At 34.5% G+C, this 72,089-nt stretch overlaps 4 protein-coding genes, 1 long non-coding RNA gene and 1 other non-coding gene across 7 annotated transcripts; 3 read left to right on the forward strand and 3 right to left on the reverse strand.

Moving 5' to 3' along the window:
* Positions 1–1,837: 1,837 nt before the first annotated feature.
* On the forward strand, positions 1,838–4,189 carry LOC112417148 (uncharacterized). The gene is made up of 2 exons (XR_003007681.2): positions 1,838–3,017; positions 3,458–4,189. It is a non-coding gene; the product is annotated as an uncharacterized lncRNA (long non-coding RNA).
* Positions 4,190–14,096: 9,907 nt separating this feature from the next.
* On the forward strand, positions 14,097–17,375 carry LOC25482230 (short-chain dehydrogenase/reductase family 42E member 1). The gene is made up of 5 exons (XM_013610771.3): positions 14,097–14,412; positions 14,635–14,977; positions 15,492–15,763; positions 15,838–16,037; positions 16,708–17,375. Exons 1-5 carry the CDS (start codon positions 14,223–14,225, stop codon positions 17,140–17,142), a joined length of 1,440 nt encoding a protein of 479 aa, XP_013466225.1. The 5' UTR covers positions 14,097–14,222; the 3' UTR covers positions 17,143–17,375.
* Positions 17,376–18,153: 778 nt separating this feature from the next.
* On the forward strand, positions 18,154–21,661 carry LOC25482231 (chlorophyll a-b binding protein 7, chloroplastic). Of its 2 annotated transcripts, XM_013610773.3 has the most exons (5): positions 18,159–18,528; positions 18,605–18,754; positions 18,875–19,007; positions 20,641–20,733; positions 21,135–21,661. In XM_013610773.3, exons 1-5 carry the CDS (start codon positions 18,215–18,217, stop codon positions 21,444–21,446), a joined length of 1,002 nt encoding a protein of 333 aa, XP_013466227.1. In that variant the 5' UTR covers positions 18,159–18,214; the 3' UTR covers positions 21,447–21,661. The 2 variants fall into 2 exon arrangements, with proteins under 2 accessions (XP_024633176.1, XP_013466227.1); XM_024777408.2 differs by lacking the exon at positions 20,641–20,733 and having other exon boundaries at positions 18,154–18,528.
* A 2,430-nt stretch (positions 21,662–24,091) lies between these two features.
* Positions 24,092–28,392, reverse strand: LOC25482232 (uncharacterized protein At1g76660). Its single transcript, XM_024775462.2, has 3 exons — positions 28,052–28,392; positions 24,993–26,175; positions 24,092–24,617 (listed from the first exon to the last, which is right to left on the reverse strand). Exons 1-3 carry the CDS (start codon positions 28,088–28,090, stop codon positions 24,418–24,420), a joined length of 1,422 nt encoding a protein of 473 aa, XP_024631230.1. The 5' UTR covers positions 28,091–28,392; the 3' UTR covers positions 24,092–24,417.
* Positions 28,393–33,256: 4,864 nt separating this feature from the next.
* On the reverse strand, positions 33,257–36,469 carry LOC25482233 (UDP-rhamnose/UDP-galactose transporter 2). The gene is made up of 5 exons (XM_013610776.3): positions 35,840–36,469; positions 35,563–35,747; positions 34,891–35,091; positions 34,070–34,231; positions 33,257–33,953 (listed from the first exon to the last, which is right to left on the reverse strand). The coding sequence occupies exons 1-5, from the start codon at positions 35,967–35,969 to the stop codon at positions 33,594–33,596; spliced, it is 1,038 nt and encodes a 345-aa protein (XP_013466230.1). The 5' UTR covers positions 35,970–36,469; the 3' UTR covers positions 33,257–33,593.
* Positions 36,470–55,676: 19,207 nt separating this feature from the next.
* Positions 55,677–55,783, reverse strand: LOC120577983 (small nucleolar RNA R71). Its single transcript, XR_005643959.1, has one exon. It is a non-coding gene; the product is annotated as a small nucleolar RNA R71 (small nucleolar RNA).
* Positions 55,784–72,089: the final 16,306 nt, after the last annotated feature.

Below are 72,089 nucleotides of genomic sequence, written 5' to 3' on the forward strand. Positions count from 1 at the left end.
TATTTCACATTCTTGTTTCCCAATAATAAAAAACACACACATAAAATATGTTTCTTCTTTTTCATCTTCTAATTTCAGACAATATAATTCTTATTCACCCTATATCCAACATTTTTGTTTCCTTATTGTATTCAGAAGGGTTACGTGACTTATGACATCAATCTAATTCCTTTTATTGCCATTTCAAACTATGAATTGAGTTTTCTCTTTCAATCAAAACCAAATTCGAGAAAGGGTGTTCATAGATTTTGAATTGGAGGGGTGAAGTAAAAGGAGACTTTTTTTATAAGGAAACAGTGGTTTTTAAATGAACAAGGATAGTGTCCTGAAGTATACTTGTGTTCTCATTTTTTTGTCTAACACATCTAAACCTTTAATTTAAATCAAATGGTGTACAAAAGTGGTCCATCGGAAAACCACTTAGTTGATGGTTCACCCTAGAATCCACCAAGTTAAATTAACTAAATTAAAGTTAAAAACTTATCTCTAACTTTTAGGTGTTTTTTTGTTTTTTTTCCTCTGCGTTATCTCTATGGCTCCAAGAGAAATGAAATCCTTCCCTAACAAAAAAAAAAGAAATGAAATTCTGATATTCCGAAATTTGACCGTGAGTTATGTACAATATAATCAATAATTATTTTATCTAAGAATTAAATTTGGGTTCTTTTGAATGATGTTTTTTAAATATGGTTCTTCACATGCATTTTCTCTTTCTCTCTTATAATTAACTTTGAATTTTTATTTTTTTTTTGCTCTAAAAAAACATTGATTTTTTTTTTAATATTATAAAATTATCACTAGTTTTTTGTTTTGAGAAATTATGAGTAGTTTAATAACCATATGCAAAATAACTCAAGAGTATTTGGATGATAGGAAATGAATTCGAATCAAACAGTAGACACTAACGCTATCACGTATTTAGTTTCCATAATAAATTGGTGTAAATTTCACCCTATATCCCAACACATGTACTTTCACCCTTACAAATATTTAAAAAAAATAAAATAAAATAATCCAATTTTACCATTTCTGGCATGGAAGGGTTCCAGTAAACCACTTACTTTTTTTTTTCTTCTAAAAACCGTTTCCTTGAGGAAGGCAGGGGTGAACAAGTGAAAGTGGCTGAGCTTTATTTTACATAAAAGGGTAATTTAGGTAGTTTAAGTCGAATGTTAGGGTCAAAGTATAAATGTAGGGGTGTGAGATAAAACTTCCCAAATCGATCAATATTGGTCATGTTTTTTGCTTGGGTGATTTGGTGGCCGTTCTGATTTACCCATGGTGTCAGGGATGTACTCTGGTGTGTTGGTTTTTGTTACATGGGTCATGCTAACATGTGTCCTTAGTACACAAGTTACGAAGTTAAAAATAATCAAAGTTTTTAAAATTAAAAATACACAAGTTAATTTCTATTTTTGTTAGCATTTCTCTTATATATATATATATATATATATATGGATTTGCTAGAACACACCCACTAGTTTTTATATGGGAGTGTTTTAGCAAGCTACATCTTAAGGCGCATTTAACTACTTTTTGGTTATAACTTGCTAAAACACATCTTCTAAAAAATAAGTGGGTGTATTATAGCAAATGCGTATAGGAGTTGCTAACATACACCCACTTATTTTTTTGAAGGTGTGTTTTAGCAACATTCATCTTAAAGTGTTAACAACTTTTTAGTTATATCTTTGCTAAAACACACCTTAATAAAAACTAGTGGGTATATCCTAACAAACCTCATATATATATATATATATATATATATATATATATATAAACACACCTATTTGCTATTAAAAAAAGAAAGTTGTTTTTTTTCACATCAAAAGTTTCCTCAAACCACATTGAAATGACAAAATTACCCCCAACGATAGTTAACTACTGCTGAAAAAATCGACAACAGTTAACTACTACTAGCCACAGCGGTAGTTAACTAACGTTACAACCTGTAATTAAACCAGAATAGCAACATCAATATACCATTTTCCAGAAGCTAACCAAAACACTCAAACTCTCTACCAAAATCACCTTTCACCCATTTTGCATAAAAATCGTCCAATTTTCTTTCAACAAAATCTCAAGTGAGTAATTTTCATTCTATTAATATGCAATATAGTTAGTATAGGCTGTTTCTTTTTTGTTTTATATATATATTTTTAGCAAAATGTTAGTTTTAGGTTAGTTTGAAAATGTCTTTTTTTTTTTTGTTAGATTAGGATGTTGTAATTGTATATTGATGTTGTCATTGTTGTTTAGAGTAGGTTTAGATACAATGTGGTTGTTTTGAAGTTTAATTAACACTAATTGTGATCATTTTATGAAATGCATTCAAGGTGTTTGATAAAATGCCTAAGTGAAACATCCATTGTTTTTTGAGATTATCATAGACAAATCTTAAGTGGGATCATTATGAATTCAGTATGAAATAATTCCGAAAAGGAGTAAATGGTAAAATCATGGTGCATTTAGCTTAGTTTAGTTACTTTGAATATTTTAATGATGGTTCGTGTGGTATAATCATATGCTAAATCCATTTATTTTGCTTTGTTTGCTTTTGTTTTTGCACAAATATGTTTGGGGAGAGGAGCGGTGTAGGATTGATGAACATATGATGTGACGTGGCAAAACAGATATGACAAATAGCTATAGGAAGGAACGGACGACAACAAACCCATGGCCGAAGACGTAGGAACCCGGCAGGTGTAGAGAGATCACATATGGTCCAGTTGCAGGTGGTTGATCCAACACTTGTGCCACAATATGACGATGGATACGATCATACTAAGCAACATTATGTTGAGTAAGCAGATGATGTGCACTTTCGGCGCCAGAGGTATAAGAGGATGAGGCTGAGGCTGATCCCGAGGGTGAGACGGTGAGTATGGGGGTGATTCTAATGTTGAGGATGATGTCCCTGTTGTAGGGTATCTCTTTCCTGAAGGTCCTAAGAACATATCAGTTTTTTCTAGATACGCAAAGCATGTTGCAGTGCTGTTTGGTTTAATACTCATAATGTTAGTTTTTTTATTCTTTAAACTTTTTATTTAATATTATTGATTTAGTAAATTTTAAATGTTATGTGTTTACGTGATTAAGTGATCAATTATTTTACTGATAATTGATTAATTGTTAAGTGCTTATGTGTTTAAGCTATTAAGTGATACATTTTTTTACGAGTCATGTTAACTTGTGCCCTAAGAGCGTATGTTAAGAAATCCAAAAAAGCAACTTTGCATTGGAAAATATAACATTTTAATTTTTAAGAAGTTGAATCATGAATGCATGACTTTTAATGTGTATATTTCTATAATGAGTTTATTAACATGTGCCCTTGAGGGCACAAGTTAACATTTGCCTTTTTTTATTAAGTGAATCAATGTTAAGTATTTATGTGTTTAAGTGATTAAATTAATCAGTGGTTAATTGATTTATTCTTAATTTATTTGTTTTTCAGATTTTCTTTGAAGACGCATATAGAACCGTTAATTATGGGAGAAAGGTGAGAGATCTTACAACCCCCAGAAGAAGGTTTGGATTGGTTTTGGCAACCTGTGAGGGCATCCAGATTGAGTGACACATGCCATGATACGTACTTTGTGTGAGATGTTTCACTCAGAGGCTAGCAGTTTCCATCTACCGGTGAGAGGGATGACCATCACGTTAGACGATGTGTCTAATCTTCTCCATGTTCCCATTAAAGGACGTTCGCTAGACTTTGAGAAGAAGGTGTCGAGGGAGCATGGGGTGAGTATGATGACGAGATATTTAGGTATGTCGGCTGCTGCTGTAGCGAAGGCGTGCAAGGCGAAGTATGGTGCTCATCTTACTTTTGTCGCTTTGAAGCGGCTTTATGAGGACCATCTGATCGTGGCTAGACAGCTGGATGTGCCACAGTCGAGGGAGGAGTTGAAGGAGAGAGATAGGAGGAGGGAGTGGTGTGTTAGGAGTTTTCTGATATATCTCGTTGGGTGTACGTTGTTCACTAATAAGACGGACAAACACACCGAGGTAATAAATCTTGAGTGTATGGTGGACTTGACTGCGATGAATAGGTGGTTGTGGGGAGGAATGAAATTGGCGCACCTATATCACTACCTGACTGATTCCGTCCAACCGAGGACGAAGACGATGTCTGGTTGTGTGACCCTTCTGATAGTAATAAATTCAATCATGTTCATTTATTTAATTAGATTTTTTTTTCTATGTTCATCTATTTAAATTAGGATTTAATTATATTTTTTTTCTATGATCGTTTATTTAAATTAGGATTTAATTAATTTTTTTCTATGTTCGTTTACTTAATTATATTTTTTTTCTATGTTCGTCTATTTAAATTAGGATTTAATTGATTTTTTTTTCCAATGTTCATCCATTTAATCTAAATTAGGATTTAATTTAATTTTTTTCTCTATGTTCGCCGGGATGGGTTTTGGAGCATTTGTCAGGTCCTTACCCAAGGAAGAATAATAAGACTTGGAAACCCTATATCCCATGTGCCGGGAGATGGCTCCCTACGAAGGGGCATTTTGATGTGATGCATTAACGAACCGCGCTGGATCGCCTGGAGGTTGATGATGCCAGGTTTACTACGTACGATGATCGGAGGTCGGTCCATCCATTTGAGGAGATATATACATACTCTGGATGGGTGCTTTGCGGAAAGCATAAGGTGTACCGTCACTTGCCCTAGCGGGTGAAGAGGCAGAACGGGTTTGTGTGGGACATCACTCATTTGTAACGACTATTCTAGTAGGGCAGACCCTTCAGGCTTTCACAAACTTCCGTGCGTGCTGCACTCCTCTAGAGCAGTGGGGATTGATGGCATATAAATAGTGGCATCATTTCTCTTGCTACATGGCTTGGTATGTTAAGGTGTCTCATCCGAGGATTCTCTCACCTGTTGAAGGATCTCATGCTAGACCGGCGAACCGGGAGCATAGATAGAGCAATAACATGCTAGAGAGATTCCCGATACATTAGAGCTCATCAGGGACTGCGTTCGGATGACAGATGAGGCGTTGGCTAGTAGTGACCAACTCGGCAGAGAGGATCTACTGCAGGTCTTGATCCATATTAATAGTATTGATCGGCGAGCCCTCACGTATTCTTCGTCATGCAGCGGAGGCAGATGTCGGAGCGGAGGCATCAACATTGATTTTTCTTTTACTTTATGTACAATTTGATCATTGATGTAACATTATGACATATTCACACTTATTTATAAATTTTATGACATTTTTGTATTTATCTATTTTAGCGTGTTAACTTTTCTAATTTATCGTGTTAAAATTCTTTTTTGGTTTTATAATTTAGTTCAATGAATATATGTTTCGATGAAGGGCACTTAAAACGCTTGGATGAGCACTTAAAATGCTTGAATGAAGGGAATTTCAAATGTCACAACTATTGCCTCTGACTGAACAACACAACAATAGTTAACTGGTGTCGATTTTGTTCCCCAGCGGTACTTAACTACCGCTACCACTGCGACTTTGATACAAATTCAAGGCAGCACCATCATTTCCAGACACTATCTCATCAATTAGCACTCTCTCCAAATCTCTATCAAAATCATCCAAATCTCATTTTTTTAGGAAATTCATCCAAATTTCATCAACAAAATCATAAATTCTATTAAGTAATTGCTATGAATTTATGTTGATGAATCACCTAGGTTGAATTCTATTAAGTTGTTTATGTTGAGGCCGTTGTGCCATTACGTTGTTTAATTAATGTTTTCTGTTGCAATGAGATTTAAAATTGATGACTTGAGATGTTTGAAATAAATAGTAATTTTACTCTATTTATGTTTTAACGTAGTGTATCATCCTGTTTAGTTGATTACTCTGATGTTTATGCAAAAAAATCCAAGTTGGGAAAATGGGGTGTTACAGCAGGTATGTACGAAGTCTCTGATTATGATCACCTTGCTGCTAAGGTGGATGCACTCACCCAAAAATTTAAAAAATTTAATGTTAGTGCTGTCACACCTACTCCTACATCTCCTCCTTGTGAAATCTGTGGTATATTTGGTCATATTAGTGTTGATTGTCAGTTAGGTAGTGCTGCTAATAGTATTGAGCAAATCAACTACGCTTAATACAACCAAGGAACAAGGCCAAACCAAAAATTTTATAAAAATCCTCAAGGTTGCTATGGACAAGTAGCACCACCTGGCTATACAAACAACCAGAGGGTGGCTCAGAAATCAAGTTTGGAAATTTTGTTGGAAAATTGCATGATGAATCAAAATAAACAACTTCAAGAGCTCAAAAACCAAACGAGATTTATGAACGACTCTCTCTACAAACTCAATACCAAGGTAGATTCTATCGCCACACACACTAAAATGCTTGAGACCCAAATCTCCCAAGTGCCCCAACAAGTGGCCACCTCTTCTCAAACACCGGGAGTCTTTCCTGGTCAAACTAAAGCCAACCCCAAGGCTCATGTCAATGATATTTCTTTTGGGGGTAGTAAGTTATAAGAGACCGTTGCTAAAGATAAAAGTACCAAGGGAGAGAGTGTTAAGCTTTTAGGTGAGAAAAATGTGATAGAAATTGAGAAACCGCTTGATAAGAACAAAGCCCCTTCCCCATTAAGGCTTGTTAAGCTTAACTTGAAGGCTCAATTCAATAAATTTGTGAACATACTTAAGAAGATTTGCGTTAAGATTCCCTTTGCTGAAGATTTGTCTCGAATGCCTCTATATGCCAAGTTTTTAAAAGAATTTTTTTCAAAGAAAAAGGCTATGGAGCACAATGAGACAATAGCTTTGACAAGGGAAAGTAGTGCAATCATCAAGAAGCCACCTCCAAAGGTTAGAGATCCAACCAGTTTTGCCATTCCTTGTGTGATCGGGAGTGAGACCTTAGACAAAGCCTTGTGTGACTTAGGTGTTGATGAGTCATTAATTAGTGTCTTTTATTTAATATTTAAGTTTATTTTATTTAGATTTAATATGTTTTTATTTCCTTCTAGAACTATTTTATTTCAATTGCAAGTTATTATATTTCAGAAACGAATATCCAAAAGATTTAATCTTGGAGCAAAAGAAAGGAGAATTGGAGCTTATTCATGCCAAAAATATGAAGATCTCATGCAAAAATATATTGTGCAATGATTCATGCCAAAAATATGAAGATCTCATGCAAAAATATATTGTGCAAAGAATTTGAAGATCTTGTGCAAAAATATAACAAGTGGCGCGACCCTTTTACCCTTTTGCTGCTTTTGCTTCTTCAACAAAGCTGCCTATTTTAGTATTTATGACCTAGAGCCCATGGTTTCTTGTGCAACAATTTAGTGATTTAATTCTTGGGGCTCAAGTCAATGTTAGACTATAAATAGAGCAGCCATCTAGTTGTAAAACCATCTTTTGTTCTTGAAAATAATAAGTGACAATTGTTTCTTTGAATAAAAGTTCAACCTTTATTTTATGTTCTTCTTCTTCTTCTTCTTCTTCTTCTCTTCTATGTCTACAATGAACGTTAGTGAGTAGACTTCTCCTTGTCTTGGGATTGTTGGATAAGTCTAATGACATAATCCTAATCAAACCAAGCTATTAACCCTAATCTTATGTAACCCTAATCTCTAATATAAATTCACCGTTTTAACATGAATTAACCATTATCAAACTGTGGAAACGAAAGTGGAGGGTTTGATAATTGTTAATCCATCATCTCAAATATCAATTCATAAAACGAAAGTGGAGCTTTGATATTCGAACAAGTGAATTTAGACAAGGGTTGCAAAGGCAGCGAAATAGTCTTTGCAATCTTTGAGACATATAAGTTTCGATCTTCAAGGGAACTAATAGTAATCAAGTCAGCGAAACAGTCTTGGTTGCTAGAGGAACCAAAATCTAATAGTAATCAAGTCAGCGAAATAGGCTTGATTTCTAGAGGAATATAAGAGAAACTTGTCTTTAGAAGTTAGATCTAACATAAGGTTCTAGGTTTAATAGTTTTGGTTTGTGAAGGGTTTGTCACCATGACGGACCAATGATCCCAAGACACCTCTTTTATTATTATTGTTATTTTTCTTTTAAACAAAAATACAACTTTCTACTTTCTAAACTTTCAATCCAATCATTATTAAAAGTTAATTGAATTCATAACTCCCTGTCGGAACGATCCTCTATTTTTACTACTTCGATAGAATCGTGCACTTGCAGTTTTATCCCATCAGGTGCTAGTGTTAGTTTGCTACCCTTATCCCTCTTTAAGAAGATGGGAATAGGAGAGTTGAAACCTACCGAAACAACATTGAAGTTAGCTGATCGTTCTACTATCCAACCTGTCGGATATGTTGAGGACATCCCCGTTAAGATAGAAGGGATATATATCCCGACTGATTTTATGGTGCTTGACATAGAAGAAGACAATGAGTGCCCAATAATTCTAGGACGACCTTTTCTCGCTACAGCGGGTGCTATAGTTGATGTCAAGAATGGTAGGATTGTTTTTCAAGTGAGTGATGAAATGGTAGGATTTGAGTTGGAGAATGTTATGAAAAGTCCTGCTATTTATTCTTGTTGCATGATTAAAGATCATGATGTGAAAGAACGCTTCTTAGCGTCATCTACACAATATGATCTCTTTGATCCTTTCTAAGGACACTTTCTAACCGCCAAGCTAATGACTATAAAGGAGCGCTTCGTGGGAGGCAACCCACGCATTTAACTACTTTTGTTTTGTTTGTTTTAAGTTATTTTATAGGTAATTGTCCAAGCATGATTCAAGAAAATGAAAATTTTTGAAGCCCCAGACTCCAGAATCTTGGCACGGCCCGTGCTCCCATTGGCACAGCCGTGCCAGACCTAGCCTTGCCAAACACACAAAATCACAGAAGCTTGGCACGACCCGTGCCCCCAGCTGGCACGGCCGTGCCCGAGCCCAGGTAGGAATATATACACAAAAATTTTCCTTCTTCTTCCCTCATTCTCCAACACAAACATCTCTCCTCCTTCAAACTTCTCTCTAAAACCTCCATAACCACAAAACTTTAAACCTTCATATCTCCAATAAAACACCACCAAATCACAAAATTTCTTCACCCAATCAATGCCAAACATCATTCCAATCATAACCCTCCAATCAAAAACAACTTTCATCCACCCAAACCCAAAATCAACCAAATTCGTGGCCTTCATTAACCTAACCCAAAAACCACAAATTCATCACCAATATTCCCAACCCAACTCATAAAACTCACTTAAACCTTAAACCCAAAACTAAACCATCTTTTCCACCAAAAACATTCCCAAAACCCAACCTTCACCAAAACCACACAAAGTCAACCAAGGTCAAGGAAATGGCTTCCAAAAGAGGTGGAAAATAAGTTGCAAGCTCTTCAGGAGGACCTCCCCCAAAGAAGCAAGTGCCAGCAAAGAATCATGGAATACAATTCAAGGACAACAAGCAAAGGGATAGGTATAAAGTTCTCATCTCTAAACCTTTACATGCTTGTAGATACCCTGATTCTTATAGCTTGAATGTGATAGGCATTAGAGACAACATGTTTGACTTGCTAGGAAGATTAGGGTGGGTTGCTATGTTAAGACCTATGAGAGGGTATGAAAATTTCACCTATGAGTTTTTAAGTTCTATTGTGTTTACAAAGGATAGGATGAATTTTGATAACCCCAATCATAGAGTATCTTTCCGGCTTATGAACATTGATTATGAGATGTCTCTTCAACACTTTTGTCATGAGATGGGCTTCGCAAATGCGGAGTTCATGCATGACTCTTGGGATCAAAGTCTAAAGCCGGTTGACTATCAACCCGCCGTCTTTTGGGAACGTATCACCGGTCTTAGGCAATTTAATACACGTTCCAACAAAGATAGTAATATTCACAACCCTGTGCTTAGGTACCTTAAAAGGGTTATGGCTTGCACCATTTGGGGTAGTACTGAATTGGGGAACACTAGGACAAATGACCTCTTAATGTTGTGGGCTATGCTTAACAACCACCCCGTTAACACTTATTTTTACTTGCTTGATTACCTTTCCCATGTAGGTAATAGGTCTGATGGTAAGGGAGATATAGTAGTAGGTGGTATCATCACATACATAGCTAGGCAATTGGGAGTGGGTGAGGACCAAGGGATAAACAAGATTGAGGGAAACAATAGGCTTAACATAGAGACCCTTATCTCTATGAACTTCATTAAACCTCGTCCCCCCATGGCCTATACACTCAAATTCAATGTGCCTATTTTAATTATACTTCCTAACCTATCTCGGACTAACACTGAGGTGGAAGAAAATTTGTTGTATGTTGGTGATGGTTCACAAGTACATGAAGAGCACAATGTTAGAGAAGAGGAAGGTGCACACTTGCACCATTATGATGAGCACCATGACGAGGATGCCGGAGGAAACAATGAGAATGAAAGATGGGCATGGATGCACACCGAGGTTGAAATGATAAGCACCGAGCAACAAAGGCAATGTGTTGAACTATCGGGCTAAGAAATGATGTCCTAAGGGACAACCGTATATCCGAAGAGAATAATCAAATGCTTCGGAACATGATGCAACATCTCAACCTCCAAGGTTCTCCTTATGGACCTCAATGAATCAAATGTGAGCTTTCCTCTTCCTCTCCTCTCTCTTTCTCCTCCTACTTCTTCTTCTTCTTCTTCCTCTTCTTTTCTTTTATTTTTATTGTTTTGAATCATTGAGGACAATGCTTCTCCTAAGTGTGGGGGGAGCCAAATAAAGTGTCTTGTGTCGTAGTGTTTCCAAACTCCCTTGAACTTTATTCTTTTGTTTTGTTTAATTGCGAAAGGCATGAGAAAAGTGAACTCTAAATTGGTTTTATTAAGTAGCTTGTTTTTATTGAAAATTATGACATAAATTTTTGTTGTATCCTCTAAATTGGTTGTTTCTTGTACATGAAAGTGAACTCTTGTGTTTTAAGTTTTCTTGATAAACCCACATCTTGTTTTATCGTGAATAATTCTCCAATGAGAAAAGCACAAGTTGCATCCCTTGAGCAAGTGTATGAATAGGTATTTTAAGGAAGCACATTCTAATTTTAGTGGTACGTTAACTTTTAAAAGTCTTTAGAGTAAAATTAGTATAAGTTTGTGTGGGGAATAAATAGATAAATCAAAGTGGGGCTGAAGCAAATTTAATTGTAAAAGAGACATCACTAGATCATGGAGGAAAGGATACCCCCTCGCTAACTTCCTAAGAGAAGGTGATGTTTCTCTAATAATTAAAAGTAGCTTCCACAAATCCTTCTAAAAGAAGGAAAGAATTAATTGCACAATTAGGAGGCATCATTGGCACATGGAGGAAAGGATACCCCCTCGCTGACTTCCTACGTAAAAATGATGTCTTTTAACTTATAAATTGCAGCACTACTTAGGGTGATCATGGAATCTAGGAGGAAAGGATACCCCCTCGCGGACTTCCTATGAGAAAATAGTATCCCCTAAGCAATCTACAGCCCCCAAGGCACCTAAAGTTGTCAAATAAATCTAGATAATTCCCATCTCTCTTATATGAAATGAAGAAAGGACTTTTCTCGGTTGGTTTAGTACTAGGATTAGAACCTGTTTTCCTCATAATATCTATCTTATACAGGAGCAAGAAAAGGGTTGGACTACACACACACACTTAGAACTTGATTGTTGGGTTGAATAAAGATTACAAGAAATGCTTGAGTTTGTGATTAGTGTACGCTTGAAATTAAAGCCTTTGAGGAGACATGAGTTTTGATTGAATTGTCATATATAATCTTGTTTATTGCTACTATGTTTATGCCTTTTGCTTGAGGACAAGCAAAGATTCAAGTGTGGGGGAGTTTAATGAGTCATTTATTATCTATTTTAGTATAATATTTAGTTTCGTTTTAATTAGATTTAAGTTTATCTTATTTTAATATTATTTCCTTTTAGAGCTATTTTACTTCAATTGCATATTATTATATTTCAGGAATGAATATTTGATGGATTGAGTCTTGGAGCAAAAGAAAGGGGGTTTGGAGCTGATTCAGAGCAAAAATACGAAGATTCAGAGACAAAAATATGTCTCCTCCAAGTCAGAAGCTTGGCACGGCCCGTGCTAACATTGACACGGCCGTGCCACCTCCCAGGACAACCTTTTGCTGCTTTTTGCTTAGATTTTAAGCTACTTTATTTTAGTTTTCTTGTGGAACATTCTAGTGATGTAATTGCTTAGATTCTAAGTCGAATGTAAACTATAAATAGAGTAGTTAACCATCACAAATATTCATCTTTTATTCTTGGAATTCAACAAGTGACAATTGTCTTTCTAATAAAAGTTCTTTTCTTTTTCTTTACTTTCTTATTATTTACTTTTATGCTTTTCTCCTTCTTCTCCATGTCTACGATGAACATGAGCGAGTAGACTTCTCTTGTCTTGGGATTGTTGGATAAGTCTAAATGACATAATCCTAATCAAACCAAGCTATTGACCCTAATCTTATGTAACCCTAATCTCTAATCTAAATTCACCGTTTTAACATGAATTAACCATTATCAAACTGTGGAAACGAAAGTGGAGGGTTTGATAATTGTTAATCCATCATCTTAAATATCAATTCATAAAACGAAAGTGGAACTTTGATATTCGAACAAGTGAATTTAGACAAGGGTTGCAAAGGCAGCGAAATAGTCTTTGCAATCTTTGAGACATATAAGTTTCGATCTTCAAGGGAACTAATAGTAATCAAGTCAGCGAAATAGGCTTGGTTGCTAGAGGAGCCAAAATCTAATAGTAATCAAGTCAGCGAAATAGGCTTGGTTGCTAGAGGAACAAAAGAGAAACTGTCTTTACAAGTTAGGTCTAACATAAGGTTCTAGGTTTAATAGTTTGGTTTGAGAAGGACTTGTCATTAAGATGAACCAATGATCCCAATGCTCTTTTTATTATATTATCTTTCAACCGTTTGAAAACCCCAACTTTGCAACTTGATTCTCTTCTAATCATCAACAAAAGTCAATTGAATTTAACAACTCCATGTCGGAACGATACTCTTATTTTACTACTTCGATAGAACCGTACACTTGTGGTTTTATCCCATCACCTATATCATCTTCTTCAAAACTTGCCTCCTTCTCTCTCCTTCCCCAAATCTTGGCTATCCGATCAATCTAACAATGGTAGATTTAAAAGAGAAAAAGACAGTAACTCCAAATCCCTAATTATGGAAAGATGCCAAATACATGACAACATGAACACTGCGGCGGCAAGAACACTTTTTCAACCCAATGGTAAGGAAGACACGACCTCCAAGTACAAGATGCCGACAATTAACTCCAAATCTCTATCATGGTTGAACATGATTGGCTCAACAATGTTTTTTTGGTTCCTAATTAATTCCTTTTCACAACTGTTGTTTGGTGGACTTGCGCCACCAAAACAACATGTGATTCAATAACCAAAGTTGGTCCATGAGTCATATATCTTTCAACATTCATAATATGGTTGTAACATTTAAAGCTCGCTTTAATCCAATCTCTATTGCTGCTTCAAAAGATAAACTCATAAAATGGAATAACAACAATTCACTATTGCGTCATCCTTAATGTTGATGGAAGATGTCTAGGCTCCTATATAAGAGCGGGATTTGGCGGGGTCTTAAGAAATAATGCTTGCTATTACTTATGAGGTTTTTCGGGCTATATTCACAATTCTTTAGATATTCTCCAAGCCGAGTTACTTGCTGTGGATATTAATGAGCTCGTTTGCTATTCTGATTCCTTACATATTATAAATCTCATAAAAAAAGTCCATTTATGAAGTACCATGTTCATGCTGTTTTGATTAAAGATATAAAAAATTTGATCGAGCAAATAATATCACTATTTTCCACACTATTCGAGAAGGGAACAAGAGTGCATATTTTATGACCATACTTAAAGCTCTATCAAATGTGGTTCTTCTTATCCATCTTCTTCTTGGACAACTTTTTATTTGGGGAATGATTTTATTTTATTTTATTTATTTATTTATTTTTTTTCTGTCTCCCTTTTCTCTTTTTGTAGTTGTTTTGATTAACTTTCCTAAAAAAAAAAATCATTGAAAAACGATGTTGACACAACACTAAAAAAACAATAAAATTAAATAATACTAAAATTAGAAGTTCCCATTTTGACGAAATTTATTTTGTTCTTGAAGATCCGCATGCAAATAACATTGGCGAGTGTGTGAAATTGAAGATAAGACGAAGAAGAAAAATGCACTTGAGCGAGAATGAAGGAATTGAGGGGAAGAGCTTCGTAGTGACCGGTGGACTTGGATTCGTAGGATCTGCTCTCTGCTTGGAACTCATTAGAAGAGGTGCTCAACAGGTTCGTGCCTTTGACCTCCGCCAATCTTCTCCTTGGTCTCATCTTCTTAAACTCAAGGGAGTCAACTGCATACAAGGTTCCTTTCATTTCTTCATTTCATTTCATTTCATTTCATTCCATTTCGGATCTGATCTTACTATTTTTCTATCTATGAAGCACATACGACACTGAACACTGACACCGTTAATAATATGAATTATAATACCTTGTCTGACACCGACACATGTTGGACACCCTGTTGTTGATGATAGGTATTTATTTGTTTAACTGAGTCCTGTCTCTGTTAATTTTGTCAAAGGGGATGTTACCCGCAAAGAGGATGTTGAAAGGGTACTCCGTGGTGCTGACTGCGTATTCCACCTTGCTGCCTTTGGGATGTCAGGAAAAGAGATGCTGCAATTTGGTCGAGTTGATGAAGTCAATATAAACGGGACATGCCATATACTCGATGCTTGCATTGACCTTGGTATCAAAAGGCTTGTTTATTGTAGCACATACAATGTTGTCTTTGGTGGTCAAAAGATACTTAACGGAAATGAGGCTTTGCCGTATTTCCCAATTGATCGTCACGTTGATCCATACAGCCGCAGTAAATCAATTGCTGAACAGTTGGTTCTAAAGAATAATGCCCGCACTCTCAAGTAATTTACTTTTACTCTTATTATCATTAATCTATGCTCTATCAAAATTAAGGCTCTCTTTGGGTGTTTGGTGGGAATGAGTGATAAATCTTTCACCAACTTTTTGTAGAGAATGATAAATGAATACGTATGAGTAATCGTTAGTATACATACAGATCTTTGTCTCCTCTTAAGAAAGAGTAAGCATTACAATCAAAGTGAAATTAAAATGTGGGATATTGGTGGAGATAAATGGGATCTGTTTGAACTTGCTAATCTCTTTTGATGAACCATGTTTCTAGTTGTTCTTTTCATGGAAAAGGAAACGATGAGACTGACATTCTTAAAGTTTGATATTTATAGTCATGCTTAGGTTTTGTGTCGTTGCTTGTTGAACAATTTACATATTATGGCTTGCTTATTTTTTGTTTCTATATTTCATACAAGTTGGTCATGTCTAATATCATTTGTTTATTTATTTATATATTTTAAAATTTATGTTAATCTACTGCCTAACCTTTTTCATCCTCTCAAGAAATGACACCAGGAATCATCTATACACTTGTGCTGTTCGTCCAGCTGCAATCTATGGACCGGGGGAAGACAGGCACCTTCCAAGGATCATAACCATGGCAAGGTTAGGTCTGCTTCTGTTCAGAATTGGTGACAAAACTGTAAAGTCAGATTGGGTTTTTGTTGATAACCTTGTCCTTGCTCTTATAATGGCAAGTATGGGACTTTTGGATGACAACAATGACAAGGGAAAACGACCTATAGCTGCTGGCCAGGCATACTTTATATGTGACGGTGATGGTTTCTCTTTGCTAATGTCTCTATTGTTAGAATTTCTAGAAGCAACCACTGACTCTTCTTTTGTTCAGGTTCACCTGTCAATTCTTTTGAATTCCTCCAACCTCTACTCAGGAGTTTGGATTATGATCTACCAAAAAGATCTTTAGCTCTCGAACATGCTCTTGTTCTTGCGAAGATTTGCCAGGGTGTTTATACAATCTTATATCCACTGCTTAATCGGTGGTGGCTCCCTCAACCATTCATCCTCCTTCCGAGTGAAGCACTCAAGGTCAGTACTTCTCTCTCATTCTACCTGACTGAATAGTTGGAGACTTATATGTAGGCCTAGAAATATGTTAGGCACATCAAGACTTTCAATGATCTCTTTGGACGATCATATCACATGGTATTTAGAGCTCAAATCCTAGAGCTTGGTGCAGACTTTTGTTATTGCATCTTTTGGAAATTTCAGCGTCTTGTTCACCTTTTAATTGTTTAATTTGATCCAGTTTTTGTATTTAATGTGTCTGTTAGTTTATACATATAGCTTAAGCTCAATTGAATGGCATGCTTTTAAAATTAGGATCCACAATTTTGATCCAAGTTGCTAGAAGCACCTTCTAATTTCTTATCGTCTTGAGAGGTATGCCTACTGTCTTTTTCAAGTAAGGTTTGACCTGAAAGCCTAATAAAAATTTTATTTTGTAAAAAGAACTTTTATTTTGTTTTGATATATTTGTAGATCAATATATTTAAATCTTTTCCACCCTTATCTGTTTGCCCTTCTCAACTTGTATGCTTGAAATAAATAAACACTGGAACATTTATGGATTACCTTTATACAACTGCATTCAAGAAAATCCTTCCTTTTCTATATGTTCGAACCCCTTTAGATGAGAATGCAAGGAGCAAGCATTCTGACTGATTGGTGAATGACATGTATGTTTGATCTTTGACAGGTGGGAGTGACTCACTATTTCTCTTACCTTAAAGCCAAAGAGGAGCTTGGCTATGTTCCCATGGTGACCTCGCGAGAGGGGATGGATTCTACCATATCTTACTGGAAACAGAGGAAAAGGCAAATTCTGGATGGGCCTACCATCTATACTTGGCTATTTTGTGTCGTTGGAATGACCTCACTATTCTGTGCTGGTTTCCTACCAGACATGGGGATTATGTTTCTTCTCAGAGCTATATGTCTATTCGTCTTTCGATCAATGTGGATGACAAGGCTGGTATTCATTATAGCGACAGCTGTGCACTTCATTGAGGCCATTTATGCTTGGTACCTGGCTAAAAGGGTGGATCCTGTCAATGCAAGAGGCTGGTTTTGGCAAACATTTGCTCTGGGATTCTTTTCATTGTGTTTTCTGTTGAAAAGAGCAAGGGAATAAGTAAGAGCTTTACGACGTTCTTTTTGGAGAAGACATCCCTCCTCTTGTACCATAGTTAATGTTAAGAAATTGAATACTCTTTAAAAAAAATGAATTCTCTTTCCCGTCAATTGCATGACAACTTGTAATAAACTATATTAGAACCCGCTTAGATAAATTTATCAGTGGTTGTAATAACAAAAATAAAAGAAAAAAATTGCAAAAAACAGAAGAAACAAACCTGTTAAGCTGAATTTACCATTACATGTTTTTTTCCTAAAAAAAGAATGAACACATCGTGGTTGTAAGCTAAACTGTTATGGAAAAGATAGTTCTGTTTTTTTTTTTTTTTATGTGGAAAATGTAATTCCCAATTTTTGGAGCTTTAAAGATAGAATTTCTAATTATAAATGCATAATAATTTTAAACTAGTTACTTTGATTCACCTTTATAAAACATTTTTTCCAAAACCAACAGTGGGATTAATATGCAACACTGTCAAAGTATGATGATCTATAACAATATGTAAAGATTATAGAGATTTTAGACTGTCTTTTTTATTCTCTCAATTTTGCATTTAAACAAATTTGTCTATGAAAATGTTATTTAGTTAGTGCCATTGAAAATGATAAAAATTTATATTATATTTGTTATATTGTTGGTGAATTGAAAAAGATAAACATAATTTTAATTAAAATAAAAATTTCATAAAAAATATTGATCATAATCTATATGGTAGATTATGGATTAGTGCAACAAAAAGAAGAAACAAAGAAGCAGAAAAGCAGTTGTCTAAACTCTAGTATTTAAAATCAAGAACCTAAAATGATGATACAAAACGAACATAATAAATAACATTGCTCTCCTCAGAAGTTTAATCATCATCTACAAAAAAATAATATCTAAATTAGTCTCACATTCTGAAGATTAATTGTTCTCAAATCTCAAGAGTAATTTGATATATTTTTCTATGACAATTTTGATATAATTTTTTGTTATACGAACAAATTGAAAATTATTGAAATATAATATAAAATTGAGTGGCTTGTCTTTGATTTTTTTTTGACGAAGAACACAAACTAAGAAAGGAGCTATGGTGTGGCTTCAACCAGTGACGTGTCCTTCCTCTTCTTCATCTTGTTTCGTTAGTGGCTCTAGTCGCTGCTCCCTCTCATCTGTAAACTACTTTGCCCCAAAACCCAGAAAACATCATCTCATCTGCAATGCTTCATGGCAAGAGCTTGCTGGAGTCTTACTATTCTCAGCGATTCCTTTCACTGCTGTCAAAGTTATAGCTAATAGTCCATTAGGGGAGTCACTGCAGAGAAAAATGGAAGAGACTAAGCAACTTGCTGTAAAAAACTCCTCTAAATTCAAGGCTCAAGCTGCCAAGGCCAGAAAACAGAGGTAGTGACCGATTTCAATCATTCTCATTGCTGCTGCATCAATGAATTGTGCTCATTCATTCCTTAAACTTTTTCAGCTTTTGGTACGGACAAGGTCGGCCTCGTTGGCTTGGTCCTATCTCGTATGACGGCTACCCATCATATCTCCATGGGGAACTGCCTGGGGATTACGGCTTTGACATTGCTGGCCTTGCCAAGGATCCAGTGGAACTGCAGAAATATTTCAAGTACGACCCAAGCTATTATGGTTATGTTATGTTATTATTATTGCTGCTTGAATTTTTCAAGCAGATATTTAATTATTTAAATAGTTAACTTGTCCTTTCATTTAATTATTTACCATTAAGCTTTGAGATATTGCATGCTCGCTGGGCTATGCTTGCATCTGTTGGTGCTCTCATTCCTGAGTTATTAGACCTATTGGGAGTCTTTCACTTTGTTGAACCTGTTTGGTGGCGCGTTGGTTATTCCAAGCTCCAGGTTAGCATGTTCTATCTCTCTTGTTCACCTTTATCTTACACAAGTTTGTGCAATTAATAATATAATTATTGTCCATTACCCATTAATTAGAAAGGGAAAAGTATGTCTTGTTTAACAATTTCAGAAAGCTACAGATGCTCTATGACATTGCTAGTTGGCAAATGAGTATTCCCATGCTGATCCAGAAAAATGTCATAGTAGTTCAAAAATTAATTATAGTTTTTCACTTCTTGTGTCTTGTAGTAGTTTGTTTGATCATATTGTTGTTTTTATCTCTCATTTCATTGATAATAGGGTAGCATTCATTGTAAAAGTTTACCGGCATGAATAACGATTTTGGTCATCTCCCCTTTTTTTAATGATTATGGGAGAAATGTAACACGGCAACCTTTCTTTCTCATTACAAGATGATCAATAAAAATCTATATGCTAAGAATCTTAAAAAATACGAACATAGATGCCAAATATCATCGGGAAATATGTCTTTGTCCGCCTACCACTGCATAACTAACTGATAAGAGTTTATAAAGAGAATTGATAGGCTCATAAGTTGAGGAGTGCCTCTCTTTATAAACTCATATCAAGAGTCCTATCTTTCCAATGTGGTACTTGGGTTTTTTTCCAATATTTGTCAACGGTACTACGACCATTTGAAGAAATTGAGAAAATAGTAATCAGTTTTGATTATCAATTGTGTGCTTTGTTATGGAAGCATTTTGAACACAACATCTTAGCAAACATAATAAGTTTTCAAACCTGTTATATGGTGGGGAAAAAGGGTCAAAGTGTCTTTGCCAACGATATTCAAAAGTTCTACAACACTACATAGAATTGGCCACTCTTAAATAATATTACCATGATATGCTTTCGTATGTTTCTAAGAAGCTATTCAGTTCACTTCTGGTCCCACTCTAAGTCATATAAAGAGGTTGTTTGCTCCTCCCAGGTTTGTGCACTGTTCACCAATACCGGTATCCTGTCAAAATTGTCACTAACTTGAGTGTCAAAGTGTATCTTGTCGAAATTCTCACAAACTTGAGTATCAAAGTGTATCTTATCGAAATTCTCACTAACTTGAATGACAAAGTGTATTTTGGTATTCACCCTTGTGGAAATCTGTATTCCTGTGTGTAAGGCGATCTCCTAACCAACAGATGTTCAAACCCCGATTCCCTGAGAGTGCAGTTTTCTGATTGACTTTGATGCTTGTATCAAGCTTAAGCTACAAGGGGAGTGCCACAATATTAGGATTATTTGGTTATTACTCTTATTGTTAAATGTTAAGGGGCTAATGGACTTGGGCTTATAGTACTAGCACTTAACCAAGTTATTAGATAAATAGGGATGCTAAAGGTTAGTATTTTGTTTCACATTACATCTTTCATTATACTTTCAGCATACTGAACCGTCTTTCTCTCTTGTCCTTTCCCTTATCCCTATACCAATAATTCTTTGGCACTTTCTTTTCCATTATTGCACTTTATTAATTGAAACTAGTCGATAAATTTTTACCTGCATGAGAATAAATTTAGCTCAGGTTGACGTTGTATAATTTTTTACGAAGCAAATAAACTGGTGAGTTGTAATAATGCAATTGACACTTATTACTTACGAGTCTTCAAATTTCTGACAGGGGGATACTCTAGATTACCTTGGCATCCCAGGCCTTCACTTAGCTGGAAGCCAGGGAGTGGTTGTGATTGCTATTTGCCAAGCACTCCTTATGGTAATGCTTGTATCCATGACCCACCTTGTCCTGTGAGCTCTGCTAATATTATTTATATCTTGTGACACTTGTCTTCCAGTACTCTTTGAGCCCATATGATGTTAGTGATGATGTGGCGTAGCACTTCTAATTATTAGATTTTTAACTTAGTGGTATTGGATGTATCGGGACCTTTCGATTCTACAAATCGAACATGTCTCATGGCTTGTAATCCTTCGTTGGTGTTCTCTTGAAATTAAAGAAGTTAATTTGCTTACATAACTCATTTGTTTGGGCCAAAATAAAAAGTTTCAGTAGTTGGAGCTGCTTAACCATAAATTTGTTTCTTTTGGACAATCATTTGCGTCTGCAGATGGATTAGCTACTGTTACTACTAATTTGTGATTCTTATCATAAAACAGGTTGGACCAGAATACGCCAGATATTGTGGGATTGAAGCACTGGAGCCTCTAGGAATATATCTGCCTGGTGATATAAACTACCCTGGAGGAGCATTGTTTGATCCCTTAAATCTGTCCAAAGATCCTGAAGCTTTTGAAGAGCTGAAAGTGAAAGAAATAAAAAATGGACGCTTGGCAATGATGGCTTGGTTAGGTTTCTTCACACAAGCGGCACTGACGGGTAAAGGTCCTGTACAAAACATTGTGGATCATATCTACGATCCTTTCCACAACAACTTGCTTGGGTCACTCAATTCAATGAAATTACACTAGGATCTTATCTTACACTCTCTCTAATTCTAAATATAAGAGACAATGTAGGATCAAAACAGAAAGACGATTTTGCATTGATGCATTAGAGGCGTGGCATGGCTGTTGTGCGGGTTTTAGCGTGTGACAGTAGGATATTAGCACCTGAAGTAATAGCTGTAATAAGTGGAGTACTTAATTTCAATGCCAGTTTTAAGAAATGTGTGATTTTATCGTTGCGCAAGGGTGTTATGTGAGGAGTCCTTCATTTGTTGAAGGTCTGTTTTTGTTCTATTTTTGTGACCTTATCATTCCTCTAATTAACAACTGGCCATCCAAACAAACAATTAAGTATACTTTCTAAATTCTGATCGAGCAAACTAGTAATGTTGTTTGCTAAAGTCAAATCACTAGCTTATAGCAGACAATATTGCAAAGAAAAGAAGCTTATAGTACACAACTTATAGTGAATAACTATAATTTTTTGAGGGCGCCAGAGAATTATAATATTTTATAAACGACTAATTTAACAATGGTAAGATTTGCGTATTTGGTATAATTAGTCCACGGTGCCAAGGAGAGTTGATCCACGTCCTTCTCTTCACTTAAGCACTCCCTTAACCACTCAACTACTAGTAATATTGTGTTTCCTTAAAAAAAAAAAAAAAAAAGTAACATTGTGTTATATCGGAGAACATTTTGTATACATACACACACCATTTCACCATTTTAATGAATCCAAACATATGTATACCTATAAAAAAGGAACTTTTTTTTTTTGCGTGGCCGCCAGTTCCTACATTGCTCTGCCTCTGCTTTGGTGCAGTTATTCTCTCACCAGCTTATAACATTTTATGGTATATAGTGTAGCATTTTTTTCTCGTCTTTACCTTAATTGTTTAAATTAAAATATCGCGTACGATAAACTTGGACACGAGTCTCTCTCACACCACTGTGGATTGTGTTAACGCTTTAGTGGTTGTGCTTTGTTGTATTTACTTATGAATTGTACCTGGGTCAGGTCTCATGCCCCCCAGTCTCTGTATCTTTTCTTTTTATTTTAATTTTGCCTGAAAATTGTTTAATTTATAGAATATCAATTGTTGAGTTTTACCCCTCAAAACAAATTGTTGAGTTTTAGTTTTTTTATTAATACTTATTAATTACAGCAAAAAATATTTATTAATTTGATTGTATTTTTTATTTTTTTTACCATTTCATATGTTTATAATGTAATTGATACTTTTGTAAAAGAAAAACATGATTGATATTTGTGAGTCCATACTTATTAATCGACATACTTTTGTAATTGATACCATTTCATATGTTTTAGTTTTTTTTATAATACTTATTAAGTTATTGTTACTGCTTGTGCACTTGGTTCAACCGGTACCTCAACAACACTTGTCTTTGCCTCTCTCTAAGCAAGGTACGTTGAGTACTCAATACCTTCTTTATTTTATGCTTCTCCCTAGATCATTAAGTCCTTAGCAAGGAAGTAAATAGTTGCCTTAGTAGTGGAAACAATATGATTGGTTGACATTGTTAGGGAGTTCTGAATTTGAGAACTGCCGCTAAGTCCTACATCAACCGATTTCTTAAGTTGGTTGACATGTAAGTTCAGCGTTGAAGCAAACTTCAAATTCCCTGTTGCTAAAGCACTCCCAAGTCCCAAGAAGTGTACTAGCAATTGCTACAAGACTTCAGTGTATGTTTGGACATTTCTAATTCAGTGGAACGGGATATAAGGGAATGTAATGTGGTTACAATCCAGAGAAATGAAATGAAGTGATGCAGAGTAAAACAGAACAAATTGAGATATTTTTATAATAGAAATAGAACAAAATTACCATTCTATCATTTGGTTAGTGAATAAAATGAAATGGTTATAACAGTTTTAATCCAATTTCGCCTTTATTTAAAAGCAACACTATGAAATAAAATTCAATATGAGCTAACTTATTGTGGTATATGTCAACTATTTTGCGATGTTTGACACCGATTGCATATAATGAATCCAAACTCAATGCCCTGTAATTGCATTCTTTTAATAGAATGGACACCTACAAAGCAGACCTTGGAGAACAGGGGTGACGCCCACTCTACGAATACACTGCCATGGTTACCAAGTAGTGATTTTAATGAACAGAGATAAGCGAATAATAGTCAATATAAAGCTGGGATTTAATGAATAATTTTATTAAAAGTGTTAGAAATACTCTTTACAACACTCACTCTTTTATTGAATGAAATCAATGTAGATCCTACACTTTAAAATAGGCCGCACACAAAGTGATAAGACCCACATGAATATAACCCAACAAGAGAGTAAGTGTTAGAGAGAGCGTTGAAAACGGTGTTTCTAGCAATCCTCATTTAATAATTATTAAAATAGATTGATAGAGTGATTCCATTTGCTTCCACCAAGATTGAAATGGAAGACAATTGGGAGTATGCGCAATGGAATGAGATAGAATGAATATATTAGTTTCCATTCCATTCTATCATTTTTTTTTTTAATCCAATGGAGCATAGTAACATAACATTATATTTCATTCTACTTCATTCCATTTCATACCACCAATAAACCCTAAACATACCCAATACAACAAAAGTTGTATGTACTCAGTTGTTGAAATATAAGTTAAGGAAGTAGAGGTTGCGTAAGATCAGAACAAAAGCAGGAGATTCACTAGCCGTTGCTAAAGCCAAACTGCATCCACTTAAAAGTCAAAACATTAATTTCGACACTGCTTGAAGAAAACAAGGGACTACATTCATGGATCAATAAGATCCGGTCAAACACGGGGGACAGAGTCGGTTATATCTAGGTTAGATCATTCCATCTATTAGACAACTCCAAGTAAAGAGTTTCTTTCCTTTCTTTCTTTCCTTCTTTTTTTGGCGGTTTTTTAAATATAAAAAGGAAACGGCAAATTAATACATATATATAACAGACAATCTGTTCAGCACCAATTACCCAAGTCATGCCAAATCATATTCCCTTTCTTTCTCGCAAGCTTCTGCCCCTTCTATAGTCAACCTCTGCATCGGAGCATGATAACCCCATTTGATATTTCCTGCAGATTCTGGATGATCCCAGTTTTGAGAATATATCTTCATCATCCATGAGAGTATGATTATCAGGTGTACTTAATCCAGAGCTGTTGCTACAATATCCCGGTGATTTATGATCTGACATGTCCAAGAAAGAAACATATTTAAGGATAAAATTGGAATAGATTAATTAATTTCACATTGAAAAGATAAAATGGCACTTATTTTAGAAAAAAAATTCTTTACTAACAGCTCTTATTTTGAAAGAGAGGGAGCATAAGAGAAAATTTGTCAAAAACTTCTTTATCCATTAAAAGTAACGACAACATACCAAGGCTCTAGTTATTGAGATGATATTATAAATAATATTGCAAAAAAATTGTAATTAATTTGAAGTTGCTCTTCTCTATGGTCTTGTTTATTTATTTCTAAACGCTTTGGTTTTTTTGAATTTCCACGATTTCTCAAGACGTAATAAAACAAATCAAATTGAAATCCGTTTTTACAGCATACCTTCATATCCATGACATATAGGGACTTGATTCTTTGCTTGCTTGCCAACCGGACTCGCGTCTAATCTAAGGCATTTTAGATTCTGCAAACCCACCTGAGTCTCATGAGCTTTGAATTCTTTCATCAATGAAGGCTCTATGTTTTCTTCCATCATTGATTTGCCAGAGGTCAAGGGCATCATGGTAAACGAGTCGTCCATTACATCAGAAATCTCCACGTATTGACTGGTGGTTATAATCTCATCTGCACTGAAACCAAAGGATGCCCGGTAAGCTTCTATTTCTTCCACATCTTGCTTAGGACTTCTAGAAGGCCTACTCTGATGTCCATTTCCACCCGTAGATTGAGCATCCGAGTCTTTTGAAACACTTAATCTGCCACCATTATGAGGGAATGGAGGATTTTGGTCCAAATAGAATTGTGCATAGGTAGCAGGGCAAAAGAAATTTGTATCCTGTGATGCCATAGTGACATCATTAGTGTCATGCCCAGACACCCTCCCAGACCCAGTCCTCTGATATTTTCCATTTTCAGGATACAGTGACGAATCCCACTGTGGGCGAAACTCCCGTTCAGGGAAAGAGGTAGATAGACAGTCACCAGAGTTCCTTGATATTGGAGATATAAGGCTACTGGCAGGACTTCCAGGGTAAAGTGAATATGTAGTTTGAAGATCATTTGCAGTGATGTAGTTACCCTTGCCACCATTTTTGAGGTTTGCTGAGGATGTTAGAAAGTGAGCAAAAGGTACATCTGGGGAAGAGGGAGTTGTTAAGTGAGCCAACTCTGGGGGAGGAGTGAGAGGAGCAGTAGATGGTTCGGTAGTGAAATTTGAGAAGACTGGAGGAGACACCAGCTGTGTTTCATGAGCATATGGTCCAGTGGCATACATTGAATTCGAAGGACCGCCAGGTGAGTTTGCAGATAATGACAAAAAACAACTAGGTGACTGTGCAGTTGAAGGAAGGGCAGAATGTGTAAAGGATGCTGGTGAAGAAGGTGGAGCTAAGAGAGAAGGAGCTATGCCTGTGGCTTGATTGGTCAACCCAGCCACTTGGGGCCCATTTGGTTGACTGGCTGACCCATTATTATCAGGAATACGAGATGCGGGTACAATGCGTTTCCCACCTTTCTGTGAACTGAAACAAGAAAATGCACCCAAACAACCTCCCCATCTTTTTCTCTGTCAATGCAAGTCAAGAAAGGGTATTAATAAGTGTAAATCTGAAAGAAACAATCACTAGTCTAAGTTTATTAAAGAAACAATTTCATCTGAAAATATATTTTTTTCCTGAAATTTTAAGCTTTTTTAGGGATTTTTTTTCTTCTTCTGAAATTTATGTTTTTAACAGCCTCTCAAACATCTTTCTACCTATTAACTGTTCCAAACAAATATGGCTAAATACTTCATTTTGAATTGTTACTTGTTATACTTACCGCATTTACTAGTCATGCCAAGATAAAAGCTACTCACTGTATGTTTTAGGATCTAAGTTTTGGTCGCAGGCAATTTTTTACGAAAACAGTTGAAGAGATTAATATGTGTAGGTCTAATATAGAGCCCATCACAAACCCGAAGAAAAGAGAAAGATTGTATAAGTATTAGGAAGTCAACGGCTAATGTAGCACCTTGTCGAATCTTCATGGGATGAACCAATGATGTTAATAAATTAAATTAAAATTTTATTTATTACAAAGTTAAATGACCTGGTGTCTCTTTGACTGCCTGATTCTAGTAATATCACCCTTAACCTATATGGACCAATTTGACTGAAGATTTTCTTGTTTTGTATTCCCCCCCCAGTTCTTAATTCACTCTCCTAGTCACCATCAGCTTCTTGACATTTGTAAATCTAAAACTCCAAGGTAAAGTCTTTCATTTAGAAATTGCACTTAATAGAATTGACACAATTGACATGTTACACAATCAAGATTCTCAGACTTCTCACAACAATGCTTTTTATCTACTAGGTGTCACATAGCTCATTCATTTTTATTATTATAACATGTTAGGATATAGTATAATGGCTATACTATATCCTAACATAACATAACATAACAGTTTTGTCGTGTTACAACCAGTTTAAAATTTTATGAGAAATTGGGTGCATCCTCTCACATTGGAGAGATTTCTCATGATACATTTGAAAGGTTTTGGTTGGAAAAGACAGGATATTATACGGTAATGGAAGTTTATTCTCAATTACGGCAATGCTTTTTATTGTCAACAAGGACATTCAGAAAAAACAGATTTGTTCAATTAGATTTGGCTTATGAGTTTTAAGTGTTGATATGTACCCCAAAGCTGGTTTGTTTTGTCGCCAATATATTTCTGGGAGCAATGAGATATTTTTCCTAACTGATAAAATCCTATTGTTCCGCTGATACTATGAAAAGCATCAGCCTATTTAATTTCCATAAAACATTCAATCCAGGTACTAGGAATTACACTGAATGAAATCATTGAAATTTGTAAGTTAATCTACGGCTTGATAAACAAGAAAATCAAAAGAGGCACAATAGATGAGCAGGATATTTTGTAACAGTTATACTAGTTGTTGTAACATGACTGAAAGGGTTCAAGTCCTAGAAACGGTCTCTTGTTTATGTTAGTATTATGTTGCGAGTAGAAATAAAGCCGCCAACCTTGCCAAATCGAAAATGTTAAATAGAAGGAATCTGGAAAAGAGTAAGTTAGGTTTCTTGATTTCAATAACGTAGAAGATTGAGATGAAAATCACGAGACAGTATGGTATGGATCTAACTATATTATGTTAATTACTTACTAAAAAATTGAAATTATATAGACTTTTTGTATACATAGGAAAATAAAAGAATGACCAAAGTAGAAAGCAACGAACGGTTATTTATGGTAAGCAATAAATAAATAAATGCAATTATCGTTGATTGATGTGAGATCTGAGGAGAACAAAAGCAAAATTGGTGGTTATGTAGTAACTAGGGAGGTCAGATCTAAGAATAATAAATAATGCAGAAAGTATAATTACGAAATTAAAGCGAAAAATGAGAGAGATCGAGATGGATATGGATATAGTTACCCTTTCATTCTGTGGAAATCGATTTTGTTCGGACCCCATGGGCGACTTGTTGCTGTTACACTCAACTCAACTCAACTCAACTCAACTCAGGCAAAGCTACAACTAAGATTAGTAAGATCGTTTGTTTCTTCTTTCTCGCAGCATTTCTTCTTCTTCTTCTTCTTCACTGACACCACATAGACTCACTTTTTGATGTGAACTCGAGAGAGGATGAGTAAGGAAGGAAGGAAAGGAATATCAATTAATTTAATTTAACTTAGTTATTGCTAACAAAACAATCAAAGAAAAGGAAAGGAGAGACAAAGAAAGACAAAAGCGATAAAGATTGGAGTGTGACCAAGATAGATACAGATAAAGTCACACACACCGGGACACCCGCTGTATACTTTTTACTATATTAATTTACCTTTTTTCTTCTTCTTTCTTTTGAGTAAAAATATAAACCATTTTTAACAATTTTTTAATAATTTTATCATTCATATTTACATTATATTTTTATTCTCTTTTTCTTTTTCTCTCTCTATTATTTTTGACCAATCAAAAGATAGAAAAACAAAGTTATCATAAAGATCGTACAAAAGAGTTGTACAAATATCACTACTCGTAAAAATAATCGCTAATAATTGATTTTTATTTTGAGTTAATTAAATAAATGATTCCTAATTTTATTTTTAGTCACACAATAAAATCACACTTTGTAGTTCTTGTAAAATTTTGCATCAACATTTTTGTAAAAATATTTATTGGTACTTCTAATCTTTTTAAAAAATTTATGTCAACATTTTTTATCCATAAATTTTTTGTAAGAACTAAACAATTTTTTTAATGAAAAGAAAATCCAGAACATAAATAACACATTCCATTTTTTTTTAAGAAGCACACATTCTACATTTTAACGCAATATTCATTATCTTTTTTATTTATTTATAGACTTTAATTAATATTAATTTCAACACTATAATATCTTCAATTTTAAATTTTTTTCTTATAAAAAAACTTGCATTTTAAATTTATGGCATATCACTCAATTCTAATATAGTGATTGAATTTATGCGATAAATGAGTTTATAAGAAGAATCTTATTTGGACAATTCTCAATCAAATTTTATTTATTTCAAATTTTAAATTGTTTGGATCTCTTTTCTGTATTTGGTCCATGTTATAGAGATTCGACAAAGTTTTACATTGGCTGTCGAGGCCTAACACAACCCTCTCCTTTTACCCGGGCAACACTTTAATTCCAATTTATAAGAACAAGGGGGATATACAAAACTGCGCGAATTATAGGGGAATTAAGCTAATGAGTCATACCATGAAGTTATGGGAAAGGGTGATGGAAAGAAAACTAAGAAAGGAGCCTCGAGTTACGGATAAAAAATTTGGTTTTATGCCTGGGAGGTCGACTATGGAAGCAATCTACTTACTTCGACGCGTGATGGAGCGATATCGGACGGATAAAAAAGACTTGCACTTAGTTTTCATTGATTTGGAAAAGGCGTATGATAGAGTACCGAGAGAGATTTTGTGGAAAGCACTGGAGAAGAAAGGGGTTAGAATAATTGTCTATATTAGGGCTATCAAGGATATGTATGAGGGAGCTTCGACTAGTGTGAGGACGCAGGATGGGACTATCGAAGATTTTCCCATAACAATAGAATTGCACCTAGGGTCAACCCTAAGTCCTTATCTTTTTACTTTAGTTTTGATGTATTGACGGAACACATCCAAGAGTTAGCACCGAGATGTATGCTTTTTGCAGATGATGTAGTCTTGGTGGGTGAGTCGAGGGAGGAAGTGAACGGGAGGCTAGAGACTTGGAGGCAAGCCTTAGAAGCGTATGGATTCCGCTTGAGTAGAAGCAAGACGGAGTATATGGAATGTAACTTCAGCAGAAGGAGAAGTAGGTCTACCTTGGAGGTGAAAGTTGGAGATCATATCATACCCTAAGTTACACGGTTTAAATATCTTGGGTCCTTCGTACAAAATGACGAAGAAATAGAAGCAGATGTAAGTCATCGTATTCAAGCTGGGTGGTTAAAATGGAGAAGAGACTCAGGTGTTTTGTGCGATAAGAAAGTACCACTTAAGTTGAAAGGAAAGTTCTATCAGACAACAGTCAGACCGGCGTTGTTGTATGGTACGAAATGTTGGACGGTTAAGAGTCAACATGAGAATCAAGTAAGTGTAGCAGAGATAAGGATGTTGCGTTGGATGAGTGGTAAGACTAGACATGATAGGATTAGGAATGACACCATTAGAGAGAGTGGGGGTAGCACCTATAGTAGAAAAGTTGGTAGAAAATAGGCTTAGATGGTTTGGGCATGTAGAGAGAAGATCCGTAGATGCCGTGGTAAGAAGAGTAGATCAAATGGAGGAGAGTCAAGTTAAAAGAGGTAGAGGAAGACCTAGGAAAACTATTAGAGAAACCATTAGAAAGGATTTAGAGGTCAATGAGTTGGATCCAAATTTGGTGTATGATAGAACACTATAGCGTCATTTGATCCATATAGCCAACCCCACTTAGTAGGATAAGGCTTGGTTGTTGTTGTTGTTGGATCTCTGTTCCAAAAGATCAAATTGAGTTAAATATGTTTTTGTTTCATACAAATTATAAATTTTATTATCATTAAATTATTGAATATTTTATTTGCATATCTAGAACGTATAAGAAGTTTTTAACAAAAATTTGGAATTCGTTAACATGATATGAATTAAGTGTGATCATGGATCAAACCGCAACCAAGCATTATCAAGTGTAATGTTGACACGGCCTCTTTCAACAATAATTTCATTATGGATATGGTATGTGTTTTTTAGACTCTATAGGACTATTTTTGCTAGGTAAATCAAATTCCTTTGCATCTTTTATCATTGGTCTGGAAGCTGAATCCTTAGGCTGGAAGCTATTAAGATGGCCATCTCAAAAGTATTATCTAACACCCTTGACACAACCTTTACTACTGTTAACGAGTTTGGTGACCTTGTTTTTCATTGTAGAAGTTTCTTACTTTTTAGAAACAATTTTAAGGTGTCGTGTGTTAGAAGGGCAACAAATAAAATTGCTCATAGTATTGCATGATGTATCGACTACTTTGTACCCTTTAATTATGCATGAAATGAATTAACTTTATTTTTGCTAAAAAAGAAGTATGAATTCTTTCAACGCTAAAAGTTTCAAATTTTGAGTTCATTTGTGTAAAGATGTAGATAATTTTTTTTATATTGTGGCTGTCGATGAATGTTGACTTAAATGGTAAACAGTTGACTCACCTACAAGGTTGGACGTTTACTCTCGCTATCAACGTAACGACTTCTTTGATGAATGGTATGTAAATATCTCTCTCGGTAAAACAGTTAACCCTTTACGAATTTTTGACCACGCGAATCCAATGACAAACTTTTTTTTATTTCATTTTTTGACAAAAAATTACAAACTTCTTTTTTTATCTAGGAACTTATTTAAAATTCAACACATAAATTAAAACCTACCGAGTAATTAAACATTTATCAAATTTTGTGATAGAAAAACATTTACTGTCGGGTAAATACAACTTAATCGGTAGCTGCAAAGACAATGTTATACAAGGATACTCCCCACTTCACCACATTTAAAATGTAACCCCATAAACTACTCGATATTATTACTTTTTTTAAAACCAAATTCACATTTTCAATCCGCGCACATATTACTTTTGTGAATTTGATCGCATTTTTTAAATTATAATTTTGATCCCTCAATTTTGAGGATTCTAAATACCTTTGGTCTCTTTGAGGGTAAAAGTGAAAAAAAATTCAAAATCATTGGATCATATGTAATTAAAATATGCAGGGATACAAAATAAAATAGAGTTCAAAATTGTGAATTTGAGAAAAGAAGATCAAAACTTGTTTTTTTTTTTTTTTTTTTTAATGTGCACATGCAAATAAGTCTTGCATCATGCACAAGTTTATTTTCTATTATTAGATTAATGCCATATCATATCACATTTGATCTAATGGTATGCCTTATGGTGGCATTTAGGGTGCACAAACATTAAATTTGTGCACCATACACAAGTTAGAGGAAATAAATGTTAACCATTAGATTAGAGAGGACCATTGATCTTTATTATAGTCTGCCTACATTATATTTTTCTCACTGTCTTCAACTTCTCTATCATCTTGCTCTTTTCACCATCACCACCACCTCCAAATTCAACAACACCGATGGCCACCTCTGCCATATTTGAAAAAGTTGAAACACTTGAATGAAGAGAAAAACAATAACCCTTATCGTCTTGGCTTCCCATATTTGAAAATTGCTACAAAGCTGATCCAACTTCAATATCCAAATCAAATCCTGAAAAAAAAAAATCAAATTGTTTTTACCCTTTCAAAATTTAATAAAAAAATCGAAGGAAGTGAAATGGGTTTGTGGGTAAAAGAGAATTCGATCCAACCACTGAATGAAACTCCGGTTAATCGGGCTCCGGTGGTGGAATATCGGATCTTAGGATTCCGACGAGATCGAAACATAATGGTTTTTATCACACTTTTACGCTATTAAACTATATCAGTATGATGACATGATTCAATATAGTGTTCAGTAAACATAGAAACTTGCTTAAAATAATTGATTGTCCTTGAGCACTTGAGATTCACAAGCAGTGTGGTTCAAGGGCAAAAAGCTTCATGCTGAATTTTTGGAGTTGAACTCATTAAACAACTTGAACTGCGCATGTATTCAATTCTTTCTTTGATTCTCTATTTGTTTGATTGAGTTTTATTTATAAACAAATGTTGCAAAACTACTGTAATAAATCCATTCATAAGATTTCATGTTGTTAAGAATAAGCATTTTGTGGTGGAGGGGCGGATTGGGTTGTGGTGGTGGTGGTTGGTTAAGGAGGAATAGCCGAATAGGTGTCTAGTGGGTGGAGGTGGGAAGTTTGCTGTTGGAAGGAGATAGAAGAAGGTAGAGAGAGAAAGTGAAAAAGATATGATACTGAGAGATCAGAATAAAAATGTGTTCTTCATTTAATGTGATGGTCAAAATAAAACTTGTGTATGGTGCACAAATCTAACATTTGTGCATCCTAAATGCTACCATAAGGCATGGTAATGCGTTATTGTTCCAATAGTGAAAACAAGTTTATACATAATGCAAGACATGTTTTACTTGTGCAACATAAAATTGGCAGAAAAAAAATTATTTAAAGGACAAAATTGAGTGAATATATTGGCATTCATCAGCTTACACATTTTACATTTCCACAATAGTGCCCTCATATTGTTCATCTACCAATTAATCAGGACAAGCCAAACAAATAACAACAAACTCATCAAAACATGAAGAAGAAAAAATAAATAAACAATAGAATTCAAAATAAAGAAACATTTTCTAAAATGGATTTTAGTTCGTGTACACAGATAGACACAGAGTTTCACAGCAAGTAAACTAGAAAAGGAACAAATCAAATAGTAGTATCCACAATAACCTTGATACCAATATCCTTATCCAACAATTTTAATTTTTACCATCTGTGTGTGACTGAGAGTCATTCTAAACTTTAGCCTGACCAAGTTCAATATCTTTCAACGGACTATTTTCTACCCCTTCCTTCAATAGCCTAATTTCTTCTTCTGTTAGGCTGTTTTTCGAATGAGGGAGAGTCTTTGCATTTGGCTGCTTTTCAAGCTCCACAGCCCAACTATAAATTACCATGCCGACAACTGCAAGAACCATTCCCATGATGTTCTTGAAAGTGAGCTCTGAATCGAATAACAGCCACCCCAAAGTCAGAACACATAATGTTTTCATGTGGCCTAAAACCTGGAAGGAAACTGCTGAGAAGCGCCCAATGCAGAGGTACTGGCTTACATTACAAAACACAGCTAAGGTGCATGAAAGAAGAATGAAAACCTGCATAAATTTAAAAGACACTTTAATAAACAATCCAACAATATATGCATATATAGTTAACAACAAATACAAAGCGAAACTATCTAGATTCAACACAAAAAAAGGTGATCACTTACAATGGCACCAGAAGACATCTTAAAGTTGGTTATCAACTTGCCACTGAGATAGTAATCAACAAATGGACCAAGAATAATAAGAGAGAGAGCTTGAATAGGAGCAGTCTTACTCAGCAGTTCAAAAGATCCAATCGAATATTTCTTTTGCAGAGAACCGATTGACTGCACAACAATGGGAAAAAAAAATCAGGTATAGCAAGGAATCAATCCAACAAATAGCATGATTTCCGGTATATGACACAAGAAGTTTCTTGTCAAAAAAAAAAAGTTAGAAACTTGGTGTTTTTTGTCAAACTGGTTGGTTATTATGAAATTCAAATTAAAATGATTACCAAAATAATAAAAGATTCTGAAAAAAAAAAGATAATAAAAAAAAAGAAAAACAACAGTTTTCATCACCATTATTCGCTGGTTTTGAACCAATCATTTGACCAATTTACTGGTTTAGAATCATGTTTTCTACTCCCCTGTTAACAATGAAGTCTGTTTGAACTAAAATGAACATTAACTGGCAAAGTACCAGTTAAAAAACCTTCAAAAGAATAAAAATGATGCTCACTCATGATACTACGACTACGCAAGTAAAACCTAGCACTCATCTTCAATTCAAAATGTACGAAAGAATAAAAAAAATCCCAGATGAAAGATGTGCCTGTAATAAATCTATTGATTTGTTGGGCCCATAACCAAATGTTTCTTTTTCTATTGTCGTAGTACAACACTTGAATATAAATGACAGGAGAAAAGGACATCTTAATATAAATGGAGATAAATTCCATATTGCCCATATGGTGGAACAGAAACATTTATATACCACTTACAATTTGCTGTAAAGATGATGATACAACTGCTACACAGGCGCACACAAAACCTTTGAAGTTAACATTTACATCAGTTACGGTGCAAACACCAACACCAATAACCACAACCATGACCGACACTTTCACTTCCCTTGAGTAGTGTTTGCTGTGAAGGATCCATTCCATCACACAAACCACCGGAATCATGCTTAGTTTTGATATCTGTTCACACACACGATGAGAAAATGAAAATTTTAAAACTGGAGGAAATGAAGATTGAAAGTGAAAACACAAGAGTAGGCTCATTTAAAAGTTAGAGCACATGAGATGTAATTATAATAACTACCACAAAAGGAAGAGTTGAGCATAATTTGAAATTATTACAAGATGCGGACAATCAATCAATCCTTAACCCACTAACCGGAGTCGGCTACATGGATCAAATTATGCCATAATATTCTATCATAGACCACCATATTTCGGTCCAACTCATTAATCTCTAAATCTTTTTTAATAGTTTCTCTTATAGATTTCCTAGGTTTTCCTCCGGCTGTAGTGATCTGACTATGTTTCATCTGATCTACTGTCATTACTACAGAATCTACAGGATTTTCTCTCAAACATCTTGAAAGTTGTTATTAAAGAAAATTGAATGAAGTTGAAACAGTAAAGATGAAAAGCAAATAAGCATACTTGGTAGAATCCAACGGAATTGAGCATGAGGCTCAAGTTCATCCCGGTGATAGATATATTGGCAACAGCAGAGAACCAAATAAGCTCCCACAAAGGAACATGCTTAGAAGCAGAATAACCGGTAGCATTTGAGACGAGACCGACAAGAGCAGTAACAGCAAAGTGAAACCCAGTCAAAGTAGTCGCTGGTAAAACAATATAATAATCATCAATAAATAAAAGTAACGAATGGGATCTGGGTGCAGATCTAATGTAATGAGGAGATCTATCTACTAACCGAAAGTGAAAGCATAGCCATTGTTGGACATAAGCTGTTTATTAGCCATGATAATTCCAACGGAACTCACAACGTTCATACCCCATGCTCCAAAGTTCGATATTGACGACGATTTCTTTTCGCTCTCCATAATTGAATGAATCAAGTTGTGTGTAGTTTATCTTATCTATCAACAAATAAACAAAGGTAACCGTAATCGCAATTGAATACAATTACGGATACCACCACCACCAGATCTGAGGTCGATTTCGATCGGAAAGGGAAAAGGGAAAGAGAATAGTAAAAAATAAAAAAAGAGGACGAGAGAATAAATAAAAGGAAAGAAAGTAAGTGAGGGAGGAGCTTTTTCGCTTTGCCGATTTAAAACTGAACTGATGGTAGTAGAGTCGGTTTCCTCCCTCACATTCACTAACTTATGTCGTCGTCTTCTTCTTCCCCCTCTCTAAATCAATGTGTAAGTTAAAATATTATTTTATTTTACTGAGGAGGAACCAATGTTGTCTCACACCACCATCGCATCGCTGGCTGGCTGGCAGTGGCACATATGGGGAATCTTACAAAAATAAATTCCTCCAAACTCCTTTTTGTTTCGTCACCGAAAAGGAAATAATATGAGTCGGTGTTTACCGTTTTTGTTCGTTGGGTAATTCAACAAAATGAAAATCAAATGTCATTATTCTTATGTAGTAGTTCAATGTAGGCTTAAATGCTTCCTTAATTATTTAATTGGTATCGCTTTGGTCCTTTAACTAAAAAAAAAATTGTTTGAGGATTTTAATTTTTTTTTTTATTCTCGTTTTAGTCCCTTCTGTTAGATTTCCGTTAGGGTTTTAAAAAAAAGTTAACTCCTGGACACGTGTCACCTTGTCATTGGCTCTGAGTTTTTTTTTTTTTAAATTATTATTTTTTTTTGTAAAAAAATAATCTCAGAGCCAATGACAAGGTGGCACGTGTCCACACTTAAACGTTTTTTTTATTAAAACTAACGAAAACCTAACAGAAGGGACCAAAACGAGACTAAAAAAAAACTTAAAATCCTCAAACAATCAAAAGAGCATTTAAGCTTTCAATGTATTATGTATCGATACTTTAAAATAATATGCTTAATTACACTTTTGGTCCTCGTGTTTTGGCCTACTCACGAAACTGGTCCTGCCCTTTTAAAACAAAACAAAACGGTCCTTCAATTATCATTTTTGTTGCATTTTTCGTCCTACCTGCTATTTTCAAACTTCAGAAACGCAAAGAAATGACAGTTTTAGGCGGTTTTAGACATACCCCTATGCTCAACCATGAAATCAACAAGAAATAAAACATGTGGGCACAATGAATCTATTCTATTCAGCACACTAACAAAAAAAACCCTAATTTGAAACATATCTTAGAAATTAGGGTTTTTTTTTGTTAGTGTGTTGAATAAAGTGGATTCTTTGTACCCACATGCTTTATTCCTTGTTTATTTTATGGTTGAGCATAGGGGGTAGGTCTAAAACTGTCATTTCTCTGCATTTTTGGAGAATAAAATGGAGGTAGGACGAAAAATGCAACAAAAATGATAATTGAATGACCTTTTTGTTCTGTTTTAAAAGGGCAGGACCAGTTCCGTGAGTAGGCCAAAACACGAGGACCAAAAGTGTAATTAAGCCAAAATAATATTGATTTTACATTTTGTTAATTAAAATGGTCTTTGATGTTAAAACAATATTTTAATATTGACATTAACTTACTTTTTTTTATATAGTGATTGAGCGTGAAAATAAATAAGTATATTAAATGACTAATCCGATAGTATTAATGGATTTGTGAGAAAAAAAACAATATTACGAAACATTTTAACGTAAGAGATTATTATGACTAAAATAGTGTATAATTAAAGACTATTTTAAATTTTCGATATATTGAAGGACATTGTTATTGCTCGTTACACATTCAAATACCAAAAGATACGTACTAGACCTCATTGCATCAAAATGGAAGAGAAAACGAAAAAAAGGAAGAGGTTCCTTCAAAATAAGTCAGCATAATGTAGGCATGGGCGCATGCCATCAAAACTAGTACTCGTTGCTACCCATCCAAACGCACTTTGATTTGATGTGTTTTTCCTTTTTCAATTGGGCTTGAGTTTGGGTATGAGTTTCAATTTTTTCCGATTTCAAAACACGGGTATGAGATAGGTAGCGGAGATATAGATAGACACCCCGAACCCTTACTCAAATCCATCCCCGAACGTTTGATGATCATCATGTTATAAAAATTATCATTGATATTTAAAGGAGCAATCAAATCATTTAGTCAAGGAAATGTTAAAGTGAATATATCTAGATAATTCATTCAACATTGCCATTGGGGCTATAAAAAATATGTTTTTTTTATTAACAAAAGGCTTAAATGTGTGTTTGGTCCCTGCACTTTCACCTAATTTTTGCATTGGTCCCTGCGTCTTTTTTTGTTTGGCATTGGTCATTGCAGTTTGTAAAACTTTTGATTTTAGTTCTTCTGTTAAGTCTCAGTTAAAAAAAATCAAAACTAACGGTGTGCCACGTGGACCAATCTTGACACGTCATATGACACACTAAAAGACAAAATTTTATAATTGAAATAAATAAATTAAAATAATTAATTTTTAATTAGTTTTTTATTATGGATAAATCGTAATGCAAATATATTTACACCGAACATTCCATGTTAATGGTGGCGGGGGTTTCTTTTCATGCAAAATATCATGAAGGCTTCCATTTTCCATGAATTCATATAAGAGTAAACCATATTCCTCATGAATTAGACAAGAGCTTGAAGAATAAATCAGAATTTCCTGCTTATATCTTTCAGTATCACACCACGTGGAATCAGAAGAATGAATCGTGAAGGAGAAGAACCAAAATCGAAGAGAAACAAGACGATAGTGATCAGAATTAAAATCAGATTTATGAATGGTGGTCGGAATCAAATTAGAAGGTTAGGGTCGAAGTTGAAACCCTAAACCCATTTCTTCCCTCTTTCTCTTCTCCTTTCCCGTGTTTTCTTCTTTCTTTCTTTTCTCATCTTCTTTTAAATATCTAATAAAATAATAATAAAAAAAAATTAAAAATTAATTATTTTAATTATAAAATTTTGTCTTTTAGTGTGCCACGTGGCTAGTCATGATTGGTCCACGTGGCACACCTTTAGTTTTGGTTTTTTTTTTTTTTAACTAAGTCTTAATTGAAGGACTAAAACAAAAAATTTTACAAACTGTAGGGACTGACAAACAAAAATAATGCAGAGTCTAATGCCAAAATTGGGTGGAAGTGCAGGGACCAAACACACATTTAAGCCTTAACAAAATGATTTACAATGATACGGGGATGGGACAGGGACACCCGAACAAAGTGATATTCAATTTTTCAGTTTATTGAATATAAATAGATAAAAGGTAAATATATAAAAAGTGAGACGAGAATGAAGAAAGTGAAACCCATCTTTATCCCGCCCTATTGCATGCCTACTAGAATGGTCTAGGCGAGAACTGAGGACAAGAAAGAAGAAAGTGAAACCCATCCTTATCTCGCCCTATTGCATGCCTACTAGAATGGTCTAGGTGAGAAAGACGATCAGCACAAGAGTTAGCCCCCGCAGTTGATGCAACAAATTGTTAGAAATTTTAATTCTAAGTGATCTATGATTACTGGACATCATGTGGCAATCGTGCTATTTCATGCATGTGTAACTATAATGTTTTGGCATGCTTGATTGCCTTGGTGCAGTCTAAAAGTTAAATCATTTTGAAATGTTAATTTTGATGCGCCAACTCGTCTTTTGTGTTGCTAGTTCATTTATGTATATACCATTAACTCATGATAAGAATAACATTAAATCGTTAAACTTGGATGCATATATGTATTTTTTATTTCTAAGTTGGGAGAAAGACAGACATCAGGAGACCACACTGACATCTCAATTAGGTTGGTACCTCGAGAAGCCTCCGTCCTATGTCCGCCAAACTCTAAAATTTTATTAAAAAAGGGGGAAAATTTTATACAATGAGAGGGGGGACTAGGTCAAAATCCTGAAAGAAAAAACAAAAAGAAACATAAAAAAACGACTACGAAAATCTATAGTTGGGCAAGCCAGTTCTGTCTCGATAGAAATCCATATGCAACTCCGCTGGAAGCGTGTCTAACCAAACAAAACCCTGAACTCGAACATTATTCCAATATAACAGATTCATTGGGCAGTTGGAGGATGACCACCCTTTGCACGGGTTTTATAATGCGGCTTTCCGAGGACTTGTTTTTTCATAGCTTGCTGCTGCTTCTTTGAGAGTACTTGCGTTAATCCTTTTGCTGCAGTCCGTTGGTCGTATTCGCGGATTCTAGCCCATAATTCCAAATCACTATGTATGTTTTTGCTAGGAAGTGTTTCGTTCTGTGCAATTGGAACCTGAGATGTTTTGCTAGTAGCTTTTGCGTGTTGGTTAGTATTACCTTGGGGCGCTTCTGATTGGATGTCAAGAGGTGTTGGTGGTGTGCTATGTTCCATATTTGAGGACTCAAAATCAGTAGTACCTTGCACGTCATCGTGCTCAACAAAAGACGATTGTGAAACATCTACAAGTGGAATCTCGTGAACCTAAGATGCCAAATGTCATTGTTCCACTTCATGGGATTGCACGTCAACGTGTGCTTCATCAGAGATCTTTTCGAGCACATGAATTGATGTACTAGGCAGCCAGTCCTTGGGAATTATATCAACATCATTTTGCAATTCAATACTGAAAGTTGCGGCAGTAACATCATTGTTAATAGGCTGAGATGCAACCAACTGTGTAGAGTCATCATGTGTTTCCTTGTGCTGAGTTGGAACAGCCGTGGCACCCTCCAAATCATCTCTGTAACGTCCCGTTATCCCAACAACGTAATTAATAAATATAATCAGAGTTAATCAACTAACGGAATGTCACATTGCTTTTCAAAAATTCTTAAACAGAATAAAATGCTATTTATTAAACTTCAACAACATAGCAACTATTATATAGCAGCGGAAAATTCATAATTCTTCATTAAACAACTTCCAACAATTCTTGGCACATGGCCTCAACAAAATATCCTCAAAATTAAATTCAACATCAACAGGGTCATAATTGATACATAAAGGATGATAAAATACAACGACATGTTATCCCCATCCCGTTACATATCAGAGCCCTAAGACACATGTGAGGAGTCCACTCACAACAACAATAACATCTACTACTCTGGATCACCTGCAAGTTACCCATACGAAGGGCAACATTTCCAAGCAGAAGGGGTGAGATTCACAAACAACAATAATAGATATATAATTCATCAATTGAATCTAACACCCTAAATAACAACAATAATTTAATATACTTATATATTTCATGATCAACAACATTATCAACATTTGGCAATTTCAACCAACAACAGGAACTACTACTCAACCAACAACAACGACTTATGCAATGACATGACAACACTGCTATGACTCAACAACAAATGCGACAATGCACATGCATGTGGTACCATTTTAACGCGTTTGAATGAACGAGCATTCACAGGGCATAAGCCCTCAACAAATTAATGAACTAGCATTCACAGGGCATAAGCCCTCAACAGTTGGAACGATTAAGCATTCCCAGGGCATGAGCCCTCAACGGTTTGAACGACAAGGCGTTCACAGGGCATAAGCCTTCAACAATTATGAGTATGCAATGGACTCAATTTAGTGTATATCAACATCCAACTCTCCTACAACGACAACAACATGACCAACAACATCTACTGCACAACAATGCATATACATATATATAAATATGACTTATGCATCAACATGATCAACTAGCAACACCACAACATTCAACATTGGAATTCAACAACTTGTTTAATTCATTTTCATACAATTATACTTAAATACACAATTAACAATCCTTCATATACAAATCAGCAACTCAGATAAAATATTATAATTAATCAGGATTATTAATATACCCAAGATTCCAGCCCAACCGTATACAAAATTGCAAAAGCGGCTCTCAGCTACTGAGCAACTCGCGAGGCGAGTGCATTTGCTCACTATGGCGAACTCAAGAAATGAGCTACTCGCTATGGCGAGTACTGTAACACCCCGTTTTCCCAATATGAAAATTTCTTAAAACATTTATCAGAGTAAGCATCGTAAACAACGGGATATCACATAAAACGTAATCCAAAACAGTTAAATAATGATTTAACCAAATATCTTAAACATTTGCAGCGGAAAGTCTTAACCATAATTCATGAAACGTTTTGGCACGCAGGCCCAACAAGTATCTCAAAAGAGTTAATCAAAACAGTAAATTTTCATGGCAGTTCACGTAAGAGAATGAAGCATGTTATAGCATAAAACCCCATCCCGTTACGTATCAGAGCGACCTAGACGACACAGTGAAGGCAAGGCCACTCACGACGGAAACAGCACACTAAGCACGATCACCTGCACGTTACCCACGGTCGAGGTAACATTCAAACAGAAGGGGTGAGATTTCATAACAGAATAACATTAATCAATGCAATAAAGAATCATGAATTAACATCCTAATTAATCTTGATCATAATCAATTTAAAACATAATCATCATTGTATCTTTAATAAGCATTTATCACGTAATCACATAATTAATCATCTTCAACAATATAACGTTATCACGTAATCACATAATCAATCATCATCAACATAGCATAATAGACATGACAATGTGACAATGCTCCTAGACTCCGTATATGCATGTGGTACCAATCGTCATCATAAGTATAAATATACTTTAATCGTGCGGAGGACAAAGCTCCTAATAATCGTGCGGAGGACAAAGCTCCTAATAAAACGTGGTGAGGACTAAGCTCAATGATATGCTATGCATGGACTCTTAACAACAAAACATCGTAATCATCGTAATCATGTGCATTCAATAACTTGAAGCGAAACGTCATCATTTTCATTATATTCATAAATAAACATTGCATACTCAGTTAAATAACAGCAGCAGCATGGTCAAGTCACTTAACAGCAGGGAGATATCAATATATCAACAGCAATTCAATAGAATCATAATCATTTCATTATATCTCACATATTGCATAATACATTAATCATGCTCAATTAATATCAACATATCTTAATAGCTTTACAGACTGCATTAAACGTTATCATTAGGTTTCACTACCAGTTAGGGGTTCACTCTTGATCAAAAGGTGCGACACAGATCGCACAACCACTCAACAGCTACATTCTGGACTTGCTCGCGAGGCGAGAGTTCTCACTCGCCATGGCGAGTACCACTCAGATTCCCAACTAATGTTGTTTTGGGTTCAATCCTGTCCTAAAATCATTCCTAATCATCTCTAGGTATGTTTAGGCACTTAAAGGCACTCAAGGTCCAACTAAAAAGTCGAAACTACAAAATCTAACATGCTCTCTGCCTTAGCTCGCTATGGCGAGTAAGACTGCTCGCTGTGGCGAGCGATACCAAAGTAACTCGCGAGGCGAAGGGAATGGCTCGCGTGGCGAGCGATGAAGCTCATCACTCGCGAGGCGAGGATCATAGCTCGGCGTGGCGAGCGATGAATGTCGCTACGGCCAGGCTTCCTAAAATCACAAAAATTCATCGATTAACATGGTTCTAAGTCTGATACTGATTCCAAAGTTTGTCCTAAACATTATCTAAGGTCCAGGAATACTTTCTACATCAATCTAACCAATTTCCACCGTTTATTCTCGAATTTTAGGGATTTGACCTAGTTTTCGTTTTCTCCATCCAATCCTAATTCTTGCTAACTAATCATCAGAATTACATTCACTAATGTTACTGAGTTATTAGTCCCACCCTTACCTGGTTATGAAGAAATCGCAGCCCTCTTTGGTCTCTTGCTCCTCTCTAAGCTTTTTCTCCCTTTTCCAAAAGTTTTCACGTACAAAGTGTTTTTTCTAAACCTAGGTCTATTCTTTTATATCTCTCCTTAATAACTTATCTTATTTCACTTTCTCCCCCAAAACTATCTAAAATATCAAAACAGCCCTCAACTAAATATTTTTCAAATCTTTATTTTATTTAACGATAAAATAAATTCTCTAATCTTATCAAATCCTCCAAAACTCATAACTTATCACGTCATCAATCAAATCATCAAAATCACCACAAATCATCAAAACATATCAAAATCATGCATATATTATATAATTATAATATAATTGCCTAAACTCGATTAAATAACGATTAAACGAAAGTGGGCGTTACAAGTACGTGGCGAGCAAGAAAAATGGTGCTCTCGGGAGTTTTGACATTTTTCTCACTAAATCTTCATTTTTAAGCTCCCTAATCATCTTTTTAATCTAAAAATTGTCCAAGTCCTCTCTAAAAACACCCAGGCACTCAAAACCATTCAACTTACATCTTATAACAACATTTTAAAAATCATGATTCCTCACTCAGGTACTCGCTACGGCGAGTGGTCTTGCTCGTGAGGCGAGCGATGAAAAGGCTTGCTTGTGAGGCGAGTCAGCTTACTCGCCATGGCGAGCGATGAAAAGGCTTGCTTGTATAACCATTACCATTGAGAGTTAGTCTCACCCTTACCTTGATTTGATGAACAAAGCTCTTCAAAAATCAGTTTCTCCCCTCTTGGCTCTTCTCTTGGTTTTTCTCCCAAAAACTACTCGCACGTAAAACTGTTTTTCTGACTTCTCCAACTCCTTACTTAACTCCCCCTTAATTCTAATTAACTCCCACTTAATTCCCTTAATTAAAATATAACCCCCAAAACTCCAAATAATTATAATTCCCACTTAAATTATTAAATAAATAAAAATAGTCATTTAATAAAACACATCACAACATAAAATCAACATAAATTATTTAAAATCATATAAAAGACTATAAATCAACTAAAAATAATTAACTAACAACTAGGGCGTTACAATCTCTGTCATCAGGATGAGAAGCTGCCAAACGGGAGGGTTCTACGCAAGGATCATCTTGCTAAATGGGGACATCAGTAGCACCAGCCAAAATAGTGGTCGCATGAATCGTATCATTGTGCTGAATGGGCGCCACAGTTGCAAAAGCCTTTTAGGAACCAATTCCCTATCGGTTTCCACCCTTGCTTTGGTTTTTGTGAATGTACCGGCTCCTTTCCCTTATCAATTGGCTACTCCTGAGTACTTCAGTGATGTAACTAACGACATGATGTAGTGACCGATACTTTCACAGTGAGTGAAAAAGTCTGGGAGACCCTCTATTTAAATAGCAACGGGGAAAGCATAACCCTCCTGTTCGACCATGACCTCATAAAAAATATTCTTTGAGAGATCCAAATCCAAGAGAATCTGTGCATAGTGGTCGTACAATCTATTCGTTGTTACATTGTCAATCAGTAACGGCGTTCCAACCGTTTCTGCAATTTCATCAGTGTCCTCTCCATCCAATACTCTTGCGGTAATTCCCACAGCCAGATCTAAACTTGCGTGTGATTTTGTCGTTGTGTATGTAGATTAAAGTCCTTAGTCTATTCAAACAGTCTAAGTACTCCCGACTTCAAGCTTATAGTACCGGCGGCCCAAACAATGTGCATGCCTTCTTGTGAGGCAAAAAAGAATTAATAAAATCCTCAGTCAAGGGAAAGCATACGCAAAATCCCTTTCACATTCCATAACTTCTGTAACTTGGCAGTGATGTCTTTGGACACATAGGGTTTGTCTCCTTTGTTCAGAACCAGTCGACCATGAAGGTTAATTTTGCAGAAGTCTAACCCTCGGGAGTAAGCAGCAGTGGAAACTATAATGGACTATGTTTCTTCAGTGACTAAGCGCATGTGAGGTCCTTTGTAGTCCTCGAACATGTCCAAATTATTGTTTGTTAGGTTGCTCTATGTTGAATTGGTCCCTTACTATTTCTAAGACGATAGGGCTTGTAACATCCCACTTGTCTGCAACGAGAGTTTTATCAGCTGAATGTATCTGAGGTTAAGTATTCAAAAATTCATTTACGACGAGGAATGTTTTATGATTGAGTGTCAGTAAAGTACATGTTCAGTTATCGGTATTAGATTAAACACGACTAAGGCGAAGGGCATTTTGGTAATTGCACCAAGGGGTATATAAATATTTTTGTGAACATTCGTAGGAAAGCTAACAAGCATAGCTACGACATAGGTGCATCGAAAATTATTTTAAACGAAGATATCTTGGATTTTTTTTGGCAAAATTTCATTGGAAAATAACGTGAATCTCGTAGCAAACATTTATGAAAAATCGATTTATCTCATGTTTCACATAACTTATTGACCAATAATTGTTTAATTTATGGTTTTGTATGTTTCTGGTGACTAATGGTTGATTTTTAGAATTTTTAAAAATTCGGGCTAAATGGAGGCCAAGTGAATTACCTTGTTAATTTTCGGATTTAACTTGTTTTTTACACTTTCTCACTTAAACGCCCATAACATGGGATGTCCATATCCGGTCGGAGCTTGTGAACATTCGTTGGAAAGCTAACAAGCATAGCTACCACCTTGGTGAGTCGGAAATTATTTTAAATGAAGAAATCTTGGTTTTTGGAAAAATTCCATTAGAAAGGAACGCGAATCTCTAGGAAACATTTATGAAAACCCCATTAATCTCATCTTTTGCATAACTTATTGACCAATTATTGTTTAATTTGTGATTTTGTATGTTTAAGGTGACTAATGGTTGATTTTTAGAATTTTTAAAAATTCAGGCTAAATGGAGGCCAAGTGAATTACCTTGTTAATTTTCGGATTTTACTTGTTTTTGACCCCTTCTCACTAAAACGGCCATAATTTGGGATGTCCTTATCCGGTCGGAGCTTGTGAACATTCTTTGGAATGCTAACAAGCATAGCTACGACATCCGTTAATTAGAAATTATTTTAAAGGAAGATATCTTGGATTTGTTTTGGCTAAATTCCATTAGAAAGGAACGCGAATCTCGTAGGAAACATTGATGAAAAACCCATTTATCTCATTTTTCGCATAACTTATTGACCAATTATTGTTTAATTTGTGGTTTTGTATCTTTCAAGTGACTAATGTTTGATTTTTAGAATTTTTAAAAATCGGGCTAAATGGAGGCCAAGTTAATTACCTTCTTAATTTTCGGATTTTACTTGTTTTTGACCCTTTCTCACTAAAACGGCCATAACTTGGGATGTGCATATCCGGTCGGAGCTTGTGAATATTCGTTGGAAAGCTAACAAGCATAGCTACCACATTGGTGAGTTGGAAATTTTTTTGAAAGAAGAAATCTTGGTTTTTTTTCTACAAATATCCATTAGAAAGGAACGCGAATCTCGTAGGAAACATTTATGAAAAACCCATTAATCTCATCTTTCGCATAACTTATTGAATAATTATTGTTTAATTTGTGGTTTTTTATATTTCAAGTGACTAATGGTTGATTTTTAGAATTTTTATAAATTCGGGATAAATGGAATCCAAGTGAATTACCTTGTTAATTTTTGGATTTTACTTGTTTTTGACCCTTTCTCACTAAAACGGCCATAACTTGGAATATTCGTTGGAAAGCTAACAAGCATAGATATGAGATCAATGCGTCGGAAATTTTTTTAAACGAAGATGTCTTGGATTCTTTTGGCAAAAATCCATTAGAAAGGAACGCGAATCTCGTAGGAAACATTTATGAAAAACCCATTTATCTCATCTTTCACATAACTTATTGACCAATTATTGTTTAATTTGTGGTTTTGTATCTTTCTAAAGACTAATGGTTGAGTTTTAAAATTTTTAAAAATCGGGCTGTATGGAGGCCAAGTTAATTACCTTCTTAATTTTCGGATTTTACTTGTTTTTGACCCTGTCTCACTAAAACGGCCATAACTTGGGATGTTCTTATCCGGTCGGAGCTTGTGAACATTCGTTGGAAAGCTAACAAGCATAGATATAAGCTCGATGCGTCGGAAATTTTTTGAAACGACGATGTCTTGGATTCTTTTGGCCAAATTCCATTAAAAGGAACGTGAAACTCGTAGGAAACATTTATGAAAAACCGATTTATCTCATGTTTCGCATAACTTATTGACCAATAATTGTTTAATTTGTGGTTTTGTATGTTTCAGGTGACTAATGATTGATTTTTAGTATTTTTAAAAATTCGGGCTATATGGAGGCCAAGTGAATTACCTTGTTAATTTTCGGATTTAACTTGTTTTTGACCCTTTCTCACTAAAACGCCCATAACATGGGATGTTCTTATCCGATCGGAGCATGTGAACATTCGTTGGAAAGCTCACAAGAATAGATATGACCTCGATGCGTCGGAAATTTTTTTAAACGAAGATGTCTTTGATTTTTATGTCAAAATTCCATTAAAAGGAACGTGAAACTCGTAGGTAATATTTATGAAAAACCCATTTATTTCATTTTTCCCAAAACTTATTGACCAATTATTGTTTAATTTGTGGTTTTGTAAATTTCAAGTGACTAATGATTGATTTTTAGAATTTTTAAAAATTCGGGCTAAATGGAGGCCAAGTGAATTACCTTGTTAGTTTTCGGATTTTACTTGTTTTTGACCCTTTCTCACTAAAACGCCCATAACTTGGGATGTCCATATCCGGTCGGAGCTTGTGAATATTCGTTGGAAAGCTAACAAGCATAGCTACCACATTGGTGAGTTGGAAATTTTTTTGAAAGAAGAAATCTTGGTTTTTTTTCTTCTGCAAATATCCATTAGAAAAAACGCGAATCTCGTAGGAAACATTTATGAAAAACCCATTAATCTCATCTTTGGCATAACTTATTGACTAATTATTGTTTAATTTGTGGTTTTGTATATTTCAAGTGACTAATGGTTAATTTTTAGAATTTTTATAAATTCGGGCTAAATGGAGGCCAAGTGAATTACCTTGTTAATTTTTGGATTTTACTTGTTTTTGACCCTTTCTCACTAAAACGCCCATAACTTGGGATGTCCATATCCGGTCGGAGCTTGTGAATATTCGTTGGAAAGCTAACAAGCATAGCTACCACATTGGTGAGTTGGAAATTTTTTTGAAAGAAAAAATCTTGGTTTTTTTTCTTCTGCAAATATCCATTAGAAAAGAACGCGAATCTCGTAGGAAACATTTATGAAAAACCCATTAATCTCATCATTGGCATAACTTATTGACTAATTATTGTTTAATTTGTGGTTTTGTATATTTCAAGTGACTAATGGTTGATTTTTAGAATTTTTATCAATTCGGGCTAAATGGAGGCCAAGTGAATTACCTTGTTAATTTTTGGATTTTACTTGTTTTTGACCCTTTCTCACTAAAACGGCCATAACTTGGGATGTTCTTATTCGGTCGGAGCTTTTGAAGATTCGTTGGAAAGCTAACTAGCATAGCTACCACCTTCGTGAGTTGGAAATTTTTTTGAAAGAAAAAATCTTGGTTTTTTTTCTTCTGCAAATATCCATTAGAAAAGAACGCGAATCTCGTAGGAAACATTTATGAAAAACCCATTAATCTCATCTTTGGCATAACTTATTGACTAATTATTGTTTAATTTGTGATTTTGTATGTTTCAGGTGACTAATGGTTGAGTTTTAGAATTTTTAAAAACTCAGGTTAAATGGAGGCCAAGTGAATTACCTAGTTAATTTTCGGATTTTACTTGTTTTTGTCCCCTTTTCACTAAAACGGCCATAATTTGGGATGTCCTTATCCGGTCGGAGCTTGTGAAAATTCGTTGGAATGATAACAAGCATAGCTACGACATCGGTGGATCCGAAATTATTTTAAAGGAAGATATATTGGATTTTTTTTGGCTAAATTTCATTAGAAAGGAACACGAATCTCGTTGGAAACATTTATGAAAAACCCATTTATCTCATTTTTCCCAAAACTTTTTGACCAATTATTGTTTAATTTGTGGTTTTGTATCTTTCAAGTGACTAATGGTTGATTTTTAGAATTTTTATAAATTCAGGTTAAATGGAGGCCAAGTGAATTACCTTGTTAATTTTTGGATTTTACTTGTTTTTGACCCTTTCTCACTAAAACGGCCATAACTTGGGATGTCCTTATCCGGTCGGAGCTTTTGAAGATTCGTTGGAAAGCTAACAAGCATAGCTACCACCTTGGTGAGTCGGAAATTTTTTTAAACGAAGAAATTTCTGTTTTTTTTTTTTGGCAAAATTCCACTACAAAGGAACGCGAATCTTGTGGGAAACATTTATGAAAAACCCATTTAACTCATCTTGTGCATAACTTATTAACCAATTAATGTTTAATTTGTGGTTTTTGTATCTTCCAAGTGACTAATGGTTGATTTTTAGAATTTTTAAAAATTCGGGCTAAATGAAGGCCAAGTGAATTACCTTGTTAATTTTCGGATTTAACTTGTTTTTGACCCTTTCTCACTAAAACGCCCATAACATGGGATGTCCATATCCGGTCGGAGCTTGTGAACATTCGTTGGAAAGCTAACAAGCATAGCTACCACCTTGGTGAGTTGGAAATTATTTTAAACGAAGAAATCTTGGTTTTTTTTTGGAAAAATTCCATTAGAAAGGAACGCGAATCTCGTTGGAAACATTTCTGAAAACCCCATTATTCTCATCTTTCTCATAATTTATTGACCAATTATTGTTTAATTTGTGATTTTGTATATTTCAAGTGACTAATGGTTGATTTTTAGAATTTTTATAAATTCGGGTTAAATGGAGGTCAAGTGAATTACCTTGTTAATTTTTGGATTTTACTTGTTTTTGACCCTTTCTCACTAAAACGCCCATAACTTGGGATGTCCTTATCCGGTCAGAGCTTTTGAAGATTCGTTGGACAGCTAACTAGCATAGGTACCACCTTCGTGAGTCGGAATTTTTTTTAAACGAAGAAATCTTGGTTTTGTTTTTGGCAAAATTCCATTAGAAAGGAACGCGAATCTCGTAGGAAACATTTATGAAAAACCCATTAATCTCATCTTTCGCATAACTTATTGACCAATTATTTTTTAATTTGTGATTTTGTATGTTTCAGGTGACTAATGGTTGATTTTTAGAATTTTTAAAAATTCAGGTTAAATGGAGGCCAAGTGAATTACCTAGATAATTTTCGGATTTTACTTGTTTTTGTCCCCTTTTCACTAAAACGGCCATAATTTGGGATGTCCTTATCCGGTCGGAGCTTGCGAAAATTCGTTGGAATGATAACAAGGATAGCTACGACATCGGTGGATCCGAAATTATTTTAAAGGAAGATATATTGGATTTGTTTTGGCTAAATTTCATTAGAAAGGAACGCGAATCTCGTTGGAAACATTTATGAAAAACCCATTTATCTCATTTTTCCCAAAACTTTTTGACCAATTATTGTTTAATTTGTGGTTTTGTATCTTTCAAGTGACTAATGGTTGATTTTTAGAATTTTTATAAATTCGGGTTAAATGGAGGCCAAGTGAATTACCTTGTTAATTTTAGGATTTTACTTGTTTTTGACCCTTTTTCACTAAAACGGCCATAAGTTGGGATGTCCTTATCCGGTCGGAGCTTTTGAAGATTCGTTGGAAAGCTAACAAGCATAGCTACCACCTTGGTGAGTCGGAAATTTTTTTAAACGAAGAAATCTCTTTTTTGTTTTTGGCAAAATTCCACTACAAAGGAACGCGAATCTTGTGGGAAACATTTATGAAAAACCCATTTAACTCATCTTGTGCATAACTTATTAACCAATTAATGTTTAATTTGTGGTTTTGTATCTTTCAAGTGACTAATGGTTGATTTTTAGAATTTTTAAAAGTTTTGGCTAAATGAAGGCCAAGTGAATTACCTTGTTAATTTTCGGATTTAACTTGTTTTTGACCCTTTCTCACTAAAACGCCCATAACATGGGATGTCCATATCCGGTCGGAGCTTGTGAACATTCGTTGGAAAGCCAACAAGCATAGCTACCACCTTGGTGAGTCGGAAATTATTTTAAACGAAGAAATCTTGGTTTTTTTTTGGAAAAATTCCATTAGAAAGGAACGCGAATCTCGTTGGAAACATTTCTGAAAACCCCATTATTCTCATCTTTCGCATAATTTATTGACCAATTATTGTTTAATTTGTGATTTTGTATATTTCAAGTGACTAATGGTTGATTTTTAGAATTTTTATAAATTCGGGTTAAATGGAGGCCAAGTGACCTTGTTAATTTTTGGATTTTACTTGTTTTTGACCCTTTCTCACTAAAACGCCCATAACTTGGGATGTCCTTATCCGGTCGGAGCTTTTGAAGATTCGTTGGACAGCTAACTAGCATAGCTACCACCTTCGTGAGTCGGAAATTTTTTTAAACGAAGAAATCTTGGTTTTTTTTTTGGCAAAATTCCATTAAAAAGGAACGCGAATCTTGTAGGAAACATTTATGAAAAACCCATTAATCTCTTTTTTGATAAAGCTAGAAAAATGCATTAAAAGAATAAAGGAAAAGTACAAAATTGGGGGGACGAAGCCAAAACCCAATTAAACATAAAAGACCATAATAAAAGCAAAGACACTTCCTAAGTAGCCTAACTCACACTGCTACTAAGGATAGAACCATGTTGTATTAAAAGAGTATACTTCATCCATGCAAGAGAAGGCCACACATTGAGCTTTATTAAGTAAACTAGCAGGAGTGTAGAGTTCATTCCACAAACACCAGATAATTGGGGTAATGTTATTGAGGATATGATGATGAAGATTAAGCCTCCTCCAGAACCATGATGGAATAGAGTAAAAGCTACCAGTGGTTTAGCAAGGAACAAGTAATATGGCTTGTGAGTTTGGATCATATGAAACAAGTGTATTGGGTCTCAAGATTACCAACTCCCCTTATGTTTTCGCATAACTTATTGACCAATTATTGTTTAATTTGTGATTTTGTATGTTTCAGGTGACTAATGGTTGATTTTTAGAATTTTTCAAAATTCAGGTTAAATGGAGGCCAAGTGAATTACCTAGTTAATTTTCGGATTTTACTTGTTTTTGTCCCCTTTTCACTAAAACGGCCATAATTTGGGATGTCCTTATCCGGTCAGAGCTTGTGAAAATTCGTTGGAATGATAACAAGCATAGCTACGACATCGGTGGATCCGAAATTATTTTAAAGGAAGATATATTGGATTTGTTTTGGCTAAATTTCATTAGAAAGGAACGCGAATCTCGTAGGAAACATTTATGAAAAACCCATTTATCTCATTTTTCCCAAAACTTTTTGACAAATTATTGTTTAATTTGTGGTTTTGTATCTTTCAAATGACTAACGGTTGATTTTTATAATTTATATAAATTCGGGTTAAATGGAGGCCAAGTCATGAATTACCTTGTTAATTTTTGGATTTTACTTGTTTTTGACCCTTTCGCACTAAAACGGCCATAACTTGGGATGTCCTTATCCGGTCAGAGTTTTTGAAGATTCGTTTGAAAGCTAACAAGCATAGCTACCACCTTGGTGAGTCGGAAATTTTTTTAAACGAAGAAATCTCTTTTTTTTTTTGGCAAAATTCCACTACAAAGGAACGCAATCTTGTGGGAAACATTTATGAAAAACCCATTTAACTCATCTTGTGCATAACTTATTAACCAATTAATGTTTAATTTGTGGTTTTGTGTCTTTCACGTGACTAATGATTGATTTTTAGAATTTTTAAAAATTCGGGCTAAATGAAGGCCAAGTGAATTACCTTGTTAATTTTCGGATTTAACTTGTTTTTGACCCTTTCTCACTAAAACGCCCATAACATGGGATGTCCATATCCGGTTGATGAGTCATTATTATATCTATTTTATCCATAATATTTAGTATTGTTTTATTTAGATTTTAGTTAGATTTATATTTATAATATTTCCTTTTTGAATTATATTACTACAATTGCATATTTTATATTTCAGGAATGAATTTTGGATGGATTGAGTCTTGGAGCAAAAGAAAGGATTGGAACTGATTCGGTGCAGAAAAACGAAGATTCGGAAGACAAAATATGTCTCCCCCAAGTCAGAACCGTGGCACGGTCCGTGCTAGGCTTGGCACGGCCGTGCCACCTTCCAATGCCTCTTTTGCTGCTTTTGCTTAGATTTTAAGCTACTCTATTTTTAGCCCAAATGTAATAGCTTAGATTTTAAGTCGAATAAATTCTATAAATAGAGTAGCCATCCATCACAAATAATCATCTTTTCTTGGAATGCAATATGTGACAATTGTCTTTCTAATAAAAGTTCATTTTACTTTCTTGCTATTTACTTTTATGTTTTCTCTCTTCTTCTCCTTGTCTACAATGAACGTCAGTGAGTAGACTTCTCTTGTCTTGGGATTGTTGGATAAGTCTAATGACATAATCCTAATCAAACCAAGCTTTAAACCTTAATCTTATGTAACCCTAATTCCTTATCTAAATTCACCGCTTTAACATGGATCAACCATTATCAAACTGTGGAAACGAAAGTGGAGGGTTTGATAATTGTTTATCCATCATCTCAAATATCAATTCATAAAACGAAAGTGGAGCTTTGATATTCGAACAAGTGAATTTAGACAAGGATTGCAAAGTCAGTGAAATAGGCTTTGCAATCTTTGAGACATATAGTTTCGATCTTCGAGGGAACTAATAACAATCAAGTCAGCGAAATAGGCTTGGTTGTTAGAGGAACCAAAATCTAATAGTAATCAAGTCAGCGAAATAGGCTTGGTTGCTAGAGGAACAAAAGAGAAACTGTCTTGAGAAATTAGGTCTAACATAAAGTTATAAGTTTAATAGTTTGGTTTGAGAAGGACTTGTCGTTAGGATGTACCAATAACCCCAAGGCTTTATTCTTTTATTTTATTATTTGCTTTTAATTAAAAACCCAAAGTTTTCTACCTTATAAACCTTTAGTCTAATCATTATCTAAAGTCAATTAAATTCCTAACTCCCTGTCGGAACGATACTCTATTTTTACTACTTCGATAGAACCGTGCACTTGCGGTTTTATCCCATCAAGTTTTTGGCGCCGCTGCCGGGGAGTTATTGTAATTTGATTAACTTTTCAATAGTGTTTAGTCTAAAAAAAAAAAAATTATATAAGTAAATAAAGTATATTTATATATATATAAAAATATTTTATTTCATTTTCTTATCTTTTTATTTTTTTATATATTTATCTCTCTCTCTCTCTCTCTATAAAAAAAAAACAAAAAAAAAAAATATATTTATATATAAAATATATCTCTCTCTCTCTCTCTCTCTCTATAAATAAAAATATATATATATTTTCTTTCCTTTTCTTATCTATTTATTTTTTTTTATTTTACTATTATTATTTTATATATATATATATATATATATATATATATATATATATAAAATATTTCTCCCTCCCTTTCTCCTTATTTTATTTTATTTTTATTCTTTTTATTATTTTTTATTTTCTATCTTTAACCGTTTTGATTTCAGGCATGGCTCAATGAAGATAATAACGATATGGATGAGAAACGTGCTCTCAAAGAGTATGCAATCACATCTTCAGATGAGCCGTACGATGCTACTGTGTACCCAACGGTTGAAGGTAGTAAATTTGAAATAAAGCCTGCACTTATTTACCTAGTGCAGCAAAATCAATTTTTCAGATCACCCGCTGAGGATCCGAATCTTCATGTTTCAATTTTTCTAAGACTCAGTGAAACTTTGAAGGCAAACCAAGAGGCCGTAAGGCTGCACCTCTTTCCTTTCTCTTTGAGGGATAGAGCTAGTGCTTGGTTTCATTCATTGAAAAATGGTTATATAATTTCATGGGACCAAATGAGGAAGGCATTTCTTTCCCAATTCTTTCCCCATAGTAAAACTGCTCAATTAAGGAGTCAAATCACACAATTCACTCAAAAAGATGGTGAATCTCTTTACAATGCGTGGGAGCGTTTCAAAGAAATGCTTAGGCTTTGCCCCCATCATGGTTTTGAGAATTGGCTTATTATCCACACTTTTTATAATGGTCTTTTGTTTTCCACAAAAATGAATGTTGATGCAGCTGCAGGTGGAGCTTTGATGAATAAAACTTACACAGGAGCCTATGATTTGATCGAGAACATGGCATACAACCACTATCAGTGGACAAGTGAGAGAGTTATCACTGAAGGTACTCCTCCACCCTCTAAAAAAGAGGAAGGTATGTGCCAGGTTTCTACCCTTGATCATCTATCTGCTAAGGTGGACACACTTCTTCAAAAATTTGATAAATTAACTGTAAGTGTCGTCACACCTGCTCTTGTTTCACCACCTTGTGAATTTTGTGGAATACTTGACCATACTGATGTTGAATGCCAACTAGGTAGTGTTGCTAAAAGTCCCGAGCAAAATTTTTATACCTTTGGACAACAAATAACACCACCCGTTTATGCAAACAACGAAAGAGTCCCTCAGAAATCCAGCTTGGAAATTTTACTAGAAAAACATGCTATGGAGCAATCCAAGTAATTTCAAGAACTTAAAAATCAAACTGGATCTTTGAATGACTCTTTTGTCAAGCTTACATCTAAAGTGAACTCCATTGCTACTCACACTAGAATGCTAGAAACTCAAATCTCTCAAGTAGCCCAAAAAGTAGCTACTTCCTCTCAAACCCCCGATGTCTTTCAAAGTCAAACTGAAGCCAACCCCAAAGGCCTTATAAATGCTATTCAACTTAGGGACGATAAGCAGTTAGAGGACCCCATTATGAAAACTAAGACAATTGAGGGTGAGATAGAGAGTGAAAAGCAACAAGGTGAGAAAGTCATAGGAGAGAGTGATAAGCCAATCATTTCACCACCTTATAAACTCAAAATCCATGTCCCACAAAGGCTTGTTAAGCCTAACCTCATAGTGATTGAGAGTTTTTCCACCCCTTGTGTGATTGAGAGTGAAATCATTGAAAAAGCTATGTGTAATTTGGGAGAGAATCTCAGGTTGATGCCACTATCCCTTTGGGAAAGATTGGGTATTGGGTAGAGAAACCATCTAATCGTCAAGCTAATGACTCTAAAAGAGCGCTTCGTGGGAGGCAACCCACGAGTTTTATTGCTTTTATTTTGTTTGTTTTGTGTTGTAGGTATTTGTCCAAATATGATGCGAAAAAGTGAAGAAAAAAAAAAAAATTTTGAAGCCATTGACCAGAAACCCACCCAAAAAAAAAAAAAAATCTTCCCTCTTTTACCAGAGAGTTGGCACGGCCGTGCCAACCCATCAGCAAAAAAAAAAAAAAAATTTTTTTTTATTTTTTTTATTTTTTCTTCCTTATCCAAATCAAATAACATCTATAACCCTTCTTCCATAATTCTCTCCAAACTTCACCAACATTCATCCACCCACAACCAAACCAAGCTAAGGTCAATGGCATCAAAAAGGAAAGGTGAGGATATTGAAGCCTCCGGAAGTGGTGCAAGCAAGAAGCAATCAACAACCCGCAATCATGGGATCCAATTCAAGGATTCCGAGCAAAGAAATAGGTATAAATCTCTAATCTCTGGAACTATCTCTCCTTGCAGGTACCTTGATGTTAATGCTATGGATAGACTAGAAATAGATGAACATATGATTAGGCTGTTGAATAAATTCACAACCTTGTGCTTAGGTACCTTCACACGGTTATTGCTTGCACCATATGAGGTAGAAAAGAGGTAGGAATGATGAGGAATGTTGAGCTATTTTTGTTGTGGGCTATGCTTTATAACCACCATGTTAACATTTGCTATTATTTGATTTATTATCCTGTTTCAATTGCTAGAAAGAAACTGGATATAAAGGTGATATAGTGGTAGGTGGAATCATCACTTTCATTGTTAGAAAATTTGAGGTAAATGTGAATAAAGGGATAAATAGGATTGAGGGAAACTACTATCTAGACTTAGAAACCCTCACTACCATGTTTTTTTTAGAATTCATGGCCCTTCTCACAATTACCAATATGAGTGGAGAGTCAATACTACTAATTTCTTGATTATTCTACCTAATTCAGATATTACTAATCCGGAGGTGGTAGAAAACTAGGTTTATGTTGGCACTAACCCACAGGTACACAATGATGGTGATGATGGTGTTGATGAAGAGGAGGTAGGTGCAAACTTGCACCATTAACAAGAAGCCGGTGGAAACTATAATGATGAACGGTGGGCATTGATGCAAACCGAAGTTCAAAGAACATGCACCGAGCAACAAAGACAAGGTGTTGAAATGATCGGGCTAAGAAACGATGTCCTAAGAGGCAATCAAATAAATGAATAAAACAATCAAATGTTCCGATACATGATGCAACATCTTCACCTCCAAGGTCCACCTTATGGACTTCAATAAAATTGTGAGCTCTCCTCTTCCTTTACTCTTCTCTACTTCTCTTCTTTCTTCATCCTCTTCTTCTTTTTCTTCTTCTTCTTCTTCTTTTAAATCATTGAGGACAATGCTTCTCCTAAGTGTGGGGGGAGCCTAATAAAGTGTCTTTAGTCGTAGTGTTTCCAAACTCCCTTGAACTTTATTCTTTTGTTGTGTTTTATTGTAAAAGGCATGAATAAGCAGCTCGTTTTTATTGTTTTATTATGACATAATTTTTTGTTGTCGCTTCAATGGTCGTTTCTTGTACATGAAAGTGATTTCTTGTGTTATAAGTATTCTTGCTATACCCACATCAAGTTTTATTGTGAAATAAATTCTCCAATGAGAAAAGCACCTAGTTGCAATCCTTGAGTAACTGTATGAGTAGGTATTTTAAGGAACACGTTCTAGCTTTAATGGTAACCTGGACCCTTAAAAATCTTCAGAGTAAAAGTAGTATAAGTTTGTGTGGGAATAATTCTAATGTGATGAAATGTGTAAACCGAAATGGGACGGAAGGATATCACCACACGTGGAGGAAAGGATACCCTCTCACTGACTTCCTAAATGTGGTGATGACTTCTCAAACAAACTGTGCTTGAATTAAACCCTCTAAAAAGAGGAACTTCCTAAGTGAAGTAAACAAGTTGTAGCACTACTTAGGGTGATCATTGAAACTTGGAGGAAAGGATACCCCCTCACGGACTTCCAATGTGAAATGATAGCCCCTAGGCATCTACAAGCCCCCAAATGTATAAATTCATCAAGTCTATCTTAACTCTCCCACTTCTCTTATATGAAATGAAGAAAAGATTTTTCTCGGTCATTTTAGTGTTAAGGTTAGAACCTGTTCCTCATAATATCTATCTTATACAGGAGCAAGAAAAGGGTTGGACTACACACACATACACTCACTTAAGATTTGTTGTTGGGTTGAATAAGTTTACAAAGAATACTTGAAGTTGTGATTAGTGTACGTTGAAATGAAACCTCAAGGGAGACATAAGCTTTTATTTAAAGTGTCATATATTAATCCTTTTTGTTGCTGCCATGTCTATGCCTTTTGCTTGAGGACAAGCAAAGATTCAAGTGTGGGGGAGTTTGATGAGTCATTATTATATCTATTTTATCCATAATATTTAGTATTGTTTTATTTAGATTTTAGTTATATTTATATTTATAATATTTCCTTTTTGAATTATATTACTACAATTGCATATTTTATATTTCAGGAATGAATATTGGATGGATTGAGTCTTGGAGCAAAAGAAAGAGGATTGGAGCTGATTCGGTGCTGAAATACGAAGATTCGGAAGACAAAATATGTCTCCCCCAAGTCAGAACCTTGGCACGGTCCGTGCTAGGCTTGGCACGGCCGTGCCACCTTCCAATGCCTCTTTTGCTGTTTTTGCTTAGATTTTAAGCTACTCTATTTTTAGCCCAAATGTAATAGCTTAGATTTTAAGTCGAATAAATGCTATAAATAGAGTAGCCATCCATCACAAATAATCATCTTTTCTTGGAATGCAATATGTGACAATTGTCTTTCTAATAAAAGTTCATTTTACTTTCTTGCTATTTACTTTTATGTTTTCTCTCTTCTTCTCCTTGTCTACAATGAACGTCAGTGAGTAGACTTCTCTTGTCTTGGGATTGTTGGATAAGTCTAATGACATAATCCTAATCAAACCAAGCTTTAAACCTTAATCTTATGTAACCCTAATTCCTTATCTAAATTCACCGCTTTAACATGGATCAACCATTATCAAACTGTGGAAACGAAAGTGGAGGGTTTGATAATTGTTTATCCATCATCTCAAATATCAATTCATAAAACGAAAGTGGAGCTTTGATATTCGAACAAGTGAATTTAGGCAAGGATTGCAAAGTCAGTGAAATAGGCTTTGCAATCTTTGAGACATATAGTTTCGATCTTCAAGGGAACTAATAACAATCAAGTCAGCGAAATAGGCTTGGTTGTTAGAGGAACCAAAATCTAATAGTAATCAAGTCAGCGAAATAGGCTTGGTTGCTAGAGGAACAAAAGAGAAACTGTCTTGAGAAATTAGGTCTAACATAAAGTTATAAGTTTAATAGTTTGGTTTGAGAAGTACTTGTCGTTAGGATGAACCAATAACCCCAAGGCTTTATTCTTTTATTTTATTATTTGCTTTTAATTAAAAACCCAAAGTTTTCTACCTTATAAACCTTTAGTCTAATCATTATCTAAAGTCAATTAAATTCCTAACTCCCTGTCGGAACGATACTCTATTTTTACTACTTCGATAGAACCGTGCACTTGCGGTTTTATCCCATCACCGGTCGGAGCTTGTGAACATTCGTTGGAAAGCCAACAAGCATAGCTACCAACTTGGTGAGTCGGAAATTATTTTAAACGAAGAAATATTGGTTTTTTTTGGAAAAATTCCATTAGAAAGGAACGCGAATCTCGTTGGAAACATTTCTGAAAACCCCATTATTCTCATCTTTCGCATAATTTATTGACCAATTATTGTTTAATTTGTGATTTTTTATATTTCAAGTGACTAATGGTTGATTTTTAGAATTTTTATAAATTCGGGTTAAATGGAGGCCAAGTGAATTACCTTGTTAATTTTTGGATTTTACTTGTTTTTGACCCTTTCTCACTAAAACGCCCATAACTTGGGATGTCCTTATCCGGTCGGAGCTTTTGAAGATTCATTGGAAAGCTAACTAGCATAGCTACCACCTTCGTGAGTCAGAAATTTTTTTTAAACGAAGAAATCTTGGTTTTTTTTTTGGCAAAATTCCATTAGAAAGGAACGCGAATCTCGTAGGAAACATTTATGAAAAACCCATTAATCTCATCTTTCGCATAACTTATTGACCAATTATTGTTTAATTTGTGATTTTGTATGTTTCAGGTGACTAATGGTTGATTTTTAGAATTTTTAAAAATTCAGGTTAAATGGAGGCCAAGTGAATTACCTAGTTAATTTTCGGATTGACTTAAATATGCTTTTCATCCATGAACTTACTAATCCTTCCATTTTTCCCCTGTAATTACTAATCATTTGAAAGTTCGTCCCTCTTCCCGGATAATCACTGTCACGTCATCAAATTAGCAAAATGGCATGGGAATTGACAAAAACACCCCTGGCTTATTTTTATAAATTTAAAAATCTGAAAATAATTTTAAAAAAATATAATTTTTTGAAATATGAAAAAAAAATGGAAAATTATATATATTTTTTTTAAAATCTGAATATATAATTTCGAAAATTATTAAAAAATCTGATTATTTTTAAAGATTTTTTTAAAAATCAGAATATTAATTTCGAAAAAATCTGATTATATATTTTTTAAAATTATGTGAAAAATTATTTCATTTTTTTTCGAAAAAGTTATTTTCAAAATATTTTTAAAATTATTTTCAGATTTTTTAATTTATAAAAACAATTTTCAGAATTTTAAAAATAAGTCAGGGGTATTTTTGTCAATTCCCATGCCATTTTGTTAATTTGATGACGTGGCAGTGATTATCCGGGAAGAGGGACGAACTTTCAAATGATTAGTAATTGCAGGGGCAAAATGGAAGGATTAGTAAGTTCAGGGATGAAAAATCAAACGGCTTATAATTACAGGGATGAAAAGTATATTTAAGCCTTTCGGATTTTACTTGTTTTTGTCCCCTTTTAACTAAAACGGCCATAATTTGGGATGTCCTTATCCGGTCGGAGCTTGTGAAAATTCGTTGGAATGATAACAAACATAGCTACGACATTGGTGGATCCGAAATTATTTTAAAGGAAGATATATTGGATTTGTTTTGGCTAAATTTCATTAGAAAGGAACGCGAATCTCGTAGGAAACATTTATGAAAAACCTATTTATCTCATTTTTTCCAAAACTTTTTGACCAATTATTGTTTAATTTGTGGTTTTGTACCTTTCACGTGACTAATGGTTGATTTTTAGAATTTTTATAAATTCGGGTTAAATGGAGGCCAAGTGAATTACCTTGTTAATTTTAGGATTTTACTTGTTTTTGACCCTTTCTCACTAAAACGCCCATAACATGGGATGTCCATATCCGGTCGGAGCTTGTGAACATTCTTTGGAAAGCTAACAAGCATAGCTACCACCTTGGTGAGTCGGAAATTATTTTAAACGAAGAAATCTTGGTTTTTTTTTGGAAAAATTCCATTAGAAAGGAACGCGAATCTCGTTGGAAACATTTCTGAAAACTCCATTATTCTCATCTTTCGCATAATTTATTGACCAATTATTGTTTAATTTGTGATTTTGTATATTTCAAGTGACGAATGGTTGATTTTTAGAATTTTTAAAAATTCAGGCTAAATGGAGGCCAAGTGAATTACCTTGTTAATTTTTGGATTTTACTTGTTTTTGACCCTTTCTCACTAAAACGCCCATAACTTGGGATGTCCTTATCCGGTTGGAGCTTTTGAAGATTCATTGGAAAGCTAACTAGCATAGCTACCACCTTCGTGAGTCGGAAATTTTTTTTAAACGAAGAAATCTTGGTTTTTTTTTTGGCAAAATTCCATTAGAAAGGAACGCGAATCTCGTAGGAAACATTTATGAAAAACCCATTAATTTCATCTTTCGCATAACTTATTGACCAATTATTGTTTAATTTGTGATTTTGTATGTTTCAGGTGACTAATGGTTGATTTTTAGAATTTTTAAAATTCAGGTTAAATGGAGGCCAAGTGAATTACCTAGTTAATTTTCGGATTTTACTTGTTTTTGTCCCCTTTTCACTAAAACGGCCATAATTTGGGATGTCCTTATCCGGTCGGAGCTTGTGAAAATTCGTTGGAATGATAACAAGCATAGCTACGACATTGGTGGATCCGAAATTATTTTAAAGGAAGATATATTGGATTTGTTTTGGCTAAATTTCATTAGAAAGGAACGCGAATCTCGTAGGAAACATTTATGAAAAACCCATTTATCTCATTTTTCCCAAAACTTTTTGACCAATTATTGTTTAATTTGTGGTTTTGTATATTTCAAGTGACTAATGGTTGATTTTTAGAATTTTTATAAATTCGGGTTAAATGGTGGCCAAGAGAATTACCTTGTTAATTTTAGGATTTTACTTGTTTTTGACCCTGTCTCACTAAAACGCCCATAACATGGGATGTCCATATCCGGTCGGAGCTTGTGAACATTCGTTGCAAAGCTAACAAGCATAGCTACCACCTTGGTGAGTCGGAAATTATTTTAAAGGAAGAAATCTTGGTTTTTTTTTGGAAAAATTCCATTAGAAAGGAACGCGAATCTCGTTGGAAACATTTATGAAAAACCCATTTATCTCATTTTTCCCAAAACTTTTTGACCAATTATTGTTTAATTTGTGGTTTTGTATATTTCAACTGACTAATGGTTGATTTTTAGAATTTTTAAAAATTCAGGCTAAATGGAGGCCAAGTGAATTACCTTGTTAATTTTTGGATTTTACTTGTTTTTGACCCTTTCTCACTAAAACGCCCATAACTTGGGATGTCCATATCCGGTCGGAGCTTGTGAACATTCGTTGAAAAGCTAACAAGCATAGCTACCACCTTGGTGAGTCGGAAATTATTTTAAACGAAGAAATCTTGTTTTTTTTTTGGAAAAATTCCATTAGAAAGGAACGCGAATCTCGTTGGAAACATTTCTGAAAACCCCATTATTCTCATCTTTCGCATAATTTATTGACCAATTATTGTTTAATTTGTGATTTTCTATATTTCAAGTGACTAGTGGTTGATTTTTAGAATTTTTAAAAATTCAGGCTAAATGGAGGCCAAGTGAATTACCTTGTTAATTTTTGGATTTTACTTGTTTTTGACCCTTTCTCACTAAAACGCCCATAACTTGGGATGTCCTTATCCGGTCAGAGCTTTTGAAGATTCATTGGAAAGCTAACTAGCATAGCTACCACCTTCGTGAGTCGGAAATTTTTTTTAAACGAAGAAATCTTGGTTTTTTTTTTTGGCAAAATTCCATAAGAAAGGAACGCGAATCTCGTAGGAAACATTTATGAAAAACCCGTTAATCTCATCTTTCGCATAACTTATTGACCAATTATTGTTTAATTTGTGATTTTGTATGTTTCAGGTGACTAATGGTTGATTTTTAGAATTTTTAAAAATTCAGGTTAAATGGAGGCCAAGTGAATTACCTAGTTAATTTTCGGATTTTACTTGTTTTTGTCCCCTTTTCACTAAAACGGCCATAATTTGGGATGTCCTTATCCGGTCGGAGCTTGTGAAAATTCGTTGGAATGATAACAAGCATAGCTACGACATGGGTGGATCCAAAATTATTTTAAAGGAAGATATATTAGATTTGTTTTGGCTAAATTTCATTAGAAAGGAACGCGAATCTCGTAGGAAACATTTATGAAAAACCCATTTATCTCATTTTTCCCAAAACTTTTTGACCAATTATTGTTTAATTTGTGGTTTCGTATCTTTCAAGTGACTAATGGTTGATTTTTAGAATTTTTATAAATTCGGGTTAAATGGAGGCCAAGTGAATTACCTTGTTAATTTTAGGATTTTACTTGTTTTTGACCCTTTCTCACTAAAACGCCCATAACATGGGATGTCCATATCCAGTCGGAGCTTGTGAACATTCGTTGCAAAGCTAACAAGCATAGCTACCACCTTGGTGAGTCGGAAATTATTTTAAATGAAGAAATCTTGGTTTTTTTTTGGAAAAATTCCATTAGAAAGGAACGCGAATCTCGTTTGAAACATTTCTGAAAACCCCATTATTCTCATCTTTCGCATAATTTATTGACCAATTATTGTTTAATTTGTGATTTTGTATATTTCAACTGACTAATGGTTGATTTTTAGAATTTTTAAAAATTCAGGCTAAATGGAGGCCAAGTGAATTACCTTGTTAATTTTTGGATTTTACTTGTTTTTGACCCTTTCTCACTAAAACGGTTATAACTTGGGATGTCCTTATCCGTTCGGAGCTTGTGAAGATTCGTTGGAAAGCCAACAAGCATAGCTACCACCTTGGTGAGTCGGAAATTATTTTAAACGAAGAAATCTTGGTTTTTTTTCGGAAAAATTCCATTAGAAAGGAACGCGAATCTCGTTGGAAACATTTCTGAAAACTCCATTATTCTCATCTTTCGCATAATTTATTGACCAATTATTGTTTAATTTGTGATTTTGTATATTTCAAGTGACTAGTGGTTGATTTTTAGAATTTTTAAAAATTCAGGCTAAATGGAGGCCAAGTGAATTACCTTGTTAATTTTTGGATTTTACTTGTTTTTGACCCTTTCTCACTAAAACGCCCATAACTTGGGATGTCCTTATCCGGTCAGAGCTTTTGAAGATTCATTGGAAAGCTAACTAGCATAGCTACCACCTTCGTGAGTCGGAATTTTTTTTTAAACGAAGAAATCTTGGTTTTTTTTTTGGCAAAATTCCATTAGAAAGGAACGCGAATCTCGTAGGAAACATTTATGAAAAACCCATTAATCTCATCTTTCGCATAACTTATTGACCAATTATTGTTTAATTTGTGATTTTGTATGTTTCAGGTGACTAATGGTTGATTTTTAGAATTTTTAAAAATTCAGGTTAAATGGAGGCCAAGTGAATTACCTAGTTAATTTTCGGATTGACTTAAATATGCTTTTCATCCATGAACTTACTAATCCTTCCATTTTTCCCCTGTAATTACTAATCATTTGAAAGTTCGTCCCTCTTCCCGGATAATCACTGTCACGTCTTCAAATTAGCAAAATGGCATGGGAATTGACAAAAACACCCCTGGCTTATTTTTATAAATTTAAAAATCTGAAAATAATTTTAAAAAAATATAATTTTTTGAAATATGAAAAAAAAATGGAAAATTATATATATTTTTTTAAAATCTGAATATATAATTTCGAAAATTATTAAAAAATCTGATTATTTTTAAAGATTTTTTAAAAATCAGAATATTAATTTCGAAAAAATCTGATTATATATTTTTTAAAATTATGTGAAAAATTATTTCATTTTTTTTCGAAAAAGTTATTTTCAAAATATTTTTAAAATTATTTTCAGATTTTTTAATTTATAAAAACAATTTTCAGAATTTTAAAAATAAGTCAGGGGTATTTTTGTCAATTCCCATGCCATTTTGTTAATTTGATGACGTGGCAGTGATTATCCGGGAAGAGGGACGAACTTTCAAATGATTAGTAATTGCAGGGGCAAAATGGAAGGATTAGTAAGTTCAGGGATGAAAAATCAAACGGCTTATAATTACAGGGATGAAAAGTATATTTAAGCCTTTCGGATTTTACTTGTTTTTGTCCCCTTTTAACTAAAACGGCCATAATTTGGGATGTCCTTATCCGGTCGGAGCTTGTGAAAATTCGTTGGAATGATAACAAACATAGCTACGACATTGGTGGATCCGAAATTATTTTCAAGGAAGATATATTGGATTTGTTTTGGCTAAATTTCATTAGAAAGGAACGCGAATCTCGTAGGAAACATTTATGAAAAACCCATTTATCTCATTTTTTCCAAAACTTTTTGACCAATTATTGTTTAATTTGTGGTTTTGTACCTTTCACGTGACTAATGGTTGATTTTTAGAATTTTTATAAATTCGGGTTAAATGGAGGCCAAGTGAATTACCTTGTTAATTTTAGGATTTTACTTGTTTTTGACCCTTTCTCACTAAAACGCCCATAACATGGGATGTCCATATCCGGTCGGAGCTTGTGAACATTCTTTGGAAAGCTAACAAGCATAGCTACCACCTTGGTGAGTCGGAAATTATTTTAAACGAAGAAATCTTGGTTTTTTTTTGGAAAAATTCCATTAGAAAGGAACGCGAATCTCGTTGGAAACATTTCTGAAAACTCCATTATTCTCATCTTTCGCATAATTTATTGACCAATTATTGTTTAATTTGTGATTTTGTATATTTCAAGTGACGAATGGTTGATTTTTAGAATTTTTAAAAATTCACGCTAAATGGAGGCCAAGTGAATTACCTTGTTAATTTTTGGATTTTACTTGTTTTTGACCCTTTCTCACTAAAACGCCCATAACTTGGGATGTCCTTATCCGGTTGGAGCTTTTGAAGATTCATTGGAAAGCTAACTAGCATAGCTACCACCTTCGTGAGTCGGAAATTTTTTTTAAACGAAGAAATCTTGGTTTTTTTTTTGGCAAAATTCCATTAGAAAGGAACGCGAATCTCGTAGGAAACATTTATGAAAAACCCATTAATTTCATCTTTCGCATAACTTATTGACCAATTATTGTTTAATTTGTGATTTTGTATGTTTCAGGTGACTAATGGTTGATTTTTAGAATTTTTAAAATTCAGGTTAAATGGAGGCCAAGTGAATTACCTAGTTAATTTTCGGATTTTACTTGTTTTTGTCCCCTTTTCACTAAAACGGCCATAATTTGGGATGTCCTTATCCGGTCGGAGCTTGTGAAAATTCGTTGGAATGATAACAAGCATAGCTACGACATTGGTGGATCCGAAATTATTTTAAAGGAAGATATATTGGATTTGTTTTGGCTAAATTTCATTAGAAAGGAACGCGAATCTCGTAGGAAACATTTATGAAAAACCCATTTATCTCATTTTTCCCAAAACTTTTTGACCAATTATTGTTTAATTTGTGGTTTTGTATATTTCAAGTGACTAATGGTTGATTTTTAGAATTTTTATAAATTCGGGTTAAATGGTGGCCAAGAGAATTACCTTGTTAATTTTAGGATTTTACTTGTTTTTGACCCTGTCTCACTAAAACGCCCATAACATGGGATGTCCATATCCGGTCGGAGCTTGTGAACATTCGTTGCAAAGCTAACAAGCATAGCTACCACCTTGGTGAGTCGGAAATTATTTTAAAGGAAGAAATCTTGGTTTTTTTTTGGAAAAATTCCATTAGAAAGGAACGCGAATCTCGTTGGAAACATTTATGAAAAACCCATTTATCTCATTTTTCCCAAAACTTTTTGACCAATTATTGTTTAATTTGTGGTTTTGTATATTTCAACTGACTAATGGTTGATTTTTAGAATTTTTAAAAATTCAGGCTAAATGGAGGCCAAGTGAATTACCTTGTTAATTTTTGGATTTTACTTGTTTTTGACCCTTTCTCACTAAAACGCCCATAACTTGGGATGTCCATATCCGGTCGGAGCTTGTGAACATTCGTTGAAAAGCTAACAAGCATAGCTACCACCTTGGTGAGTCGGAAATTATTTTAAACGAAGAAATCTTGTTTTTTTTTTGGAAAAATTCCATTAGAAAGGAACGCGAATCTCGTTGGAAACATTTCTGAAAACCCCATTATTCTCATCTTTCGCATAATTTATTGACCAATTATTGTTTAATTTGTGATTTTCTATATTTCAAGTGACTAGTGGTTGATTTTTAGAATTTTTAAAAATTCAGGCTAAATGGAGGCCAAGTGAATTACCTTGTTAATTTTTGGATTTTACTTGTTTTTGACCCTTTCTCACTAAAACGCCCATAACTTGGGATGTCCTTATCCGGTCAGAGCTTTTGAAGATTCATTGGAAAGCTAACTAGCATAGCTACCACCTTCGTGAGTCGGAAATTTTTTTTAAACGAAGAAATCTTGGTTTTTTTTTTTGGCAAAATTCCATAAGAAAGGAACGCGAATCTCGTAGGAAACATTTATGAAAAACCCGTTAATCTCATCTTTCGCATAACTTATTGACCAATTATTGTTTAATTTGTGATTTTGTATGTTTCAGGTGACTAATGGTTGATTTTTAGAATTTTTAAAAATTCAGGTTAAATGGAGGCCAAGTGAATTACCTAGTTAATTTTCGGATTTTACTTGTTTTTGTCCCCTTTTCACTAAAACGGCCATAATTTGGGATGTCCTTATCCGGTCGGAGCTTGTGAAAATTCGTTGGAATGATAACAAGCATAGCTACGACATGGGTGGATCCAAAATTATTTTAAAGGAAGATATATTAGATTTGTTTTGGCTAAATTTCATTAGAAAGGAACGCGAATCTCGTAGGAAACATTTATGAAAAACCCATTTATCTCATTTTTCCCAAAACTTTTTGACCAATTATTGTTTAATTTGTGGTTTCGTATCTTTCAAGTGACTAATGGTTGATTTTTAGAATTTTTATAAATTCGGGTTAAATGGAGGCCAAGTGAATTACCTTGTTAATTTTAGGATTTTACTTGTTTTTGACCCTTTCTCACTAAAACGCCCATAACATGGGATGTCCATATCCAGTCGGAGCTTGTGAACATTCGTTGCAAAGCTAACAAGCATAGCTACCACCTTGGTGAGTCGGAAATTATTTTAAATGAAGAAATCTTGGTTTTTTTTTGGAAAAATTCCATTAGAAAGGAACGCGAATCTCGTTTGAAACATTTCTGAAAACCCCATTATTCTCATCTTTCGCATAATTTATTGACCAATTATTGTTTAATTTGTGATTTTGTATATTTCAACTGACTAATGGTTGATTTTTAGAATTTTTAAAAATTCAGGCTAAATGGAGGCCAAGTGAATTACCTTGTTAATTTTTGGATTTTACTTGTTTTTGACCCTTTCTCACTAAAACGGTTATAACTTGGGATGTCCTTATCCGTTCGGAGCTTGTGAAGATTCGTTGGAAAGCTAACAAGCATAGCTACCACCTTGGTGAGTCGGAAATTATTTTAAACGAAGAAATCTTTGTTTTTTTTCGGAAAAATTCCATTAGAAAGGAACGCGAATCTCGTTGGAAACATTTCTGAAAACTCCATTATTCTCATCTTTCGCATAATTTATTGACCAATTATTGTTTAATTTGTGATTTTGTATATTTCAAGTGACTAGTGGTTGATTTTTAGAATTTTTAAAAATTCAGGCTAAATGGAGGCCAAGTGAATTACCTTGTTAATTTTTGGATTTTACTTGTTTTTGACCCTTTCTCACTAAAACGCCCATAACTTGGATGTCCTTATCCGATCGGAGCTTTTGAAGATTCATTGGAAAGCTAACTAGCATAGCTACCACCTTCGTGAGTCGGAAATTTTTTTTAAACGAAGAAATCTTGGTTTTTTTTTTGGCAAAATTCCATTAGAAAGGAACGCGAATCTCGTAGGAAACATTTATGAAAAACCCATTAATCTCATCTTTCGCATAACTTATTGACCAATTATTGTTTAATTTGTGATTTTGTATGTTTCAGGTGACTAATGGTTGATTTTTAGAATTTATATAAATTCGGGTTAAATGGAGGCCAAGTGAATTACCTTGTTAATTTTAGGATTTTATTTGTTTTTTGACCCTTTCTCACTAAAACGCCCATAACATGGGATGTCCATATCCGGTCGGAGCTTGTGAACATTCGTTGGAAAGCTAACAAGCATAGCTACCACCTTGGTGAGTCGGAAATTATTTTAAACGAAGAAATCTTGGTTTTTTTTTTGGAAAAATTCCATTAGAAAGGAACGCGAATCTCGTTGGAAACATTTCTGAAAACCCCATTTTTCTCATCTTTCGCATAATTTATTGACCAATTATTGTTTAATTTGTGATTTTGTATATTTCAAGTGACTAATGGTTGATTTTTAGAATTTTTAAAAATTCAGGCTAAATGGAGGCCAATTGAATTACCTTGTTAATTTTTGGATTTTACTTGTTTTTGACCCTTTCTCACTAAAACGGTTATAACTTGGGATGTCCTTATCCGTTCGGAGCTTGTGAAGATTCGTTGGAAAGCTAACAAGCATAGCTACCACCTTGGTGAGTCGGAAATTATTTTAAACGAAGAAATCTTGGTTTTTTTTCGGAAAAATTCCATTAGAAAGGAACGCGAATCTCGTTGGAAACATTTCTGAAAACTCCATTTTCTCATCTTTCGCATAATTTATTGACCAATTATTGTTTAATTTGTGATTTTGTATATTTCAAGTGACTAGTGGTTGATTTTTAGAATTTTTAAAAATTCAGGCTAAATGGAGGCCAAGTGAATTACCTTGTTAATTTTTGGATTTTACTTGTTTTTGACCCTTTCTCACTAAAACGCCCATAACTTGGGATGTCCTTATCCGGTCGGAGCTTTTGAAGATTCATTGGAAAGCTAACTAGCATAGCTACCACCTTCGTGAGTCGGAAATTTTTTTTAAACGAAGAAATCTTAGTTTTTTTTTTGGCAAAATTCCATTAGAAAGGAACGCGAATCTCGTAGGAAACATTTATGAAAAACCCATTAATCTCATCTTTCGCATAACTTATTGACCAATTATTGTTTAATTTGTGATTTTGTATGTTTCAAGTGACTAATGGTTGATTTTTAGAATTTTTAAAAATTCAGGCTAAATGGAGGCCAAGTGAATTACCTTGTTAATTTTTGGATTTTACTTGTTTTTGACCCTTTCTCACTAAAACGGTTATAACTAGGGATGTCCTTATCCGTTCAGAGCTTGTGAAGATTCGTTGGAAAGCTAACAAGCATAGCTACCACCTTGGTGAGTCGGAAATTATTTTAAACGAAGAAATCTTGGTTTTTTTTCGGAAAAATTCCATTAGAAAGGAACGCGAATCTCGTTGGAAACATTTCTGAAAACTCCATTATTCTCATCTTTCGCATAATTTATTGACCAATTATTGTTTAATTTGTGATTTTGTATGTTTCAGGTGACTAATGGTTGATTTTTAGAATTTATATAAATTCGGGTTAAATGGAGGCGAAGTGAATTACCTTGTTAATTTTAGGATTTTACTTGTTTTTTGACCCTTTCTCACTAAAACGCCCATAACATGGGATGTCCATATCCGGTCGGAGCTTGTGAACATTCGTTGGAAAGCTAACAAGCATAGCTACCACCTTGGTGAGTCGGAAATTATTTTAAACGAAGAAATCTTGGTTTTTTTTTGGAAAAATTCCAT

Source organism: Medicago truncatula, chromosome 1 (assembly GCF_003473485.1).
Source record: "Medicago truncatula cultivar Jemalong A17 chromosome 1, MtrunA17r5.0-ANR, whole genome shotgun sequence".
Lineage (NCBI taxonomy): Eukaryota > Viridiplantae > Streptophyta > Magnoliopsida > Fabales > Fabaceae > Medicago > Medicago truncatula.

What these genes read in the sequence shown, in the direction of transcription:
- LOC25482232 (XM_024775462.2), bottom strand. Translation starts at nt 28,090, where the DNA reads ATGGGGTCCGAACAAAATCGATTTCCACAGAATGAAAGG. An exon ending in GATTTCCACAGAATGAAAGG is followed by an intron (nt 26,176 to 28,051) that starts GTAACTATATCC and finishes TTGCATTGACAG; the next exon opens with AGAAAAAGATGGGGAGGTTG. An exon ending in TATATGTCATGGATATGAAG is followed by an intron (nt 24,618 to 24,992) that starts GTATGCTGTAAA and finishes TGGACATGTCAG; the next exon opens with ATCATAAATCACCGGGATAT.
- LOC25482230 (XM_013610771.3), top strand. Translation starts at nt 14,223, where the DNA reads ATGCACTTGAGCGAGAATGAAGGAATTGAGGGGAAGAGCTTCGTAGTG. An exon ending in GGGAGTCAACTGCATACAAG is followed by an intron (nt 14,413 to 14,634) that starts GTTCCTTTCATT and finishes ATTTTGTCAAAG; the next exon opens with GGGATGTTACCCGCAAAGAG. An exon ending in AATAATGCCCGCACTCTCAA is followed by an intron (nt 14,978 to 15,491) that starts GTAATTTACTTT and finishes CATCCTCTCAAG; the next exon opens with AAATGACACCAGGAATCATC.
- LOC25482233 (XM_013610776.3), bottom strand. Translation starts at nt 35,969, where the DNA reads ATGGAGAGCGAAAAGAAATCGTCGTCAATATCGAACTTTGGAGCATGG. An exon ending in TGGCTATGCTTTCACTTTCG is followed by an intron (nt 35,748 to 35,839) that starts GTTAGTAGATAG and finishes TTGTTTTACCAG; the next exon opens with CGACTACTTTGACTGGGTTT. An exon ending in ATTCCGTTGGATTCTACCAA is followed by an intron (nt 35,092 to 35,562) that starts GTATGCTTATTT and finishes GTGTGTGAACAG; the next exon opens with ATATCAAAACTAAGCATGAT.
- LOC25482231 (XM_013610773.3), top strand. Translation starts at nt 18,215, where the DNA reads ATGGTGTGGCTTCAACCAGTGACGTGTCCTTCCTCTTCTTCATCTTGT. An exon ending in GAACTGCAGAAATATTTCAA is followed by an intron (nt 18,755 to 18,874) that starts GTACGACCCAAG and finishes TTTACCATTAAG; the next exon opens with CTTTGAGATATTGCATGCTC. An exon ending in TTTGCCAAGCACTCCTTATG is followed by an intron (nt 20,734 to 21,134) that starts GTAATGCTTGTA and finishes ATCATAAAACAG; the next exon opens with GTTGGACCAGAATACGCCAG.